At 38.8% G+C, this 72,089-nt stretch overlaps 1 protein-coding gene across 1 annotated transcript; it reads right to left on the minus strand.

Moving 5' to 3' along the window:
• Positions 1–30,427: 30,427 nt before the first annotated feature.
• On the minus strand, positions 30,428–34,893 carry LOC127074057 (uncharacterized). Its single transcript, XM_051015323.1, has 6 exons — positions 34,631–34,893; positions 34,184–34,229; positions 32,437–32,521; positions 32,182–32,246; positions 31,462–31,565; positions 30,428–30,657 (listed from the first exon to the last, which is right to left on the minus strand). The coding sequence occupies exons 1-6, from the start codon at positions 34,721–34,723 to the stop codon at positions 30,613–30,615; spliced, it is 438 nt and encodes a 145-aa protein (XP_050871280.1). The 5' UTR covers positions 34,724–34,893; the 3' UTR covers positions 30,428–30,612.
• Positions 34,894–72,089: the final 37,196 nt, after the last annotated feature.

The raw sequence follows: 72,089 nt of genomic DNA on the forward strand, positions 1-72,089 counted from the left end.
ACTATGCCTCTTGTATTGCAGTGTCTCTTGTGCCTCTCCCATCATGGCATCTACAATCTCCCTGGCCTCAGAGTCATCCGGAAAGAATAGTATGTCAATACTCACCTGCCCAATCTCCATGATACGATAACATCTAGGCAACATATCAACAACATGATTTGTCATAGCCACTTCCTCTTCTAGTATCTCCTGATGAGCTAACCTAGATGGATCTCCCAAAGCATCATGTATCATATAAGGATATGACACCCTGAAGAACCACCAAATATAACTATGTGCATAGCTCTAGTCGCTAGGAACTATGGTACTTTGTGCCTCATGCGGTACCAGATGATTAAGATAATCATCAAACATAGCATCCATGTCTCTATGTGTCATAGTGGGAGGAGCAGAAACATAGGGGTCTCTGAGAACATACAACATGTAGTCGAACTGCCACATGACATACTCAGGTAGATAAGGAAATGTTAAACATGAACCGCAAGCTAACCATCTAAAGTATAAGGAAATGTCCTCCAAGGTATGCGTCTTACAGTGATCGACGTACGTATGGAAGTTTGTATCATATGCTACCATGCGGTCAAGATACACTATATATCGCTATGTCACCTAATTCCTTCTAAGTGGATAGAATGGAAAAGCACATGACATATCCTTAGTGTAGGTCGGACAACTTGACCAACCAGATATGTGTGGGAAGTGAGGGAGAATACAAGCCTGAAAATGTGTCGCAACCTGAAAAAAGGAAATGCGAAAAAACAACCGGCGAGAAAGAAATGACAGAAGAGTCGCCACCGTGCGTTATTTATCCCAAATGAGGGAAAGGAAACGCTCGAAGTAAACCTGGAAAAAGGAAAGGAAAAGACAAGGTCTCGCAACCAAATCTCGGGTTCGGGAGCCGATTATGCGAAGGGAAGGTATTAGCACCCCTACGCATCCGTAGTACTCTACGGGATCCACTCTTGTTGTTCTTGTCTAAAGGGTGCAGGTTTATCTAATGTACTATTTACTAAAAGAGGGGTCAAAAGAAAATGACTCGCACGGATGTCACATCCACTGCATACGTATCTCATATGAATATGAGAATCAGAGTCTTCGTAGCTCGGCTACCTATGGGGTTAAAGAGGAGTGTGTTTTTTAGGTGAACGGCGTTACTACACAATCTACCGGATGCTCGACCTTTGGAGACTTACTCGCCTGTAGTAGAAGGAGTTAACGTGTTCTTAGGAGAAGAAAAATCAATGAGTTTGTTTGTGTTTTAGGAATGCTCATGCAAAAAAGGAAGTCCTAGACGAAGGAACAGTGCTACCTTAATTGACATGCAAACGGGAGACTATACGAAGCCTAGCAATCCTATGGGGAGACGATCACACCATACAAAACAAATATGCATAAAGTAAACGCACCAACGAGGGGGCTCAAACATACATGGGTAGGGCTTTAGTCAAGAGGGGTCATATCAACCTCGACAAACAAGCCATGAAAAAGGTAATCAAATGGGCTCTTAACCACTGACATTGAACGTCAGGGTGAGCAGATCAAAAGGGTAATGAGGATAAGACCTCATAGCTCTTAACCCTGGCCAGGGTGAGCTCATGATAAAAAGTGGGGATTCAGAAAGGTGGAACCCTCTCCACTGACTGACCGGACAAAAGATCTTGGGCTTTTGTTCTGAAGCATCGACACGTAGTGCGAGCATAAAGAACGACACACTGAATAACGGGGGATTGATTACTAATCCCTTTTATCCATCATTTGCCTCTTCAAGGAGGTCTTTATCACTGATGCCTCTTCTTGGAGGTCTTTGGGCACAAAAGTAAACAAACAAAAGAAAACATTGCCTCATATTGAGGTCTTCCAGCTAAGAAAGCGGTAAAATGCGGGAAAGATAAAGGATCAAGAGATCTACCACACGGATAAAGATCCGGAGTAACAGCAACTAAAGTAATAAGAAACCCTGAGATCTCTCAAGCTGGCACCATCAAAGAAAGCAAGTCAATACAGGTAATCGGAATAAACCTCCAAATGGTATCCCACAAATAAAGTGGAATGCCAAGCAAGCTATCCTTTCAGGAGTCATGTGAGCCCTCACAAAAACTCAACAAACAGGTTAGAGAAACAATATGGGGTGCAATCAAGAGTTGCCCCAAATCAAAATGTAACCACATGAATCATGCCATTAAAATTCACAAAAAGAGCTCACAAAAAGCAACCGAGTGTAGGAGGTCTAAACCTCTTGTCAAACACATGCATCAAAAGGGTATCAAAAATTTCAGGTTGAAAGTATAAAGTAGTGGAAATAGGGCAAACCTGATTGGAGAGATCAAATGAAATTGAATTGCCCGGTTGGGTTTGCAAAGCAATCTGAGGGTTTATATGAGATGGAGTTGGCTCTTTGCAGATGAGTTCCTTTCAGTCTCTGGAGGTTGCTCTGAACTCTGTTAGCTCTTCTCTCACTATCTTTTTCCCAGGGTTTTTTGGGAGATGGAAGTCTAGAATTTATAACCTGATTTTTGTGACTTTGTGGGCTCAAAAGAGAGAGGTCCAAGTCCAAGATTTTTCTGTTATATTTTATTTATTTATTTATTTATTTATTTTTCGTTTTCGTTTTTTTTTTCAAAACGCGTGGGCTTCGCCTAGCGAGCATGACAGTTCAAGAAATTCCTCTGAGCGTAGGTGATTCTGGTGGCTTTTCTTGGGACTCGCTAGGCGACCCATTCTGCTCGCCTAGCGAGCATGACAGCTCATGAACAAACTTTTGCTCCTTCAAGATTAACGTTTTGACTGATGAATAGACCCCATTTGAACATGTTGGAAGTATCTCAAGTCATTCCCTTGTGTTGACTGATCACCCAGATAGGACCCACAAAGTGTCTTTGATGATATTCAAGCTTCTTGGATCTAATTCCGATTGACATGATGAAATGCAATATGAAATGTTAAATGACCTAAAAATGAATGCATGAATGAGGGGGGCAAATTTTGAGGTATTACAGCTGCCCCTATTCAATCAACTGGAGACCCGAAAAGAAGATAGCAGCGGCTTTCGCACTTTCGAGGTATCAAGGGATTGAATACAATAAAAGCCCGAAAATTTGCACTGAAGTGAAGTGAAGTAACAATGCCTGTCCGAATCGGCAAAGAGGTGGTCTTGAAAGAAGAATCCGTCTGGTACGGTGAGAGTCAGTCTGAATACCGAAAAAGAATGTTGACCTGGATACCAAAATAAATGGTAACACAGAAATAAGCATGGCCTGAATGCCGCTCATCAGTCTGAATACTGGAAATGACTTTGATCTGAACATCGGAAGATATGAGATTATTAATATCAGTCTGAACACCGAGAGGCTGGCCTGAATGCCACAAGTTGCGTCGACCTGAATGTCAGAAACTTCTTCGATCTGAACATCGGAAAACTGGCCTGAATGCCACTTCGATCTGAATATCGGAAAATTGGCATGAATTCCACTTCGATCTGAATATCAGAAAATTGGCCTGAATGCCACTTCGATCTGAATATCGGAAAATTGGCCTGAATGCCACAAGTTGCATCGACCTGTACGTCGGAAACTTCTTCGATCTGAACATCGGAAAACTGGCCTGAACGCCACTCCGGTCTGAATACCGAAAACTGGCCTGAATGCCACTTCGATCTGAATACCGGAAATTGGCCTGAATGCCACAAGTTGCATCGACCTGAATGTCGGAAACTTCTTCGATCTGAACATCGGAAAATTGGCCTGAATGCCACTTCGGTCTGAATACCGAAAACTTGGCCTGGATGCCACTTCGATCTGAATATCGGAAAATTGGCCTGAACACCGAGAGGCTGGCCTGAATGCCACAAGTTGCGTCGACCTGAATGTCGGAAACTTCTTCGATCTGAACATCGGAAAACTGGCCTGAATGCCGCAAGTTGCATCGACCTGAATGTCGGAAACTTCTTCGATCTGAACATCGGAAAATTGGCCTGAATGCCACTTCGGTCTGAATACCGGAAAAACTTCATGCCTGTCAGCATCGGCAGAAATAGGGAAAGATAATAGAGGCGACGCATGGGCCAATGACACTTGTTGGGGATAATAAAGGTAAGTCATGAACAATCTTCAGTCTGAGTACTGGAAACAACTTTTGGCTTATCACTTGGGATACCGAGGATGTTTTATGCTTTACATGCGTATGTTTGAATTTTTCAATGGTGTAATGCTCCATGAAAATGGAAATGCTACGCGATTTGGGAGGATGCAATGCAATATGATTCTACATGCAGGGATGCGAAATGCTGGGTAGAATGCCAAGCCGAGGCAAGGGAATCTGTTGGGGAAATTTTCACCATCTTCTGGACCCTGACAAGGCTGTTGGAGATGCACAGCGCAAAGAACTCTGTGGGGAAATGACCCGCCACACGGTGTTCTAGCAATGACGAAATACCGAGACTCTGACTGGGGAGAGAACGGCACTGAAAACCTGTTGTTGGGGAAGCGATGGTGGTTCTGGCAACCATAATCTGCGAGAGAGACGACTCAGCAGGGGAAGCTAACACCGATACGGTACCGAGATTCTGCTTCAAGGAAAGAGACCATGGATCTGGCATTGGGATTATCGATCTGGCATCGAACTCTAAGGAGCAGCCGCTTCTGCTAGAAAGATACAGTCTGGCACTGTCAACTCCGCTGGGGATATACAGTCTGGCACTGTCAACTCTACTAGGGAGTGTATAATCTGAAACCACCGCTTGGGGGAGGTACAATAGTGAGAGCCTGCTGGGGATCCAAGAATCCAATGCTCTGATCAGCTCTGCAGGGATAAGATACCAACTTTGACTGTTGGGGGAAAACATTCGCGATCATCGGCCGGGAACCTTAAGGAAATGCCCCGGGGGTACCTGTTCTGAATAGACGATCTAAAGCACTTAACATTTACAGCAATTTTAAATGTTTATTAAGCATGTACCTGTAAAGCTCTTATGTTTCATGATGCAATGTTTATCAAAAATTCGGACGTCATTTTTGCAAACAAAACAGTAAAATGAAAATGAAAACAGAGATATACTGAATAACATGATTTTATTGATTGAATGGCCTTTGAATAGGCATTTACATCAGGAAGCAATCCCTGGAAAGAGGTAATCGCACAAAAGATAAAAACAGAAATCAATCTAATGGCAATGTGAAATGGATTTCTATTGGGTTCTAATTCTGCTATGACTTGCTTGTCTTCAAGATCCTCCAGATGATCAGCTTTCTGAAAAGAGTGATTGGATTGTTTCCTATCCTCCAAAAGTTTCCAGTCATTGACACGAGATGAGATTCAGAACTACTCAGAACGCAGTCATTCGTTTAATCCCTAACTTTTGCCTGGATCGCCCTTTTCGGGTTTTCAATCCACCGGGATACCCATTTTTGCCTAAGTTGCCTTTTCAGGTTTTCAACTTACCGGGTGTACAATCTTTTCATTTTTAATCCCTAATTTTTGCCCGAACCTTTTCATTTTCTTGGTTCGTCGGGATGCCCATTTTTGCCTGGACTATTCTTTTTACTGTCCAGCGGGTCTATTTTACGCGAAGTATTTTTTAACTGCGTCTGAGTTCACAGGGGAAGTGAATTTTTCACCATCCATAGTTGCAAGCATTAAGGCCCCACCATCAAAAACCTTGGTGACAATATACGGTCCATCATAGTTAGGAGTCCACTTGCCCCTGTGATCTGTCTGAGGAGGAAGGATCCTTTTCAACACTAAATCTCCGTCTTGGAAGCATCGAGGTCGCACTTTCCGATCAAAGGCTCTCTTCATCCGACTCTGATACAACTGCCCATGACAAATGGCTGCCATTCGCTTATCTTCGATAAGACTCAACTCATTGAACCTTGTCCGAATCCATTCAGCTTCGTCTAACTTTACATCCAACAGGACTCTTAGAGAAGGAATCTCCACTTCAACAGGTAGGACTGCTTCCATACCATACACCAGGGAGTAAGGGGTTGCCCCGGTCGACGTACGTACTGAAGTACGGTACCCATGCAAGGCGAAGGTAGCATCTCATGCCAATCTCTATACGTGACGACCATCTTCTGCACAATCTTCTTTATGTTCTTATTTGCCGCCTCAACAGCACCGTTCATCTTAGGGCGGTAAGGGGAAGAATTCTGATGCTGAATGTTGAAGTTCTGGCACAACTCCTTCATCATTTTGTTATTGAGACTAGAACCATTATCAGTAATGATTCTTTCGGGAATCCCATAACGACAAATGATTTCTTTCTTAATGAATCGGGCAACCACATGTCTGGTGACATTCGCAAATGATGTTGCTTCGACCCACTTGGTGAAATAGTCAATGGCAACAAGGATGAAGCGATGCCCATTGGAGGCGGTCGGCTCAATCTTTCCAATCATATCAATGCCCCACATAGCAAAAGGCCACGGCGAAGACATCACATTCAAAGGATTTGGCGGCACATGTACCTTATCAGCATAAATCTGGAATTTATGACACTTCCGAGCATATTTGAAATAATTAGATTCCATGGTCATCCAGTAATAACCCGCTCTCAACAATTTCTTAGCCATTGCGTGTCCGCCGGCATGAGTACCGAAGGAGCCTTCATGAACTTCCTGCATTAACATGTCTACTTCGTGTCTATCCACGCATCTGAGCAAAACCATGTCAAAATTCCTCTTATACAGCACATCATCTTTGTTCAAGAAGAAACTGCCTGCCAATCTTCTCAAAGTCTTTCTATCATTGTTGGATGCCCCTGCAGGGTACTTTTGATTCTTCATAAAGCACTTGATGTCGTGATACCAGGGCTTGTCATCAACTACCAGTTCAGCAGCAAATACATACGCGGCCCTATCAAGGCGCATAACATCGATTCTGGGAGCACAGTTCCACCGAATCACCTTGATCATGGAGGATAGAGTGGCAAGAGCATCTGCCATCTGATTCTCATCACGAGGTATATGATACAGCTTTACTGTTGTGAAGAAAGTCAACAGTCTTCTCGTGTAGTCTCTGTAGGGGACCAGATTAGGCTGGAGAGTATTCCAATCACCATTCACTTGATTAATCACTAGAGCTGAACCTACGAAGATGTCTAAAGTCTTGATTCTCAAATCAATGGCTTGCTCAATACCCAAGATACAAGCCTCGTACTCCGCTTCATTATTGGTGCACTCGAAAGTCAGACGAGCGGTGAAAGGCATGTGGGCACCTTTCGGAGTAGTAATGACAGCACCAATTCCACTTCCTCTGGCATTGACAGCCCCATCAAACATTAAAGTCCACTTTTCATCTGGATCAGGTCCCTCCTCAACAACTGGCTCTTCATAGTCTTTCATCTTGGGGAACATGATGTCTTCATCTGGAAAATCAAACTTCATCGGCTCATAATCATCAATCGGTTACTGAGCAAGATAGTCTGACAGAATACTCCCTTTGATGGCTTTCTGGGATGTATACTGGATGTCATACTCTGTCAGTACCATTTGCCAACGAGCAACCCTTCCGGTGAGAGCTGGCTTCTCAAATATATACTTGACTGGATCCATCTTGGAGATCAATAAGGTTGTGTGAGACAGCATGTATTGTCTCAAACGCTTAGCAGCCCATGCAAGTGCACAACATGTCTTTTCAAGCATCGAGTATCTCGACTCGCAATCTGTGAATTTCTTACTCAGGTAGTAGATGGCATGCTCTTTCCTACCTGTCTCGTCGTGTTGACCGAGAACACAACCCATGGAATTGTCTAGTACTGTTAAATACATAATCAGCGGTCTCCCTGGGACCGGAGGCACAAGGATAGGAGGATTCTGCAAATACTCTTTTATTTTCTCGAAAGCCTTTTGACAATCTTCATTCCACCTGATAGCCTGATCTTTCCTCAACAACTTGAATATTGGCTCACACGTGGCTGTTAGGTGAGAGATGAACCTTGCAATGTAGTTCAACCTCCCTAAGAAACCACTGACTTGTTTCTCTGTTCTTGGCTCAGGCATTTCCTGTATTGCTTTCACTTTGGCCGGATCCACCTCAATCCCTTTTTCACTAACAATAAAACCCAGCAGTTTCCCAGATCTCATCCCAAAAGTACACTTGTTCGGATTAAGTCTCAGCTTGAATTTTCTCAAACGCTCAAACAATTTCTGCAGATTCACCAAATGTTCTTCTTTCGTCTGAGATTTGGCAATCTTATCATCAACATAAACCTCGATTTCATGATGAATCATATCATGGAAAAGAGTCACCATCGCTCGTTGATATGTTGCTCCGGCATTTTTCAGACCAAACGGCATCACCTTGTAGCAGAAGGTGCCCCATGGGGTTATGAATGTTGTCTTCTCCATGTCTTCTGGTGCCATCTTAATTTGATTATAGCCAAAAAAGCCATCCATGAAGGAGAATACCGAGAACTGAGCTGTGTTATCCACCAAAACGTCGATGTGAGGTAATGGGAAATCATCTTTAGGACTAGCTCTGTTCAGATCCCGGTAGTCGACACACCTCCGTACCTTTCCATCCTTCTTAGGTACTGGAATGATGTTTGCAACCCATGGCGGATAATTGGTAACTGCTAGAAACCCTGCATCCAACTATTTTTGCACTTCTTCCTTTATCTTGACAGCCATCTCTGGTCTTGTTCTTCTGAGCTTCTGCTTGACTGGAGGACAACTTTCTTTGAGAGGCAAACGGTGTACCACAATATCTGTGTCAAGCCCTGGCATGTCCTGATAAGACCAAGCGAAGATGTCAACATATTCTTGCAGCAATTCAATCAGCCCTTTCTTCACATTATCTTCCAAAGAAACCCCTATCTTGATTTCTCTCTTGGCGTCCTCGGTGCCGAGATTAATCACTTCAGTAGACTCTTGATGCGGTTGAATGACCCTTTCCTCCTGTTTTAATAACCTGGTAAGTTCTTCCGGGAGTTCACAGTCTTCATTACCCTCTTCTTCAGCTTGAAAGATTGGATTTTCAAAGTCGAAGCGAGCCATAGCAGAACCGTTATCAATAGGATCCGGTGACGTGCATCTGCATGAGCGATGGTATGTGCTTATGAGTGTGAACAAGAAGTGAAAACTAAACAAAACATTGCCAAATATTTTTTGATTTTTGAAAACTGTAAAAATAGAAAGACAGTGAACGAAATATTTGAATGCAAAAAGACGTCCTTTATTTATGATAAAAAATGCAAGTATCCACATAGATGAGCCCTACAATGAGTCATTACACCCTGGGCGGAACGTAAGACTTGGACATGCATGAATAAACAAAGAAAATTACTCCTCCAGAAAAGTGACTTAGACAATCTCCTCAGAAGACCAATTGTTGATGACTTCACCCGGGATCCTCGGACGCACCCAGTTATCGATGTCGCAATCACTATCCCCATCTTCATCGTTGACCGCAGAGACCTGGCCATACTGAATGATTCCAGCACTGGAGAAAGTAATCGGCCCCTGACGAGTCTGAGGCGTTGAAGTACACACATCCGAAACATAGGAATCAAGTTCAATTACATCAACCACATTGGAAAAATTAAATACACCATCATGGATTATAGAATCAGTAGGAACAACATCTGCGAATTCATCAGTAGCATCTTCAAACACCTCTTCCTCAACCCCTTCCACGGTCTCTTGGACAGACAAATCTTCAGCCTGGAGGATACCTTCGTCGAGCAAGGCCTGGATACCCTGCTGTAGTTTCAAACAACCTCCACTCTGAGTAGCACAATCCAAACAACCCTTCCCACAACCGGGGAAAACATCGGCCTTCAGTAAGTGTTCTTTAATCTCTAACAGCAGAGTCTTCAGCTTCAACACATCTTTGACGGATCTGGCTTCCCCTTCCATCATATTAACATTTGCACGACCATGTTGGGGCATGGGATTGTTGACGACATTCGGAGCCGGTGCAAGGTCGATTGCCTTTGAATCTATGAGGTCCTGAACTACGTGCTTAAAAGCTTTGTAGTTCTCAATATTGTGGCCAGGTGCCCCAGAGTGGAGGCTACACCTAGCGTTGGCGTCGTAACCCATCGGAAGTCTACCAACGTGAGGAGCCAGAGTGCGTAACTACACAAGTTTTAGTTGTTGAAGACTAGAAAGTAGATGAGCGTACGACATTGGAAGAGTGTCGAAATGCCGGTCCATCGTCCTTGGCCTCTGTTGATAAGCGGGTCTGTTACTCGGTTGTTGTGGTTGGTACTGAGCTGGTTGACGCTGGGGTTGTTGTTGTAGTGGTGTTGTAGCTGGAATGGTCACAGCTGCAACATACGGTTGTTGATGATAGTTCTGAAAGGCATTCCTCTGGTTACCCCTGTTCTGATAAGAAGATATGGCACTTGCATCCCCTTCTCTCTCCTTCTGTCCCTGAATGAATGGCTTCTTCACCCCTAATGAAGATCCACCTCCACTCTGGGTCTTGTATGTCTTCAGGTAATTCTCCACCCTTTCTCCGGTAGAGACTACATCAGCAAAGTTGGAGGCATTGCAACCCACCAGGCGCTCCAAATAAGGTCCGTGAAGAGTGTTCATGAACATGTTAGCCATTTCCTTCTCCAACATAGGAGGTTGAACACGGGAAGCTGTCTCCCTCCAGCGTTGAGCGTATTCCCTGAAGCACTCATTGCTTTTAAGAGACAGATTCTGAAGTTGAGTTCTGTCCGGAGCCATGTCTGCATTATACTGATACTGCTTCACGAAAGCCTCAGCCAAATCCCTCCAGCAGCGGATGTGGGCTCTGTCCAGCCTCATATACCATTCCAAGGATGCCCCAGCTAGGCTATCCTGGAAAAAGTACATAAGCAATTTTTCATCGTCAGAGTATGCAACCATTTTACGGAAATAGGCTTGCACATGGGTCTTTGGGCAAGAACTGCCACTGTATTTGTCAAATATCGGGACCTTGAATTTCGGTGGCACCCTCACGCCTGGGACCAGCCCCAAGTCAACAACATCGACCCCTAGAGGATTCTGTCCTTCCACTGCCTTCAACCTCTCTTCCAGTCTCCGAAACATAGGGTCCATACCATGACTCATTCCAAAGTCTTCCTGAAGCAAGGGGAACTGATCCTCCTGGTCATCATGGACGGGTTGTTGACCGGAGGTGACATGTAGGATCGGGGTAGGCCCCGGTCCACTGGGTCCGTTAACCTCTCCAGCTGGAGGATCAGTCAACGTCTCTGGTTGAGTAGTGGCGGGATTCCTCTGCATCATCTGCCTGAGCTCTTGCTGTCCCTGAGCCACCCCTTGAACCACATCCATGAACTGATTCATGCGGATCTTCATCTCGGCGAACTCTGCTTGTAGGCTTTCCATTACTCTCTGTTGATTTCTGCAGGTACCGTACCGGTGAATGCCTGAGTCAGCTATCCTGCTAGTGGGACACCAAACAACTGAGAACACTGTGGCGGTACCTGTTATGCAAGACATGTTGATGGATATGCAAATGCAATGCCATGTTTATCAATTCCAAAGGGTGTTCTACCCCTTGATTCCAGTCTCTCATCAAATAAAATATCCCTTTTTAAAAGTACCAGAAAACCCCGACTAGAATCAAGAAGAAGATATAAACCCCACAGAAATGGATAAACATGTGTGAATGATATGAATGCGGGTTAACTCTTTTTTTTATGCATTTTTTAAAAATAAACATGCTATGATGCAAAATGATGAAACAATGGTTGGTTGGTTGTATATCACGAGGCACAGGATAAGAACTTCAGCATGAATTCGGAACCGGGAACTATAGAACACAGTCATCAACTTAGAACCCATACTTCAGAACCAACGGTCACCAACAAGAACCAAACAAAAGTCACCAACAGGACATGGTCACCAACAGAACAAGTCACCATTAGTACCTGTAAATGATCATTCCCGCCCCACTCACCGGTGTAATCTAGCCCAGGGTAAGGTCAAGATAAACACAGGATAAACAATCCTTTCAAGAATATCATCATATGCATACCAGGTGTATGCAACGATAATACCCCATCAGAATCTGAATTGCTCGTGATACCATGTTCCGCTAAGTGGCGCCATACCACCCGCTTCCCATGAATCACTCTTTTCCTAGGTGTCCTAAAGTTCACTCATAGCCTGTGTGTTGGGCCTTTTACCTCTTGTGATTCCCACCCAATAGTGAAACAGATACACAGCCAGCACAGTATGCATGAGACAGTAAAGCGCACATAGGATGCAATGCAAGCAGATAAGTATGCAAAGCAATAAATAAATAACATACAATAGACAATAAACAAACAAACGCTAGGAAAGGCCCACTAGGGAAAATGTGTCCCCAGCAGAGTCGCCAGCTGTCGCAACCTGAAAAAGGAGATGCGAAAAAACAACCGATGAGAAAGAAATGACAGAAAAGTCGCCACCGCGCGTTATTTATTCCAAAGGAGGGAAAGGAAACGCTCGAAGTAAACCTGGAAAAAGGAAAGGAAAAGACAAGGTCTTGCAACCAAATCTCGGGTTCGGGAGCCGATTATGCGAAGGGAAGGTATTAGCACCCCTACGCATCCGTAGTACTCTACGGGATCCACTCTTGTTGTTCTTGTCTAAAGGGTGCGGGTTTATCTAATGTACTATTTACTAAAAGAGGGGTCAAAAGAAAATGACTCGCACGGATGTCGCATCCACTGCATACGTATCTCATATGAATATGAGAATCAGAGTCTTCGTAGCTCGGCTACCTATGGGATTAAAGAGGAGTGTTTTTTTAGGTGAACGGAGTTACTAAGCAATCTACCGGATGCTCGACCTTTGGAGACTTACTCGCCTGTAGTAGAAGGAGTTAATGTGTTCTTAGGAGAAGAAAAATCAATGAGTTTGTTTGTGTTTTAGGAATGCTCATGCAAAAAAGAAAGTCCTAGACGAAGGAACAGTGCTACCTTAATTGACATGCAAACGGGAGACTATACGAAGCCTAGCAATCCTATGGGGAGACGATCACACCATACAAAACAAATATGCATAAAGTAAACGCACCAACGAGGGGGCTCAAACATACATGGGTAGGGCTTTAGTCAAGAGGGGTCATATCAACCTCGACAAACAAGCCATGAAAAAAGTAATCAAATGGGCTCTTAACCACTGACATTGAACGTCAGGGTGAGCAGATCAAAAGGGTAATGAGGATAAGACCTCATAGCTCTTAACCCTGGCCAGGGTGAGCTCATGACAAAAAGTGGGGATTCAGAAAGGTGGAACCCTCTCCACTGACTGACCGGACAAAAGATCTTGGGCTTTTGTTCTGAAGCATCGACACGTAGTGCGAGCATAAAGAACGACACACTGAATAACGGGGGATTGATTACTAATCCCTTTTATCCATCATTTGCCTCTTCAAGGAGGTCTTTAGCACTGATGCCTCTTCTTGGAGGTCTTTGGGCACAAAAGTAAACAAACAAAAGAAAACATTGCCTCATATTGAGGTCTTCCAGCTAAGAAAGCGGTAAAATGCGGGAAAGATAAAGGATCAAGAGATCTACCACACGGATAAAGATCCGGAGTAACAGCAACTAAAGTAATAAGAAACCCAGAGATCTCTCAAGCTGACACCATCAAAGAAAGCAAGTCAATACAGGTAATCGGAATAAACCTCCAAATGGTATCCCACAAATAAAGTGGAATGCCAAGCAAGCTATCCTTTCAGGAGTCATGTGAGCCCTCACAAAAACTCAACAAACAGGTTAGAGAAACAATATGGGGTGCAATCAAGAGTTGCCCCAAATCAAAATGTAACCACATGAATCATGCCATTAAAATTCACAAAAAGAGCTCACAAAAAGCAACCGAGTGTAGGAGGTCTAAACCTCTTGTCAAACACATGCATCAAAAGGGTATCAAAAATTTCAGGTTGAAGGTATAAAGTAGTGGAAATAGGGCAAACCTGATTGGAGAGATCAAATGAAATTGAATTGCCCGGTTGGGTTTGCAAAGCAATCTGAGGGTTTATATGAGATGGAGTTGGCTCTTTGCAGATGAGTTCCTTTCAGTCTCTGGAGGTTGCTCTGAACTATGTTAGCTCTTCTCTCACTATCTTTTTCCCAGGGTTTTTTGGGAGATGGAAGTCTAGAATTTATAACCTGATTTTTGTGACTTTGTGGGCTCAAAAGAGAGAGGTCCAAGTCCAAGATTTTTCTGTTATATTTTATTTATTTATTTATTTATTTATTTTTCGTTTTCGTTTTTTTTTTCAAAACGCGTGGGCTTCGCCTAGCGAGCATGACAGTTCAAGAAATTCCTCTGAGCGTAGGTGATTCTGGTGGCTTTTCTTGGGACTCGCTAGGCGACCCATTCTGCTCGCCTAGTGAGCATGACAGCTCATGAACAAACTTTTGCTCCTTCAAGATTAACGTTTTGACTGATGAATAGGCCCCATTTGAACATGTTGGAAGTATCTCAAGTCATTCCCTTGTGTTGACTGATCACCCAGATAGGACCCACAAAGTGTCTTGGATGATATTCAAGCTTCTTGGATCTAATTCCGATTGACATGATGAAATGCAATATGAAATGTTAAATGACCTAAAAATGAATGCATGAATGAGGGGGGAAAATTTTGAGGTATTACAGCTGCCCCTATTCAATCAACTGGAGACCCGAAAAGAAGATAGCAGCGGCTTTCGCACTTTCGAGGTATCAAGGGATTGAATACAATAAAAGCCCGAAAATTTGCACTGAAGTGAAGTGAAGTAACAATGCCTATCCGAATCGGCAAAGAGGTGGTCTTGAAAGAAGAATCCGTCTGGTACGGTGAGAGTCAGTCTGAATACCGAAAAAGAATGTTAACCTGGATACCAAAATAAATGGTAACACAGAAATAAGCATGGCCTGCATGCCGCTCATCAGTCTAAATACTGGAAATGACTTCGATCTGAACATCGGAAGATATGAGATTATTAATATCGGTCTGAACACCGAGAGGTTGGCCTGAATGCCACAAGTTGCGTCGACCTGAATGTCAGAAACTTCTTCGATCTGAACATCGGAAAACTGGCCTGAATGCCACTTCGATCTGAATATCGGAAAATTGGCCTGAATTCCACTTCGATCTGAATATCGGAAAATTGGCCTGAATGCCACTTCGATCTGAATATCGGAAAATTGGCCTGAATGCCACAAGTTGCATCGACCTGTACGTCGGAAACTTCTTCGATCTGAACATCGGAAAACTGGCCTGAACGCCACTCCGGTCTGAATACCGGAAACTGGCCCGAATGCCATTTCAGTCTGAATACCGGAAACTGGCCTGAATGCCACAAGTTGCATTGACCTGAATGTCGGAAACTTCTTCGATCTGAACATCGGAAAATTGGCCTGAATGCCACTTCGGTCTGAATACCGAAAACTTGGCCTGGATGCCACTTCGATTTGAATATCGGAAAATTGGCCTGAACACCGAGAGGCTGGCCTGAATGCCATAAGTTGCGTTGACCTGAATGTCGGAAACTTCTTCGATCTGAACATCGGAAAACTGGCATGAATGCCGCAAGTTGCATCGACCTGAATGTCGGAAACTTCTTCGATCTGAACATCGGAAAATTGGCCTGAATGCCACTTCGGTCTGAATACCGGAAAAACTTCATGCCTGTCAGCATCGGCAGAAATAGGGAAAGATAATAGAGGCGACGCATGGGCCAATGACACTTGCTGGGGATAATAAAGATAAGTCATGAACAATCTTCAGTCTGAGTACTGGAAACAACTTTTGGCTTATCACTTGGGATACCGAGGATGTTTTATGCTTTACATGCTCACATTGTTCACATGCTCACAGCTTCCTCCAAAAACTCACATTGTTCACATGCTCACAGCTTCCTCCAAAAATCTCCAAAACACTCCCGATTGTCCCCATCAAATCACCTTCACGCGGATCACCTCACCACTAATATATTCCTATAAAAGTAGCCTTATAAATCACTCTTGGACACACAAAAAATCATATATAAAACCTCTGATCAAATTCACACACAACCTCACCACTCTAAACCCCTGGAGAAATTCTAACAAACATGCATTTCCACCATCAAACAGAAGGAGGAAGAGGAAGGTTTAAAATCAACAGAAGAAGTTGAAGCAAAGAAGGAAAGAAGAAGATGCTCAGAAGCTTACCAGAAGGTTAGGAGGCCGGCTGAATCCTCGTCGAAAACTCCAGTTTTCGGCGAGGTGATTTTACTCTTTTTTTGCTTTCTTGCTTCTATTTCACTGCCCATTATTGTAATTCTTATGTAATTATTGGTAATTAATATAAATATGGGTTAGAGTTTTGAATTGGGGGAAGTATGATTTGGACTTTTGGGTTGGTATTCGATGTTGTGAGTGCTTGATTCACGGTTAGGGAAGGAAAAATAGGGTTTAGGGTTTTTAATTTCATGATTTGGTGTGGTTTTCTAAAATGTGGAAAGGAGAATGATTAACACTTAACGTGTTCATCATCCTGTTCTTTGTTTTTCCTTCTTCGATCTGTTTTTAAGAAAGAAAAGTTATGGATCGTGTATTTAAGAGAGAGAGAGAGAGAGAGAGAGAGAGAGAGAGAGAGAGAGAGAGAGAGAGAGAGATAAAGGCACAATGAGAGAGAAAGGAAAGGTTGAGTGAGACTAATGTAAGTTTCCTCTCTTTTTTAATCAACTTGCATTACTTTCCATGGCGCCACATGGCCCAACTTAAAACCCTCAGATGATCATACTTCCTCTTTTAACCAAAGGCCCCACATTGGCACCTCCATCATCACTAACATGTGCCTTCATGTTCTTGCCATTATATTTTTATATCTCTTTATCTTAAACCTAGGATTGATTAAAATGGTTGACTCTCCTAGCCTCTTATTGGACTGGGCCCAGTGTGTGAGCCAGATTCCAACACCCTCTTTTTATTTATTTTCTATCTCTTTATTGTTTTTGTTGTATTTTTTGTTGGGCTTGGCCAATTGCTTTGTTAGCTTGCAAATACTCCCTCTTATATGTTGCATCCCTCTTCCCTTTTTATCATTTTTATTTTATATTATTGTTTTTTATTAATTAAATAACTAAATTATAAATAAAAAATAATTTCATAATCAAATTAAAACCTTGATCCAAAGTCAAGTGGTTTTCAAAACTCCACCTCTCCTCGCCATTAATTCAAACCATTTTAAAACACAAACCAAACACTTGACCCGATCAAGTTCATTTTAAAATCAAATAAAAAACACTTAACCATTTCAAACACTTTTCATAAACCAGATGAAAAAGGAATAGTTTGGCGTATGTTTCTCCTTTCCCTGAGTACTTGAATACTTGTTGTATAGTTTGACTATTCGAGTACTCGTCATTTTCGAAATAGTCTAATTCATATCAATTACTTCTCACAAAAAAAATTGGATGAAAAAGTAATAGTTAGGTGTATGCCCCTCTTTACCCCGAGTATTTGGATACGTGATGTATAATTTGACTATCTGGATACTCGTCTCCAACCTAAAAAACAATCTCAACCAATAAAACTCATCTTCCGCCTTTGTGCAATCTCAAAATCGTTTCATAAATGAAAAATACTTTGTCCATTCCGAGATGATGCAAACAACACTTTGTTATTACCATGCGTAAGAAGTAAGAACACTTTCCGCTCGAACGTGACGAGAACATAACTCTGTGAGATTCCAAGTTATGTTGTCCATTCTGACGCGATGTCGATGTTCACTTCCCCATATTTTGGGTAGCAAGCAATGTTTTCTGATCGAGTGCGACTAAGTACCTTTCGCTAAAATCAACCAACCAACAAACATTTGCTACCCATAATTACGTAGCTTTGAGTTTCCCATCGCACCTGGAGATACGTAGGAGCGAGATTCAACATCTCACGAGGCACCCTAATAAAAAAAACTTACTTTTAATCCTTTTCTCCTTTCAAAGTTTAATAACTAGAAGAAAGCAAGTAATGAAATCTAACATTTCGATCACAAATCTAACTAAACGGTTCCCATTGAGTACATCGGATGTGAGGGGTGCAAATACCTTCTCCTTGCATAATCGACTCCCAAACTCAAATTTGGTTGCGACGACAATTTTTTTTTCTTTAAGGGTTTTATAGATATTTTTTCTTTCCTTTTGGAATAAATAAAGTTTGGTGGCGACTCTGTTATCATCTCGAGCATACAAGCTCTCGTGGTATTTTTCGTGCCGCGACAACTTACTACTCTGTTAGGGACACACTTCAGCTAGAGAGTCAAGCCTAGTTTAGTTTGATTTGTGATGAATGTTAGTTTTGTTTACTTTATTTCTTTTATCTTCTTTAGTTTATCTTATTGTGTTATTGCCATTGCTTATCTGTTATTGGTTCTCATGGTACTATGATGGATGATTAGGTTGCTCGAAACACATTGTGATGAAAGGCTTTGTACCTGAGTTGGAGATACATTTAGGATTAAGATGGTGGTTGCATCGTATTAACCTTCTTTTCATATGCCTCGTAGGGTTGGTGCGAAACCCCTCCGAAAGTAGTTCCTCTTGAGGGTATTGCTGTCGAAAGAGTATTTTTTATGGAGGAAATACTTTCAAGAACATTAAACCTATAGCCTATTAAGAATTGATGGTTGTGTAGTATCATTCTAGTTGGTGTATGCTTTTCTACGTTGATGTGAAAGCCTCACTCAGAATAGATCTCTAAAAGGGATTGTTGTTTAATGAGTATTTGTTATTAATGACAATACTTTCAAAGAGGATCCATGACTCTTGAAACCGTGTCTAGAACCCTAGATTCGACGGTTGCGTAGTATTGATCTATTTGGTGCATTCCTCGCTAGGTTAGTGTGAAAACCTCACCTAGAATAGATCCTCTAGAGGATATTTTTTCCGAACGAGTATGTGTTATAGCGGGGGTATTTTCAAGTAGGATATGTGACTCTAGGAACCTTAAAACCCTATAGCCACCCATTTTTGAGAATCATTATATGTGAAGCAACTAGAATCTTTCCAGACATCTGAACTCACAGCACCTGTAAACCTTGAATATCCATTGCATTGCATGCATTTGCATAAAAACATGTTCTTAGCATTTGACTTTTACTTTCAGGGAATCCAAGGATTAGAGTTTGTATTGCAAGCATTTGAAAAATGGGATCACAAAGAATAAAAACCTACGCATTCAAGTTCAGGACGCCTGATATAGAAAGCCTGAAGGACTTGCGTACTGAGTTGACTAGGATCAATTGAGATACATTCATATGAGAATATAGAAAGATACTTGAGCTTCTATATGAGAGGATAGATACATAAACACTTATTACATAGCTCAATTTTATGATCCTCCTCTGAGATGTTTTAATTTTTAGGATTTCCAATTAGCCCTAACTTTGGAAGAATTTGAGCGGATATTAGGTCGCCCTTTGAAGGATCTCATCCCATTCATGAGTTTAGGCAAAAAACCAACACCTGAATTAATAGCAGTTGCCTTGAACCTTGCCATAAAGGAAGTCACCACTAATTTGGAAAACAAGGGGAAGATTCAAAGGTTTTCAAGAAGATTCCTAGAATAAAATGCCCAAACCTTGGTAAAAAGCTAAACACTGGAGTCCTTCAATGCTATCCTAACCTTGTTGGTCTATGAGGTTATGTGTTTCTTAATCTTGAAGACTTTGTGGATTTTCTTAGCTAAAAATCATGTTCTTGCACTCTTGGCATACATGTATTACTCCTTCCACCTAAGTCATGAGAAGAAAAGAGGTGTGATTGTATGATGCATTCCACTACTACATGCCTGGCTCATGTCCTACGTACCTCAAGAGCCAGGCTCATGTCCTAGCTAAATATAGTGTATTATCATAATATCTTGCACACCAGTGGATGACTATCAACCCATGAGGTTTGAATTCCTTGATGAAGATATCATGGCCTTGAATGACGAAAAGGTCATAAGCAACGATGAAGGGCCCGAACCAGGAGCAGGATGTAAGCTTACGTTCGACAGCACATGAAATTCTATGGGACATGGGATCAGATCTATTTTAATCTCTCCAAGAGGTGGTTCTACTCCCTTTACAACAAGATTATGCTTTGATTGTACGAACAATGTGGCTGAATACGAAGCATGCATCATGGGCATTGAAGTTGCTATTGACCTTAGAGCCAAATCCTAGAGGTATATGGAGATTCAACATTGATCATCTACCAAGTGAAATGACAGTGGGAAGCCTATCATCCTAAGTTGATCTTGTATAGCGCTCATGTCGCAGAGTTGATAAAGTACTTTGAAGAAATTACTTTTCATCATATTCAGAGAGAGGAAAACCAGGTGGCAATCGCTTTGGCTACATTATCCTTAATATACCAAGTAAGATTCCATAATGAAGCTTCAATTATCAAAATGGATCATAAAGATGAGCCAACATATTATCAATCATTTGAAGAAGAAGTCGATGGTAAACCATGGTTTTACAACATCAAATGCTATCTTCAAAAGAAAGAGTATCATGTGAATGCTTCAACCATGGATAAGAAGACTTTGATAAAGTTAACATCCAAATTCTTCCTGAGTAATGACGTGCTCTATAAAAGAAATCATGACATGGTCCTGCTCAGATGCGTGGATAGACACGAAGTGAACATGTTAGTCAAAGAAATCCATGAAGGATCCTTTGGGACCCATGTCAATGGGCATGCCATGGCAAACAAGATTCTAAGAGCTGGGTATTACTGGTTGACAATGGAAAAAAATTGTTTATGTTATGCCAAAACATGCCATAAGTGCCAAATTTATGTCGATAGGGTTCATGTTCTGCCTACTCCTCTAAATGTCTTAACATATCCTCGGCCATTCTTAATGTGGGGCATCGATATGATCGATATCATCGAGTCGAAATCGTCAAATGGATAATGTTTCATTTGGCCGCCATCGACTACTTCACCAAGTGGGTAAAAGCTACTTATTATACCAATGTGACAAAGCAAATGGTCGCTCGGTTTATCAATAAAGGGATAATTTGTCGCTATGGAATTCCTAGCAAAATTATCATTGATAATGGGTCATACTTGAACAACAAGATGATCAAAAATTTATGTAAGAGTTTCAAGATTAAGCACCATAACTCATTGCCATATTGGCCAAAGATGAACGACGTTGTAGAAGCAGCGAATAAAAACATTTAAAAAATCTTGTAGGAGATGGTGAAAACCTACAAGGACTGGCATGAAATGCTACCTTTTGCACTACACGAATATGGTACATTCGTCTGCATTTCAATAGGGGAAACCTCATTCTATTTAGTATATGGTATAGAAGCAGTACTCCCTATCAAAGTAGAGATACCATTAATGTGAATCCTGATGGAGACTGAACTAGAAGAGGCTGAATGGATTCAAAATAGGTTTGACCAATTGCATCTCATTGACGAGAAGCGTATGATTGCCCTGTGCCATGGACAACTATATCAGAAACGGTTCAAGAGGTCATTTGACAAGAAGGTTCGTCCTCGAGAATTCAAGGAAGGTGGTCTCAAGCTTAAAAAGATCTTGCTTATACACAAAGATTCACGCGGAAAGTGGACTCCAAAGTACGAAGGCCCCGACATTGTAAAGAAAGCCTTCTCGAGAGAAGCTATGATTCTTACAACTATGGGTGGCGGAGATTTTCCACTCCCGATGAACTGTGATGCAGTCAATAGATACCATGCATAAGAAAAAAGATAGTCCACTAAGTCGAAAATTCAAAATTGTGACTTAGACAAACAAAAAGGCATCTGGTGGACTGAAAACCTGAAAAGAGGATCCAGGCAAAATTAGGGATATAAAAAATATGTCAGCTCGCTAAGTTGAAAGCCCGAAAGAGAGATTTAGGCACAAAAAAAAAGAGCATCCTGGTGGATTGAAAACTTGAAAGAGCATCCCAGGAAAAAGTTAGGGATTTAAAAAAGGCAAAGATACTACATTAGGAAAGACTATTCAATGCAAAAGAACCATAAGCAAGAAGTGTTAATCCAATTGCTCTCTTCAGAAGCATGGTTTTGTGGGCTCATGGTTATAGGTAAAGTAGTGGTTATTGTGATTCAATGTAACCCCATTATCATTGTCATTTTCAATTGTTCCCTTTGTAATATTCCATATGGAGTTACACCTTCGTGTGCTACTATTCTATGAATAAAATCCAAATTTGGCTACAAAGGCTTTTCATTTGCGACTCTTTTGTTTTCCTTATTTTTGCAAAATGTCATTTTCTTTTAATGATATAATTTTGAAGCTATGGAATAATGAACATATTGAGGAACACAAGCGCTTTAACAATTGAAAGGATTAAAGGAAAACCAATAGTTTTTTCAAAAAAACACAAAGTCATAAAGCACTATCGGATTACCACACGAGGAATCTCCATGAGGAACGACCCATAAGCTTACCAAAGGGATCATCAACCTGATACATGGCCAGTTAGGCTTGACAAAAGCAGCCATATGCATCTATTTACATCAATATTTAGCAGAGTTCCATGTGTCGGGGAATCAAAAGATTCCAAAACCACACAAAGTCTCCATTGTGCTTGGCCCATTAACCCAATCTTCATAAGCAATAACATTGCATGCATTGATCATTCATATATCATGGAGAGAAGCATAATTTAATATAATGTATAACCAGAATATGTCTTGCGCTCATGTGCATTGCCCTAAAGACTTGTTGCAGTCGACTGTTCCCCTTTGACCGAAGGCCAACTTCGTTGGCACCTATAAAAACAGATGTTTGTCCGTTAAGGATCAACTTCTCATTTGTGTATCGAATGTGATTTTCGGATGTTTCTTTCGTTCTGATATGGTTACCATAACTTGCTTCCCTTTATCCGATGTTTTTCTGGATGGTTCATTGTCTCTCTGATGTATTCTAGATGAGCTTTATATTCCTATGTATTTCTAGAACTTATCCGATGTATTTTCGAATGCTTATATGTCTTTCTGATGTATTCTCGGATGATTATTATGTTATGATTTATTTCTAGAACCTATTTGAGGTTTTTCCGGATATGTCTTACCATTCAAACATATTTTCATAATTTGTTTCTTTTGTATCTGATGCATTTCCGGACATGTTTCTCATCATCCTTAGTTATTCCTAGACATTATTTATGTTCACTCTGATGTATTCCTGGATGAGTATTTGTTATTTGATGTATTTCCAAAAATCCATTTATTTTTCCATCTGATGTATTTTTGGATATTTCATTTTGTTCTAATGTATTTCAAGAACTATTTCTGATGAACTTCCAGATGTTGTTTCCCTTTCTCTCCGATGTGTTCCTGGATGAGTAATGCATTATGATGTTATTCTGATGTATTTCTCAAATTTATTTCTTTTGGTCTCCGATGTATTTTCGAATATCCCATGTTGTTCTAATGTATTTCCAAATGTTATTTACCATTCTCATCGATGTATTCCCGGATGAGTTTTGCATTCTGATGTATTTTCAGACGTGTCCTCCTATTCTGATGCATTTCCAGAATTTAGATCTTTCATTCTCCGAGGTGATTTCCAGTTGTTTCTTTTGTTCTGATGTATTTCCATAACTTTTGTCCTTTTATCTGACAATTTCCATAATCTTTCCCTTATATCCTATGTATTCTCGAATGTCTCCTTTGGTTTGATGCATTTCCAGAACCATGGTTTCCCTTTTATCCGATGTTTTTTCGGACATGTCCTTACATTCTAATGTGTTTCCAGAATTTATCTCTCTTTATCTCTCTGATGTATTCCCATATGAGTATTGCATTATGATGTATTTTTAGAATTTATCTGATGTATTTTCAGATATTTCCTTGTCTCTCCGATGTATTTCCGGATGTTCCCTTTTGTCCTGATGTATTTCCAAGACTAACTCCGATGTATTTCCATAATCCTTCCCTTTTATTTGATGCATTCTCGGATGTTTCTTTGTCTCTCTGATGTATCCTGGATGAGTATTGTGTTCTAATGTATTTCCAAAACTTATCCAAAGTATTTCTAGATGTTGTTTGTCATTCTGATGCATTTCCAGAATTTATTTCTTTTCTCCAATGTACTTTCGAACATGTCTATCGTTCTAACGTATTTTCATAATATAACTTTGCTTCCCTAGTGAGTCATTTTTACCTTAGCTCATTTAATCCCCAACAGACATTCTCGACAAGTCATCTCAGTAATCCCCAAAAAGTTTGCTTCACATTTTCATATCCCCATCATGACATAACATTTAATATCATCCCATTTCATTCCTTCGAGGGACAAAATTTGGATCTTCAGTATTTAACTATCTTCCACCACAATTATATGAAGACTGACGTCATTCATATTCTCTATTTGAAGATATTTAAATAGGAGCAGCTGTCACACCCTAAATTTTGCCCATAAGTTTGTTCATTTGTTAACTGCATCTAGCCCATATGCATCATCATCATATTATGGCCATTAAGTCCCATTTGAATTGATAATTTGGTAATCATTTAGGTGGCATTTTAGAATAAAAAAGAAGATTTATCTAGTTGTTCTCTTTTAGTTTTGCCTTTGTGTATTTGCATTATCTTACACCATAAGTCATTTATCCTTCATCATATGATTATCATTTTTACTTTGAAAAAGCTCTTGTTGACATCAATTCACTTGTGTATTCACATAGCATTATCATCATCATATTATTATCCTCTAGTTTTAAATAAAGAGAACAAATGTTATATTAAGTTAGACCATATTTCATTGCTTATTTCTAATAAGCACTAATTTGACATAGGCTTTAGTATGGTAGATTTATTTTTTGGTAAATTTGATCTTTAAGTTAACAAATAAGCTTTAAAGTAATTTAGGTTTGTCATCAATATAACTTTTATCTTTCCATACATATCCATTTTGATTTTGAAAAAATAAGTTTGTTGATTCATTGTCCATAAAGCATAAAAAGCAATTGGATTTGAACTAATTTGAACTTGAATTCTTGTTTATTACATATATCAACATCTACATCTCAAATCCCTATCATCTATACATACTTCATGTCATCATAATCCACATCCATTTAGCAATGTTTAAAGTAAGTTAAATAGAGAGGAATTGATTAAAATTTAATTGAAGTTTGTTACCTTTACAACATAGTATCACCAACATCCACATCATGATCATCAAAATGAAATTTAAACAAAATGAAAAAATAAGAAGAAATAATTCAAACACATGAAAATGCAAGCAATTATATTCATTTACCATACATGCATTACATACAATAAAGCAAAAAAAGGAAACAATTGAACGATTCATTTTACAATCATGAGTTACACGAATTGCATACATTATGCAACACACCATACAATATTAAACCTCATACATCACATTACATTGCAATAACCTGCATAACATCCATACACATATAAAAATTTTAAACCAAGCATGAGATACATGTTGCAGAATTAGAATCACCATAGCATTCATCCTTCTATGGCCATCATCACCATCCTATACATGCCATAAACTCACGCAAATTCTACCTTAAGAGTCACGCACAACTTACCCTATTCACATGCTCACAACTCCCTCAAAAACTCTCCCATACACTCCCAATTTCCCCCTTCAAATCACCTTCATGAGGATCACCTCACCATCAATATATTCCTATAATAGAAGCCATACAAATCACTCTCGGACACATAAAAAATCATCTAGAAAACCTCTGCTCAAATTCACACATAACCTCGCCACTCTAAACCCCTGCAGAAATCATAACAAATTTTCCCTACCACCATCAAATTGAAGAAGGTGGGGGGAGGTTCAAAATCAAAAGAAGAAGTATAAGCAAAGAAGGAAAGAAGAAGAGGCTCAGAAGCTTACCAAAAGGTTAGGAGGTCGGCTGAATCCTCGTAGAAAACTCCAGTTTTTGGCGAGGTATTTTTACTCTTTTATGTTATTTCTCTTTCACGTTTTTGCTTTCTTTCTTCTATTTCACTGGCAATTATTGTAATTCTTATGTAATTGTTGGAAATTAATGTAAATGTGGGTTAGAGTTTTGAATCGGGGGAAGTCTGTTTTGGACTTTTGGGTTGGTATTCAATGTTGTCAGTGCTTGATTCATGATGGGGGAAGGAAAAGAGTGGGGGTTAGTGTTTTTAATTTCATGATTTTGTATGGTTTGCTAAAATCTGGAAAGGAGAACGATGAACACTTAACATGGTTCATCATCTTGTTCTTCGCTTTTTCCTTCTTTAATCTGTTTTTGAGAAAGAAAAGTTATGGATCATGTTTTTAAGAGAGAGAGAGAGAGAGAGAGAGAGAGAGAGAGAGAAGAGCCACAATGAGAGAGAAAGGAAAGGTTGAGTGATACTTATGTGAGTCTCCTCTCATTTTTAAATCAACTTGCATTATTTTCCATGGCGCCACGTGGGCGAACTCAAAACTCTCAAATGATCATATTTCCTCCTTTGACCGAAGGCCTCACGTGGGCACCTTCATCATCACTAGCATGCACCTTCATGTTCTTGCCATTGGATTTCTATATCTCATGATCTGACGCCTACGATTGAGTCAGATGGCTGACTCTCCTAGCCAGCGTGTGGGCCAACTTCCAGCACACATTTTTTATTTATTTGTTATCTTTTTTTTTGTTTTATTTTTATTGTATTTTTTGTTGGGCTTGGCCCATTGCCTTGTTTTCTTACATATACTTTCTCATATATCTTGCACCCCTCTTCCATTTTTATTCTTTTTATTTTATTATTTTTTATTAATTAAATAACTAAATTGTAAATAAAATAATAATTTCATATTCAAATTAAAATTGTGATCCAAGTCAAGTGCTTTTCAAAACTTCTCATCTCCTCGCCATTAATTCAAACCATTTTAAAACCCAAACCAAACACTTGACTTGATCAAGTTCATTTTCAAAATAAAACAAAAAACACTTAACCATTTCAAACACTTTTTATAAATCAGATGAAAAAGGACTAGCTTGGTGTATGCTTCTCTTTTCCTCGAGTACTTGAATACCTGTTGTATAGCTTGACTATTCGAGTACTCGTCATTTTCAAAATACTCTAATTCATATCAATTACTTTTCACAAATAATTTGGATGAAAAAGGAATAGTTAGGAGTATGCCCCTCTTTTCCTTGAGCATTTGGATACATGTTGTATAGTTTGACTATCTGGATACTCGTCTCAAACCTAAAAAACAATCTCAACCAATAAAACTCATCTTCTGCCTTAGAGCAATGTCAAAACCTTTTCATAAATGAATGACGCTTTGTGCATTCTGAGACGATGCAAGCAACACTTTGTTCCTACCATGCGCAAGAAGTAAGAACGTTTTCCACTCGAATGAGACGGGAACATAACTCCGTGAGATTCTAAGTTATGTTGTTCATTTTGACGTGATGTCAATGTTCACTTCCCTGTGTTTTAGGTAGCAAGCAAAGTTTTTCTCTCAAGTACGACTACCTTTCTCTAAAATCAACAAACCAACAAACATTTGTTACCTAGAACTATGTAGCCTTGAGTTCTCCATCGCACCTAGGGATATGTATGAGCAAGATTCAACTTCTCGTCATGCACCCTAATAAAAAAACTTATTTTTAGTCCTTTTCTCTTTTCAGTTTTTAACAACTATAAGAAAGCAAATAACAAAAGCTAACATTCTGATCGCAAGGCTAACTAAACGGTTCTTGTTGAGTACAACAGGTGTGAGGGGTGCAAATACCTTTCCCTTGCATAATCGACTCCCAAACCTAAATTTGGTTGCGAAGGTCATTTTCTTTTTTCTTTAAGGGTTTTATCGATATTTTCCATTTCCTTTTAATAAATAAAGTTCGGTGGCGACTTTGATATCATCTCGAGCGTGCAAGCGCTCGTGGTATTTTTTCGCGTCGCGACACCTATCTCTTATCTGGTCTTCCATATACAACCTTCAACTAAGTTGGAGTACATGTAGACCAAACAAGCGGCCCTCCAGTTGTACTGATAGATCGACTCTAAGTCATCTAAGTATCACATGTAGATGACATCTACATAAGTAGCACTCTTGTCCATAAAAATGGATGTGTCATCCAAATACAACTGGTATACTCTTAGAGCGTATGATTTATGTTGTGCAACCTTCTCACCATCACCAGTAGCCTGGTATGCGTCCTTCAATTGTTGTGTATACAACCTCTCCGGGTATCGAAATCTAGTATGAGCCCATCGAGTGGCTTCTAACTCCTGCAAGGTTTCTCCTAGGTCAACTCCCATATAGTCTACCATCATCTTTAGTGCCTCATCTCTTTTAATCATGCCATGGTCTAACAGTCTTCCCATGATCGGAAGATGTAGTAGGTACGAGACTTCGTCAAGTGTGATAGACATCTCACCATATGGAAGATGAAATGATGATGTTTGCGAGTGTCATCTCTCTATAAACGTGAACAACATACCATGGTTAACCGTAGCATAACCAATCATGCACATGTCTCTCAGCCCTGATAGTCGCAACACATCCTAAAATTACTCCTCATTAGGCTCCTGCATACTAGTAATCTTTTGGCCATGGTGATGAACTTTAAAGCATAATGGTCATATAGAAAAATAAATCCTGTCAGAAATTTCTTAATACAAACATGATTTCCAAAGAATGAATCCAACTAAATTTTACCTCTCCATCTCAAGCATGTCTGGAAGTATGGTTTGGGTAAAGAGGCAGAGTGACAAGTCTGACGGGTCTCCCTCAAACCCTTGGGGTGCCTCCTGTGCCTTTAGCGGATTCTGTGCCTAGGGTGCCTCCTGAGCTTGTGGTGCATGTGGTACCTCTGGTGCCTCGAGTACCTCAGGTACATCTGGTGCCTGAATAGGTGAAATTTGTCTCTTACGGGAAAATGAAGGCAGAGATGCATTATTAGGTGGCACTCGTCTCTTACGGGAAGATGGGGCCGATGATGCATGAGCCCCAAAAGTTGACGCCTCTACATCAGTCGGGATAGAAACAACATGTGCTTGTGATGGTAGAGTCTTTTCCCTTCGAACTGATGCACGATGTGCAATCATGCAGTGCCTTAATATGTCTTGTCTATCATCCATAATGCTTATAAGTAAACCACACAAGCATTATACATATGAAACACAATGAGATCAAGCAAAAAAAGAAGAAAAAATGCACTGATAAATTACATAGATGCATCTTCGGGTTCTGGGAATCAAAACGTTGAAAAATTCTAGTGATCCATCTCCAGAATTTTCTGCAACTTAAAGTGACGCTAATGGCGGAAATGTAGTCCCTCTAAACATCTAAAATAATGCATTGATCATTAAAATTGCCTATCAAACATGCTTCTCATGTAAATAACATGTATAAACTACCTATTACATAACTTAATCCTCAATTTCTACAAATGTATATAGAAAATCAAAAAAGTTTTAAAAAAAATATTTAAAAAAAACTTACAAAATGTGAGTTTAGTTCGATGTTGAATGACCTTTTTGATCGACTTGATTTTGACGGAAGAAGCTTTGAAGTTCGTTGAATGATTTTGAGAGAATGTGAGTTGAGAGAATTTGAGAAATTTGAGAGATTTAAAGAGAGTGTATTTTCACAAGTGAGGAATGAGAAGGATCTTACGCCCTTTTTGATTAAATAGTGTTCGGAGATACATCTCCGAAATGTACATGGAGATGTATTTCAATCATTTTTTTTACATAACCTTAACACATGATTCAAAATCGCTTATTATTTAGGTGTGTTCGAGAATGTATCTTCAAAATTCAAAAATATTGTTGAATTTTCACAAAGGAAAATAACCAATAAGATGCATTAAGTCATTCTCTTAAAAGAAAATGTCCTGAAAACTTAAAACAATATGTTACCGGATAGTTATAGTTATTTGTTTCCTTTCTTAATAAAAATATTACAACCATTTAGCAATTATTTGTTTTTAGTGAAGTCAAAAACAAAACAAAAAATCAATATAAGGTGTCTCACTTTTAATTTTCAATACATACATTGAATAAAAATTATCAAATTAAGTACACGCTTCAAAATCCTATAAAACAGAAGTCATAAGGTCTATTTGTTTCTGTTTTTTTTTCTAATATTTTTTTTGTAATGTTCCATATTTTTTATTAAAAATATTTATAATTTTTTTTATAAAATTTTTAAATGAAGATTAGATTTAAATAATTATTTTTAAATATTATTTTAAATATTTTCTTAAAAAAATTATATATCAAATTTTAAAACTATTTCAAATAATTTTTAATAAAATTTATTTTTGGGATTCAATAATTTTATAAAATTACACTTTCAAGTATATTGTGATCTTCAATAATATAAAAATTATTTTTGAAAATACAATAAAAAAAATATAACTTTTTAAAGGGTCAATTTTTATTTTAACAGTGCCTCTTCAACTGAATGTTCTTTTTTCTTCAATTCTATCCTGAATTGTATTAGATTTTGATCAAATTATGTATTATTTGAGAATTAAAATCAAAACTTTCAATTTAAAACAAAACTATCATAAAATAATACATAATACAGACACACACGAGATAATAGCGCCAAAAAGATAGTATTCAAATTTAGTTCCAGATCCTAAGTTACATTAAGAAGAAAAACTAACTACTTTTACATTGGACGCAGAGTGACTTGGAATTCCACCCTTCATGCTATGCTGACCCGTCTGCATCTTTTAGACGAGTAATAAGCTCCTCCTGTACAGTTTACTTCACAGATTAGAATGGAAAAAAATATGTATCCAAGTTGCACTATCAAGGACATTGACAATAATCAGTCACGGATAAATAATAAACCAGATCAGAACCATTATATATCATTTGATGAATTGTGTTCTTTTGACACATAAATTTGAGATTAAAAAGGTCAGTTCAAATTAATTGTGTTCAATGAATAGTAACGAATTCGCAACTCAATTTTTAAAAACTATTAACCACAATTTTCCCGTGTATCAAAATTATTGTTAACGAATATAATCTAATCTATATTTTAACACAATTTGGACGATTAATGGATATATGTATATTAAAATGCCTCAAAGTTGTGGTTAATGACGTTCAAAATTGTGATTAATTGTTCAAAATTGTGATTAATTATTTATAGTGGATGATTAATGAGTTGTGACACCTTGTTATATTTGTTAACCATCCACTAAACATAAATAATCACATATTTGAACTAATATTGTCGCTATAGCCACTATTTGACAATACTTTTTTGCTAAATGTGTATCATACGGAACAATACCGGTTTGTTCAAATTCTGTTAAGTTATATAGCTGCTATTTAACAAGACTAATTTGAACTGTTCAAATTGATATCAAATTTGTCTCTTAAAATATCAAATCCCATATGATATACATGAACCATCATTAAGCAAAAGTAAACAAAACAAAAAAGAAACTACCAAGCAACTTGTGAATTCATCCATATGCTTGTATGAAAATGCTGTCTCAATGCAACTTATGTATAAATGAATGTTTGAATTATAGAACTACTTGCCTTCTTTCCTTTGGTTGGAAGACTTTTAGCTCTCAAAAGAGCTCGAAGCCTCTCTACAGTCAAGCTCTGAAAGTTCCTATTAGATGTTTGACTGTTTGATCCCTCTGCATGTTTAAAAGCCATAGCAAGACATTAGAAATACCAAGATATACTGTAGAATACAAGTGGTAAGAAATGTCCAGCCATCTCAGTATGGGTCTAGGGATAATATCATCACTACACAAAAGTCTCAAAGAATCAGCTCTAGCTAAGTGACTACAAGCTCCTTGGCCTTAGAAAGGTTCCTAATGTCAAATACGTATGTTCTTGGTTCACTGTAAATTCAACTAGTGACTTGTAATTATATAAAGCAATCAAAACATGAAAACCTCATTTGATAAGAATTTTTATAGCAAAAACAAAGGCGTCTTGAGAATACAAATTTGATATGCATTACCAAACATGATATTTTATCTGTTTAATCCACATTCAGAAAGAAAAAAAAAGATTGGCTGAATTCTGTTTTTAAGGTATATACAAATTACAAATATAAACTTGATGGCACTTTTAAACATGTAAAGACAAAATGGCGTGAGACAAGTGATGCTAGCTAGACACATTTAAGAATTAGGAAGATGAACTAGAAGTCTCAAGAAAACAAATAAATATCTTGTCACCAGAAAAAAGAGGTATGAAGTATGAACCCAATCTTAATGCATCATAAAGATCATTTAAACCCACCTAGTTGAGAGTTTGTTTGATTATTTGGTTTCTTGGCTGAAGCTCCCAAAGCCTTCTCAGCAGTTCTGATAAAAAGTTAGATGAGACAAAAATCAATAACACTAGATCTAGATAAAAATATAGACGTAAAAGAATGGGAGACATGGCATAACTAATTTGCACAAAAAACTACCAAGCAGTTCGAAATAGAGAAAAGCCCAACAAATTTATAATACTCTTGACTCTTTCACAAAATGTGGGGTTTGGAAATAATACCTCTTTTTTGAATTGTCAGATACATTCTTCAGTTTGAGTGCTCTGATCAGTATATTCTGTTGATTTGTCTTAATATGTTGCCCTTCTGAATAAATAAGGGAGTCAAAATCACTTACCAACAATTATCTACTTATAGCTAGAATCTATGAAACACGGATACTTCAAAAACTCAGCCGAATCATATCACGTACCGATATGCCGATACGTCCCAATACGGCGCCGATTCGTATCGAAAGAGTATCGGAACTTTTTTATTTAAAAAAATAATTAGAAAATTTTTGATATGGCGGCGATACGCCTCCGATGCATCACAGATACGAGACTTTACTTTTCAATTTTTAACAGATTCTTTTCTTTTTTAATGACTTTTCATTCCTTTTAATTTTTTTAATGGTCATTCTTTAATATGCTATATAATTCCTTCCAGAAACTTACCATTTTACAAGAATGGTTTAATTTCCCATCATTTCTTATCAATTTTCAATATTTTAATTTTAATTCATATTAAATATAATTTTCTTTTCACATATCATTACTTATATTTATGCAGGAACCTTTTTCTCTACAAGTGCAACCTTACTTTCTTCTTTTCATGCCTTCATATTTTTTCACTAGAAAAACTTTATTACCATAATATAGTTATCACTTTTATCCATCTAAAATATTTCAAATAAATTCTCAATACCATATTTTTATATGTGTATCTTAAACGTATCGTATCTAGTCTTTTTCAATTAGTAACGCATCGCCGTATCGGATACATATCATATTCGATACTCGTATCGTGTCCGTGCTTCATAGGCTAGGATTCATAGGCGGAAACAACAGTTCAGAAAAATATGTCATGGCATTATGACCAAGTGGTGGAAGGAACTTTTCCTGTAAAAAATAATTCCATAATTTCTACAAAACACATTGGAACAACAAAAAAACAATAACTGATCCATTAAAAAATGAATCTTTCAATCCTTCAAGTTAGGGGAGCTACAGAGATAGAGAGAGATTTAGACTGTTCGATGGCTTGGCAGAACATGATTAGAATAAAAAAAATTTAGTGTAAAGAATACTGAATTCCCTTCATTAATTTAGATTAAGACCACAAAAACAAAGAGAATTATTGTACCAACAAAAGTACTAACTAAACTCCAATGCAACAACGTAACAAAGTGCATACAGTTGATGGTCAATTAGTCATGCTTCTATAAGCAACAATCATCTTAACATGATTTGAATCAGGTCAAATATAATTGCTCCTTACGAATGGAAGGAAAAAAAAACATTCTTCTAACTCAGGTAACAAGAAAAGAACTTTTAGTAAATCGTGCATCAGCATACTACTATGAAAAAGTTTGGCCTGTTTCTTCCCGAAAGTCACAGCTTGGGGGTAGAGTAATATATAAGTATCCTCGTAAATCCCTTAAAATTATGTAATATATTTTTCTTTAATTAAATGTTTTATCAAATTATCTAAAATATCAATGATCTTTCCGCTGCAGATGCACCGGCTATATAGCACCGACACCTATGAGAAAAGGCATGTCCAGGTCGGTATCAAGACACCAGCACCGACACTTGTGTTTACATTTAATTTATTCATCTTTTCAAGTTATTACCGGTGTCGCCGTGTCAGTGTCGGGGTCGTAGTCGGGGTGTCTGTGCTTCATAGTGCACCGGTTTTTAACTAGTATATAAGTATCAAAGCTAGTGCATATATGCTTTATAAGTTGCAAAAGTATGTAAAAAAAACCTGGTGGTGTGGTTTCATGATCGCATACATAAACCCGCATCCCACCCTGTAAAATGCAAACACAATTCTCTTATATATAACGTCACAAAAACACTAAAATGTACAAGTTCAATTTTACATCAAGAGATGCCCTAAAAAGCTATCATTCTAACCTTGACAGCAAAACATTTTAAAAAATGCACTTCCCGTAAAAGATTTACAAGCTAAGGTTCATCATAAAACAAACAAGGATTCTATTGATCTATTCAACAGTATATAGATCAATTGGTGAATAAATATAATTAAAAAAAAACTAGTGTACAATCTGAAGTGGTTCATGAACACTCATTGAAGTAAATGAATAACTTTGACAGTTGAAACATTAAATCAGAAATCACATATACATTAGCAAGCTAGGGTTTGATAATTTTGACAGGATGATCCCAAATTGATCGGAAAAAAATGTACCTGATGAGAGAAGATGGAGGGGGAAGTGAAGGTGCCACGAGAGGGAAGATTGGCGAGGAATTGAGAAGCACCGGAAGATGGAATTGAATCCATGGTTGGGGTAGAGAAAAGAGTGTAGTGAAAGTTGGGATTTTTTTCCCTCTAAAGTGTTTATATATAATGGAAGAGAAAAAGTGGACTCTTCGTTTGACGATGGATCATTTGAGAGTTTATTACGGGCAGGAGATGGAAAGACTTTGGTAAAAAGGAGGAAAGGAAAATAAAAGATAAGATTGTTACATAACTTGAATAATTAAGTATAATAATTTTGATTTTACATTCTCACTTTTAAATTTTTAAATTATTTTGATAATACAATAGATTGTAAATTTTTTATTGGATGATATTATAAAACTATTTTTTAGACTCCTCCGATGCACGAAAATTAATTATTTCATTTAAAAAGTAATTAATATAAAATTAAAATATAGAATATAATTAATATAATTTATATTGTAAGTTTTAAAATAGTGAAAAAAATAAAAAAATACATCTTTTTAATCAACACAAAAATATAATGCAACAATATTTAATTATAAAAAGAATAAGTCTAATTTAGTTATAATGGAGTGTGACAAATAATACATAAAGCATAAAGTTTCACCTTCAAAACCATTGAAATTTCTTTAAAGTTAGTTCGGAATTTTAGAATGAAACAAAATAGAAAACGGTTTACATTAATGGAACTATAGGGTTCTATGGGATTTTTTTTTTCAAAATAATCAGATTTTTTTTTTAATTCAAAAATAATCAATAATTCAAAAAATATATCAAAATAATCACTTTTAGAAGAGAATGTGTCAGATGAATTGACGCACCCCCTAAGCATGAAGAAGAAATGCCAATAGCATTGGCGCATGCATTGGGCTCCTTATGAGGAGGCGGCAATGCTATTGGCGCATGCATTGACCCTCATGAGGATGCGTCAATGCTCCTGGCGCCTTAGTGCTTCATGGTGTATGCGCCAATTCATCTGGCGCATACACCCCCTCTTGTATTATTTTTTTTTAATTTTTAATTTTGTTTATTTAATAAATAAAAAAGAATAATGGAAAAAAAGTTATTGATGTTGAATAATTGGTTACATTGGACTGACAATAAACTAATGACCGACCCGATTATAATGTCCCTTTGTTCCACATCCAGGTGCATTAGTTTGTCTCTGAGGTCTTCCACGATTTTCTTGAGGTGTTTGAGGTCTTTGTGTGCTGACCTGATCGAGCGATGGCTGGTGGGAAGGTCTGGCAGAAGTTCCAGCGGTATTTGACAGATGTGTCATCATTTGTTCTCAATATTCAGAGGGGCTCTAGCCAACGGCGCTTCCGTAATGGAGTTCGGTGTCCATGTCATCGTAATTAGGTCATTGGGGTTGGATGGATTGAGGACGGTATAGTTGCCCAAATTGGGTCATTAAGTCGTTTTGGAAACGAAGCAATGGTTCCTGGGGCGTACTATAGTTAAACAATGGTTGGGTGTTATGTTGATGGGATATTTTGATGGTCATTGGTGGGGGCTACGATGAAGTGACTCATATGAATCATCTGGGCTATAGACGGTTGTGGTTGTGGGGTTTGATTCTTGGTATTGTGTTTGGGTGGGTGGTATGAATGGATTGCGACGTCGGATGATTGGTTGTTGGGTGGATGGCATGAACAGGTTGCGAGGTTGGGTGTTTGGTTGTTGTGTGTATGTGGTAGGTTGTTGTTGTGAGGTTGGTTGTTGGGTTTGGGTGGGTTGACATTGGTGTTGGGTGGGAAATTGTTGTGGGGCGTACGATGACGAAGCAAGTTGGCGTGGATCCATCAAATACCGTGACTCAGATACAAATTGTTGAGTTGTTACCGACCTAAATCATGCCATATATTGTTGAGTCGGTCTTGCACCATGGATGACTAGTTCATTTAAGATGTGTTGTCGTCGATTCCTCCATTGACGACACATCTCTTTCGCAAAGTCTCTCCAGTCAGAATAATCTCATTGTGCATCAACCCTTTTTTGATGTCAATTCCCCAAACACATGGGAGATTCTAGAATCTGTTGTAGCATGTTGAACTGCAGTTTGACCCGGTCACTCTGGTGCATTTCCACTGTAGTGAATCGGATAATCGGTGTCTTCGCTGTCCAAACTAAAACATCGTCATGGTTCACATCATGATCAAGACCCAAATATGGCCTCTAGACAAACTGTAAAACAATATGAAACGATTAGATGAAAAATAATTTGATAAGTATTTTTAAATAAAAATATAGTTGTGTAGGAGTATTACATCGTCATGTCCAATGTGGTCAAATAGATTGTGATAGAGTACAATAGCGTGTTTCGGACACCTATTGTAGTCCATCCCCCTTACTGACTACCTTAGATAAAAAAAGTGAAAAATATTATTTACTGTTAATTATAATATAAAATATAATTAACTAAATGGTAAAGTGTTAGACTTACTTAGTTGCAAACGGGGACACGAATGGGTTCTCGTTTATCGGGGCGAGCGAAGGCATTCTTGACCAACCCCAAGCTTGTAGCAAATACGCACATGAAAAAAAAAGTACATGTATTCTTTTTTGCAGTTTTACACATTGCACTATATAGATGGGTTAACACAGTTGAATCCCAACTATATGTGTTTACCTTATTAATGTTGCGTAACAAAGGTAAATACATAATATTTACTGAATTACCTGTACTTTCTGGAAAAAAAAATTACCAAATAAAATCATAATATAACACCGAGCTTTAATTATTTTCTCGTACTCGGTTGAATCTTCGGACAATACTATACTGGCATAATATTGTTTAAGGTATTTTAAATTTATACCTTGCCCCCTTGCTTGACCGGATGTCTCTCCCTCCGTTTCGTCGTCTAACAAAGGGGCACCCAATAATTCATTGCAGATAGAGTTGTCTTGGTTAACTCTACCATTCACTGTCTTTCCATCTATACGAAGACCCAACAACATGTACACGTCCTCAAGTGTGACGGTACACTCACCAATCGGAAGGTGAAATGCGTGGGTCTCGGGTCTCCACCGCTCCAACAATGTAAGAATGAACTTGTAGTCCATCGAGTACGAAACAATGTTGAGGAGATTTCCAAATCCACATCCTCTAATATATGGTTCTATTAAAGGATCGTGGGGTACATATTCATGTACACGGCATCTAAAACGCTTTGGATCCTAATAACAAAAAAGTAAGAAATGCAATAAGAAAAAGAAATACATAATACAAACATAGATAACAAAGGTATACGACTTAAAAATGGAATAACTAAAAAGAGAGTGATAACATACAAATGTCGAGATATTCTCGAGTGTTCCTCTGTGTTCATCACCCATAGTCAACAAAGACATGATTTGATGTTGTAGAGCTTGAGTGTGGCAGAGAAATAGTGTGGCGAAGAAAGATTATAGATGAGTAGTGTTGGAGATGATTTGATATTGTGATATGAAAGGCTATTTATAGATGAATGAGTTAGTAGGTGTGTAACCTACGAAGCATGGGATCGGTTGCATGCAATGGAAAAAGTAGACTATGAAATGACAAAAGTAGACTAGCTTTGTCTTTGTCTTAGGCGCATGCATGTGAAGAATCACATGCAAGGAAGAGGTGCATTTCCTCTTGGCGTCTGCATGTGATTCTTCACATGCAAAGAAGAGGCGTCATTCCTCTTGGCGCCAAAGTGTAAGGGAATGGAAGGGGTGCCCTTCCTATTGGCGCCTCAGTGTAACTACATTGAAGGGGCTCCCTTCCTCTTGGCGTCCATGTTGCTTTATGGCGCCTGAGGAATGGGCGTCTGTTAGGAATCTTAGGGCTCAGAGATTTCTTGCTTCAGAGATTCCCTGGACGCATGTGTGTTCTTGTCATTCTTGTCACTGCATGTGGATTCTTTTCACTGCATGCATGGTTAAGTCTGTACAGACAAACCAAGTGATCAATGCGTTTAATGTTTACGCTATTTAGGTTGTGCAGATGAACAACTTAGCAATGCATTCAATTTCAGTAAAGAAATTTAGATTTTTAAAAAATGTCTTTCACACAACATTACATGATCAGTGCACATGTCGAAGGTAAAATATTTGATCATCAGTTGTTCGATTTTTGTTTTCGAAACACAGAGGTAACTCGGTTTACAATAAATCGACAATCAAAATTTTCACATCTGAAACAAAGAATAGAAAAGAAATTGCAGTTCCGTAATGTGGGTTAAATCATCTATAAAAATCCGGTTTGGTTTGCAGAAAACCATATGAAATTTTATCAGAAGAAGATTCGAGATGATGACGATGTTCAACATATGTTTGTCTGTCATGAACAATCCAGTTACAACGATATAGAGTTGTATATATTACCACATCAACAACAGGTGTCTCAGTTCATTGATAAGTCACAAGTATTTTGTGAGATTGATGACGAACAAGCTGAGGTGAATGTTCCAGATGACGAAGAAGAAGAAACCGAGATCATGGTTGATTCAACAGTGAATGTTGATGAGGAAGAGGAGCCAATACCAGCAAGTCATGTATACTGTCCACCCCAACACATGACAAGGTTGAATTTGGGTTCCGATGAGCCTTCATCAGATATATGGTACAATCCTTATGTGTAAATGCAAGGATCTTTGAAACAAGGAGACACATTTTGCACAAAAGAGGAATGTGTAAAAGCCATTAATAAATTCCACATGCAACTATCAGCTGATTTCAGAGTTGACAAAACTGACGCATTAAGTTATAAAGTTTATTGTCCGAATGAGCACTGTCTTTTTAGGTTGTCAGCTTCGTACCGAAAGAGGAGCGAGTCTTGGGAGATTGGATCAATGGGTCCATATCACATATACATGCTGACAAACCCAATGCAGGATCATCGTAAATTAAGCTCTCAGCTAATATGCGATGAAATATTATCTGTCATTGGCGATAATCCGTCATTAAAGGTGAGTACAATAATCTCGCATATTAAGAGTACGAGTACATTCCATCATATAGGAAGGCATGGATAGATAGGACAAAGGTTGTTGAAAAAGTGTTTGACAATTGGGAGGAGTCTTACAAACAACTTCCAAAATACCTGTTGGCTCTAGAACAATATGCTCCCCGGATTATGGTCAAGTTGGAAACATTGCCCGCGTATACACCAGATGGGACGTGTGCTATTGAAAATGGAATATTTCACCGTCTCTTCTGGGTGTATCAACCATGCATTGTAGGTTTTCTTTCTGTAAACCAATTATACAAATTGATGGTACATGGTTGTACGGAAAATATAAAGGAACGTTACTGATGGCAATGGCACAAGATGGAAACAACAACATTTTTCTAATCGTCTTTGCCCTAGTTGAAGGGGAGACTGTTGAGGGATGGAGTTTTTTCCTAAGGAATCTCCGATTGCACGTTACACCTCTACCTAACTTATGTTTGATCTCTGACAGACACCCTTCAATCATCAGTGCATATAATAACATTGATAACGGCTGGCAAAATCCTCCTTCGATGCATGTGTTTTGTATTAGACATATTGCTCAGAATTTCATGCGGGAAATCAAAGATAAGACGTTGCGGAAGAAGGTTGTTAATGCAGGTTACACATTATCATAACCTTCTTTCAAACACTACCGCGGGGAAATAAGATTGTCAAACGAAGATGCAGTACGGTGGATCGATAGTATCCCATTAGAGAAGTGGACTAGGGCATACGACAACGATTAACGTTGGGGCCACATGACAACAAATCTTGTGGAATCAATGAACTTTGTCTTCAAAGGCATCCGTAACCTACCTATAACCGCTTTGGTGCAGGAAACATATTTCAGGCTAGGGGCAATGTTTGAAACCAGACGCTCAAAATGAAGTTCAGTGTTGTAATCTGGACAGTTGTTCAGTGATGCTTCAATGAAATTCATTAGACATGAAGCTGCCAAAGCAAACACACACGTGGTTACGGTCTTTGACCGCACTAAAGGTTGGTATAATGTTGTTGAGTTCACGGATCACAATGAGGGCATGCCGATGGGATAATATAGAGTTGAACTAGATAGAGGTTGGTGCGACTGCGGAAAGTTCCAAGCCTTTCGTACCCCCTGCTCCCATGTAATTGCGGCATGCTCAAAGATTCGAAGAGATCCACCCTACTTGCTATCTGAAGTTTACAAAGTCGCCATCCTTTCAAATGTTTATAAAATTAGTTTTTCCGTAGTGGCAAAAGAGGATTATTGGTCAGAATATCAAAGGGACATTGTTTGGCACAACAAAGTTATGCGAATGAAGAAAAAGGGTCGCCCAAACAGCACCCGGATTCGAACCGAGATGGATACGGCAAACAAAATGGTTAGACTATGTAGTTCATGCCGTCAGCCAGGTCATAATCATAATAATTGTCCTAGTGTTGGAACAAGCACAACCAGGTAAATTCACATGTACCTCTATTGCAATATATGAAAAACTAAATTTCTTTCATATTAGACGTTTGTGATGAAAGTACCATTACATAAACAGTAACACAAATAATTATAACAACTACAATACAAGAACTATGCGATTACAACCATCAAAACAATTTTGAACATGTAATGCATCATCCTACGAGCATCTTGGTTGGTCTTAATATCCATCCATTCACGCATTTCTCCATTTTGGTTGAACGTGGACACAAACCATTGTATTCTTCTAATCCTTTCACCCTCTCCAATTTTTCCCTCTAACCAACTGTACAAGTTCGATTAAGACGTTCAAACATATCTGTGTTCCAAACTCGAATCTGTACCGGAGTCACAACGATGGAAAATATTACATCAGCATTTCGTTTCTGAATGTATGCAGACATTGTTAAAACAGAGAAACTTGAAGTTGAATGTGATGGTGGTTGAACTAGAGAAAATATGGTATCAGGAGATGATTTTGTGTGAAAAATATTGCATCCAAGGTGTGACATTTATATAGAGTGAACATAAAATGTATGCGCCAAGAGAGCTGACGGCCACATGATATCACATGCAAGCTAGAGGGGTTGGCGCCCACACTACAAATAGCACTAAGGTGTCAGGAGCATTGGCGCCTCTTCATGAGGGTCAATGCATGCGTCAATAGCATTGACGCCTTCTTATGAGAAGCCCAATGCATGCGCCAATGCTATTGGCGTCTCCTCTTCATGCTTAGGGGATGCATCAATTCATCTGACGCATCCTCTTTTAAAAGTGGTTATTTTAGTTTTTTTTTTGAATTATTGTTATTTTTGATTTTTTTTTTAAAAATTAGTTATTTTAAAAAAAAATCGTTCTGACAAATTGAAGATAAAAACTTTTTATTCAATAGTATTGTGCGATATAATTTATATCTCAAACACATAATTCACCGTTTAAGTTGAGTAGCGTCTCACTATCAATCAATATTTGTCAACAATATTGTTGAAACATCATAAGTGTAAATATCGTCAAGACAAATATTATTCATATCGAATAAACATGAACTTTCAACACTTAGTATATATTTTCATCGTCTAAAATCAATGTCATGATGGAATTGTTCCATATATCAACAATAGCATTCGTAGGTTCTAAAATTGTGCTATTTTAAAAAAATGAAGGGTTATTCTTATTATTCGTAATTGATGGATATCTGTATCAACAATTGAACTAATATGGTCATCTAAATTCTTGATAAACAAGTGATATGATATTTCAATTTTAGTTTCTCCATCATTTTTTTTCCAATTTTTTTATCTTAGAACTTTTTAAATCTAATTTGAGATCTTTTTTCACATCATTGACATTAGGTTGGAATCTCATTTTTTATATATTAAAATTTGACAAAATTGTTAAAGATATGATGGGTTAATAACAATCAAAAATATTTTGTCTTACTTGACAAAAAATAATAATATTTAAAAACAAAAATGAATTAATAATTGGATAAAATTTATTTTTTAAAAAACATGATATTTTTATTTATTAAAATAAAAAATAGTAAGATAGTGAGGGTAATAAAAAAGATGGCTAGTCAATGGATTGTTATAAAAGTGATTAATTAAAATAAAAAATAATTAATTAGTGGTGTAAATAATAAAGTTAAACAAATATATATATATATATATATATATATATATATATATATATATATATATATATATATATATATATATATATATATATATATATATATATATATATGAATAACAAATTAGGACATGACAAAATTGTATAATGAGTTAATAACAATCAAAATATTTGTCTTACTTGACAAAAACTAATGATATTTAAAAAAATGGATTAATAAATGCATAAGTTTTATTTTTTTTAAAACATTTTCTTTATAAAAAAAAAAGCATGTTAGTGGGGGTAATCATAAAAAAAATGCTAGTTAGTGGATTGTTATCAAAGAAATAATTAATTAAATTAAAAAATATTTAGTTACTAATGTAAATAATAAAATGAAATAAATAAATATATGAATAACAAATTATAAATTTACTCTCAAATTTAAAGCCAATGTTATTAAGTGACTTAATAAATTATATATATAAAATAATTAATTAAAATAAAAATAACTAATTAATAATGTAAATTATAAAATTAAATAAATAATTTTATAAATAATAAATTAAAAAATTATTCTCAGTTTGAGCGTCAAAATTATTAAGTGATTTAATAACTTTCATATAAAATATCAATTAAGTTTATATAAAAACTCTTCCATTTTTATTTGGTTACAAAATTTGCCCTCGTATATTAAATTATAAAATAAATAATTTATGAAGTTTAAAAACAAAGTTTAAGGATATTGTTCTAAATGTATGGATGTTGATCATTATAAACTATTATTATATTTTATTTTAAATTATTTAAAGACATGTTGTATTTGATCATTATAAACCATTGAGTGAATGGTGAAAACAAATAAATTATCAATTTCATACACATGTAAAAGAAGTTTGGAGTGAGAATTTGAAGAGTTTTGAAAAGATAAATGACTTGTCAAATTAAATGAATGTTGTTACACTCTCAAAATTAAAAGTATATTAAAGTCAATGTTATTATTTTTTATTAAAAATTGTAATTTTTTTAAATGTATTTTTTTTATTATTCTCTATAGATTATTCTTTGAGATAAAATGAAATATTTGTTCTCTTTCTTCGGTCTCTCCTAAAGTTCTTTTATTCTTTTTAAAGTCTCAAACCTAAAGTTCTTTTATTCTCTCTAAAGTCTCAAATTTAGTATGATGATTTATTTTAGAGCAAGAGAAAGAGATAAGAGAAATATATTAAGCACGAAGAAGAGAGAATTAGAGAAGTTATTTGTGCTCTCCAAATTTGTAATTTATACTCAATATTTGTAACTTCTACTCAATACTTTGTAACTTTTAGTTAGTTAATTATAACTAACTTTCTTAGTTAGTTGTGAGGTAGTCCGAGTCAGTTAGTATAAGTAACTAACTTAACACATCATGTAATCAATGTAATAATATTGTAGTCTTTCATATTTGTGAAATGTTATTTTCCTTGAATTGAATTCTCTTTTTCTTTTATAATGGTATTCATGTTTTGAGCTTTCAAATGGTATCATCGACATGTAGCTCTGGATTCACCATCACCACTGCATTTCCTTGCTTTGCTTCATAAATCTCACTATCCTTTTCTGTCATTGATCTACACTAAGCTCTTCAAGAATGTTTGTTGAAAGTTCTTCTAGTACTAACAATGGAGGTCAATCTTCATCACACCATAACAATGATGGTCCTTCAGCTTTGAACCCTAATAAAGGTTATCAAAATTATACCTTAAATCCTTATTTCATGCATCCCAATGAAAATTCAGCTCTTGTTCACATTACACCTCTCTTGAATGCTGGAAATTATCATTCTTGGTCCTGATCCATGACAATGGCTTTAAGGTCCAAGAACAAGCTTAACTTCATTAATGGATCCTTGCCAAGACCTCTGGATGAAGATCATTATTCTATAGCTTATGATAGATGCAACACTATGATCATGTCATGGCTAAATAATTCAGTTAAACCTGAATATTCTCAGATAATTTCATGGATGGAAATTGCATTTAACATTTAGAAGGAGTTGAAAGATATTTTACCATGGTGATATATCTAGAATTGCAGATAATCAATAGGAGATTTTCACATTGAAACAATGTAATTTCTCCATCTCCTCTTATTACACAAAATTGAAAATATTGTGGCAAGAATTAGATAATTTTTGCTCCCTTCCTGTTTGTGAATGTGTCAGTTCTTATTTAGCCATTGACAAAATTTAGGGTTACAAAGACTCTAATCAAGTTATCAGATTCCTAATGGGTTTAAATGAACAATAATATGCTATTAGATCTTAAATTATGTTTATGGATCATCTTCATAATATTTGCAAAGTGTATTCCATACTTGTTCGACAAGAAAGACAAATTGTCACTCCTCTAGATGAATACAAGATCTTGGATTTTCCTTCTAGTTCATCTTAGGGTAAATGAAGTTATTCTTTTTGTAGCAAACACTATGCTTTGAGTTCCTTCCATAACCATCACTCAAGTTTTTCCAAACACTAACTCACCTTCCTAACACCTCACCTGAGCTACACCAACCCATCGGAGCTCACTTCTGAAGCCGATTCTGATCAGGTAGTTAGGCTCACCTCTTTCACTCGAATAAGTTACCATTCCACTCGAAATCACTCACTGGTCATTAACCATATGCTTTGAGTTCTGATTAACCATTGTCCAGCATTTAATTTTTATTTTAGGTCAACTTGTTCTTCTGAGTTTTGGCAAAATACTCCACACTCATAGCCAATCAATGGCTCATGAGTGTGGAGGATGTTTCATTTTTATGTTTAGGCAATGATTCTATGTTTAAATCCATTGAAAACACATGTTTTTTAATTTTGATTATGAGGTTCCAAGGTTGAAGATGAACGTTTGTCCGTATTTTTTAATTTAAAAATAATTGTTATCGTGTCCTGATGGGTTCCTTTATGCACGTTTTCATTTTTAGCTTTTGATTTAATATTTTATTTCATCAGTGTGTTTCTTACCACAAGCGCGCACTTGGCCTAGTGGGAGAGGGGGTTGATCCCCACATGACCCCAAGGTTAGGGGCTAAACCCCCGACGCATGCACTTTGCCTTATTTTATTTGTTTCACTTCCATTTTATTATTTTTATCATGTTTTATTTTCAATTTTGAACTATTTTTACCCCATTTATTTTATCAATCTAGAAATATTTTGTACATGGACCCCCATTATTTTTGTCTCTAGAATTTATTGATGCTTTGTTTTAAGTCATTTGAATATTTTTTGAAAGACTTATGGAGTCTTGAATCCATGAGCCTTAAGTGGTGGAGAATGAGTAAGAATGGAGCATTCTTACCCTTACTCTGATTATTTTGGACGCAAGACGCTTGACTTGTTGTCTAGAATATTCACCTTCACTCATAGACTTTAGTGCAATCTAATCATAAACTCTTTTCATAAACCCTTGTTCAAGGTAAAATCCATTCAACCCATCAACCTTATTTTTGTGCCTTATGGCACCAACCCGAAAACCCATTTTCTCAAAGGTAAAAATAACTAACACACAAACATTTTCTACTCCGAACTACGGAGCTCTGATTCCTCATCCCCGATGAGTGATACATAGGCACAAGGGCCATAATCCTTGGCGAGCACAATAATAAAAAACCAAAAACCCACCCTCTCACACTCTTTTTGAAAATAAAACAATAAATGTGATAAATACCTGCATACGTAAACAACCTAAATGGTTCCCATGGAGTACCATGGACGTGAGGGGTGCTAATACTTTCCCCTTGCATAACCGACTTCTGAACCCAAACTCGATTGCGAGACCAATTTCTTATCTACGCGCTTCTCGTACGCGACTCTTTTTCTCCGAGGGTTTTATCGACTATTTCCCCCCGCCTCTCCGATATAGGCATATAAATAAAATTAGGTGGCAACTCTTCTAATTTTTTCTCTCTCTTTGGAAATTCTTTAGTTCAGTCCCTGGTCCCCGTTACCCCCGGTAGCGACAAGATGCATAACCAAATCTTGTTCTAACACTCATTTGTGTGAAGGTGTGAAGAACACAAGAAATTGGAGTTTTAATTGGGTTTTAAAAGCAAAATCTTTTTCCAAAACAAAAATACCACTAACAAGTTAATATCAAAAAGATAAAAACACAATGATTTTTATCCTGGTTCGCTTGAACTCAAAGTTAATCCAGTCCACCCGCCAAGGTGGGTTTTCCTTATACACAAAGACTTAATCCATTATAATCAATAAATTATAATAAACACAAAGAATAACCTTCTTTATCTTCTCAAGGATCCAACTAAACCTTAGTCTCCTTAAGAACTCACAAAGAACAACTTTCTTTGTCTTCTCAAGGATAACCTCCTTAAGGACTCAAACAAAATAGTTTGAATAAATATTTAGTGTGTTAGAAGATGCTTCTACACAAGCAGATTTTTACACAAATGAATAACAAACACTTAAAGAAAACTGAATACAAAGAATGATAGCTTGTCAAAATACTTGTGCAAAATCAGTGTTTTCTTCAAGTCTCCAATGCATGCTTATATAGTGTAAGCATGTGACCGTTGGAAGGCAAAATAGGGAAAGCTCCTTTGAGCGGCTGTCCACTGTTGGATGGGAAAAGAATGATACCACGTACTGTCCTTTCGCCCACAAATTCAGTGACAGATGTGATGTATAGTACTGTCCTTACTCACGAAATCAGGTAGTGGAAAGATTTTTCGATTTGTATCATGTACTATTTGATCACATTCCCATTTTGATCTTATCTTCAGATTCATTGGCTTCTGATAAAAGATGATTGAAGCATGAAGTAAAGAAGTAGAGAGATGGATTCAGAAACTTTTGAACCTTGGGTCAGAACCTTGACATCTTCAGAAGTATGGCATGAGGTCTTCAGTATCCTCAAAATCTTTAGAGTCTTCAGAATCCTCAGTCAGAACCTTGATAACTTCAATCGTTTATCTTGAGATCTTCAAAATATTCAACTACATAACACAACTTCAGAAGTTTGCCATTCTTCAGAAGTTTGGTGATCATAGTCACATCCAGAAGCAAGAATTGAGAGAACATTGCAGCAACAACATATAGTCTCCTCAGAAGCTTCTGATGGGTGAAATAACATAGAAGCAGAAAGAACATTGCAGCGACAATATTGACGTTTTTCAGAACTTCTAATTATAGGCGCAGAAGCAGATTTGGAACGCAAAGTTTAAAAATTGATGATGGTGCACATCATATGATAAGAATCAAAACTGGTTGTTAAAGTTACACAATAACAAACCATTAGGGTACCAAAATTGTTGTCACACAAATACACTATTGTTATCATCAAAACTCAAGGTATAGATGCATAACCAAATTTTGTTCTAACGATCTCCACCTTTCTGATGATGATAAAACATGTATTTTGATGAACAATTTTGTACAGGGTAATCACAGAAGAATACATTTTACAAAAGCACAGAGCTCCCCCTGAGATGTATAGTCATATAAAGAAAAAATCAGAATGAAAGAACACTTTCTTGATTTACCTTTTGAAGTACCAGAGTGAATATTCAGTCAGAATCTGGTTTATCTTTAGAAGTTAGTTTATGTTGTCCAGAGCACTGGTTAATAACATCATCATTCTGATAGCCTTTACTTCAGAATCTTTTCTTCCTTGAAGGATAAGGTTTTCAAAACCTTGATTTTTCAGAAGTAACACATTCATAACCATTCTGATTCTTGAGAGATAACCCTGCAAAAACACTTAACAAACTTTTCTCGAATTATTTGTTAATAGAAGCATTTAAGCAATGTTTGGGTTTTTTACTTAGGAATTAAGATATCAAAATAAACACTTAATTCTTCCCCTTTAGAACATTATGTTTTCTCCCACTTTGTCATCAATCAAAAAGACAAAAATAAAATAAAGAGAAATAAAATAATTTTCATTGATTAAAAATACCAACAAGCAGTGTAGAGTACAACGAAAAGAAACAAAATATAATTTTAAGAAAATTAAAGTAAATAAAATCTAGGGGTTCTAGGGAGGAGGTGGAGGATGAGTAAGTCTTGATAGAATCAGCTGAAACATCAGATTTTGCTTATCCAGACGCTCGTTGACCTTTGCATTATCACCCTTAATTTGCTCGATTATTCTCAGAAGTGAAACTAGAATAGACTGAGAAGCAGAAGCTTCTGAGACGATTATCTGATTGGGAGCTTCTTCCATAATAGAGTCTTGAGGTTCTATAACAGAAGGTTCTAGAGCAGCAGGTTCTATGTGTTAAACAATCTTTGTTTTTGGAGCAGTTTTTTCTACTTTCATAGCTTCTAGAGAGGCTTCCTTGATTTATGGGGCAGGAAGGCATAATTGGGAACTTCTCAGATTCCACAATACCATTAAGGGAACGAACCTAGAAGGAAATTTGCTTTCATCAAGACTGTACCCAAGATCCTTCATCTTGGAAATCTCGGAGTTCATCCAACTCCTATAAGCTTCCCAAGTTGAATCACTTGCAGTAGGGTTTGCAGAAGAATGACTGACAGTCATTGCTTTCTCCAAACGTCTCTTAGATTCAGAGTCAAAATCCATCATAACCTTACCAAGGTCAGGGGAGGATTGTGTTGGTATTTTTGGGTATTTTATAGCGAGGTTGATCCTGGACTCATCAAAGTCAGGACCAAAAACAAAAGGATGTGATGGTTAGTAATGAGAGGTGATTCTGGTGAAGTGATTTCTGGTTCGAAGTCAAACATTCCTTCAGGAGTGTCATCGGAAACATGTCCGTCAGAAACACTTCTTGTAGGAGATGTTCTAGGTGTTGTAAAGTTTGGATTATTTGGTTGGGGAGCATAAGCAATTGGTAGTGGTAAGGTGGGTGAAGTTTGTAAATGTGGAGGAGATAATGGTGGTGGTATTTGTTGTTGTTCTAAAACAGGAGCAGAAATTAAGGGAGTTTCTGTGATTGGATTTTTTATAATATGTGTTTCTATTATAGGATTAGATATTGGTGGTGTAATTTCTATGATTGGTGTTGATACTTGTGGATTTGATTCTGGTGGTGGGATTGGATTTAGTTTAGAAATAGTGGATTGAGATGAAGGAGGAATTGGTAAGATTCTAGAAGAAATTGAATCAGAATCTAAATAAGTGTTATCATAAGGAAGTTTACTAGAAACTCTTGAAGACTGGACGACCCCATAAGTATCCTTCAGAATAATGGCCTTCTGGTGCTCACTTAGAGGCACCTCATCTTCGTTCTGGAAGATAAGAATCTTCTTATTCTGAACCCTAGAAGATCCTTCGCCTCTGAACTCTTTGTTTCTCTTTCCATGAACATCTGGTCAAGTTTCTGGAAGGTTAAATGGATCCACCAGAGGTTCAATTCCGTCCTTCAGACAGCTTTCCAAGTAAGCCATCAGAACCTGTGGAGGGTCAATTTTGGTGAATATAGGGTAGTTTTCAAGGTGATCTCTTATACCACAGATATCATCCTTAGTTAGCATGAAATCTGGTCTTTGAAATTTGGAGATAAGACTCATACTCTTCAGATTCTTCCCCCATAAGAGTTTACCAACGTCCTTCACCAATTCTTATGTCAAGCCACTGACCAGAAGGTTATCCACCAGACTGCTTTCCACCAGAATATCTGAAATCAATCTGCCATCGGGAATGAATTTTATCTTAGCCTTCTTGGATGATCCACCAGTTCTGGATTCTCTGATAGAATCCCTTATGAACTTAAATAGAAGTGATGGAAGTCCTAGCTTGACACCCTTTTCCAGAAGAAATAACATGATTTTCTGATGTGTGTTGAAGTAGTCAGAATTGTTTGTACTTGGCCTGTGGTGGATGCACCCCAAAATGATCTTGAACCAAACCCTTAGGCTCCTTGTTAAGTCCTTATCATTGAGACCCTTTTCATCAACAAAATTTGTTTCTTCTTTGAATATAACAGGAGAAACATCAGCATCTCTCTTAGTAGTGATGGTTGCACTGTGAACCCTCTTTCCTTTTCCATCATGACCAATGAGGTCCATTATGGACTTCTCAGTGATGACTATCTTCCTATTTATGACATAGGAAGTTATGGTTTCCCTTTCAGTTGTTGCATGTGAAGGAAAATTGCGATCCAAAATGCAATGAAAATTAAAAAATTTCCTTTATTGATCCTTACGAATGGGCATGATTAGTGATAGAAATTGTTACTTCTTGTGGAGATTGAAACCTTTGATGTAGATCTAAGGAGTGATCACGAGGGTTGAATGGTGATAACGCCTCTACTCAGTCTACACGAACGGATTCCGTCAATTTCAGTGCTAGCTGCTACGAATGAAGGCTTTGAGTGAGTGAGAGAGAGAGAGAGAGAGAAATAAAATTTCATTAAGTCAAATGCTTATGCACTAGGGTTCTATTTATAGAACCACTTGTGTGGGCTGCAAGCTAAAAAGCCCACTTAAGTGTATGTGGCCCATATCTTATGGTGTACCAAAAATCACTTAAGCACGTGGTACCTTACCATATTTTGTATTCTATTTAAGTGTATCGTACCTTACGATATTCTACAATTCACTTAAGTGAATTTTACCTTACGGTGTTCCTTATTTACTCTGTCTCTCATCAATCCGTCCTTTTGTTTGTGACCTTGTAGGTTTTAGCGATATTGGCAATTCTATTAAATTACGTATTTAACATGATAAATAGTGAGCAGTATCTAGCAACACATCACTGCTACCCAAGACACGAAAATATCATGTGATCTGACAAATCCCTTTTTGTGATAATACTTGTGTGTACAATTACCCTTTTTGCCCTTATGTCTATATTGAACCCAAGGCATAGACCGTGTCATCCTTGTCCAGTTCAATATTGGGCCCTTAGACATTTATCCTGCTATGCAGGATGGGAAAATTCCATCTAGGTCACTCACGTGCCTCAGTATGCTTTATGAAGTACCCATCAACTGTCTTTATGGTCATCCATTTACGGATAATGTTTGATCAACAATAAAGCACTTAACTTTACATCTAGGGTCCATAGTGGCTTCAAATCGAAGAGTGGTATACACCACTATCACCATGAGAATAACTTATGACACTTTGCATAACATTCTATGTAGTATTCTCATAACGGGTCAATCCAGTATAAATATTACTCCTAATATTGATACGTATGTTTAAGACTTGATAACTCCTTATCCATGATCCATGAGATATGATCATCAGTCTATATACATAATAGTCTTAAGGCTTTAATGTTATCCCACTTCACAACATAGCTCGACTATAGATACTTTAAGAATAATGTCCTTATGTTTAGTGGGATCTCATGATTAACTCACACTTTATACATTAAACGGACTAGCTATTCTAGGGACTTTATTAAACAAACATAATAAAGAAAAGCCTTTTATTATTAATAAATAATTCGATACAAGTACCAAAAGTATTGACCTCTAGGGCTTACACCAACAATCTCCCACTAGCATTATAACCAATCAGGCATACCTCTAATACCCATAGATCTCGTATGACCATCATGCTTCTGCTGCGCAAGAGGATTTGTCAGTGGGTCAGCAATATTGTCAAGTGTAGGTACTCTGCATATTTTCACATCTCCTTTATCTATTATCTCTCGAATAAGGTGATAATGCCTAAGTATGTGTTTGGATCATTTGTGAGATCTAGGCTCCTTAGCTTGTAAGATAGCACCATTGTTATCACAATAGAGATCAATGGGATCCACAATGCTAGGAACTATACCAAGTTCACTATTGAACTTTTTGATCTGAGTAGCTTCCTTTGCTGCACTTGAGGCAACAATATACTCAGCCTCGATTGTAGAATCAACAAATGTATCTTGCTTTAAACTTTTCCAGCTCACAGCGCCACCGTTTAAGCAGAACACGTAACTAGATTGCGATCTAAAGTTATCCTTATCTGTCTGGAAGCTAGCATCGGTGTATCCAATCACAGCAAGTTCATCCTAACCTCCATATATCAAGAATGAGTCCTTATTCCTTCTCATATACTTAAGGATATTCTTGACAGCTATCCAATGTGCATTACCAGGATCAGATTGGTACCTACTCGTTGCACTTAAAGCATACGAGACATCTGGTTGAGTACATAACATGGCATACATGATAGATCCTATTGCAAATGCATATGGAATCTTATTCATGCGATCCCTTTCTTCCTTAGTTGAAGGGGAATGTGTTTTTGATAGACACTGGCCATGTTGCATAAGTATGAATCCTTTCTTGGAATCATGCATATTAAAGCGTCTTAGCACTTTGTCTATGTATGTACTCTGATTTAGGCCAAGCAGTTTTTATGATCTATCTTTATAGATCCTGATTCCTAATATATATAGGCTGCTTCACCTAGGTCCTTCATAGAAAATCATTTCCATAACCAAGTCTTTACTTATTGTAGGGTAGGGACATCGTTTCCAATGAGTAATATGTCATCTACATATAATACTAGGAAGACGATCATGCTCCCACTAACCTTCTTGTAGACACAAGGCTCATCTTCATTCTTGATGAATCCATATTGTTTTACTGTTTCATCAAAAAGAAGATTCCAGCTTCTGGAAGCTTGCTTCAATCCATAAATTGATCTCTGTAACTTGTATATATATTGGGCTTCTTCTGGTATGTCAAATCCTTTAAGTTGTGTCATGTACACATCCTCAAGAAGATTCCCATTAAGGAAAGCAGTTCTGACATCTGTCATACGGTGAACTGGACTTTATCGGATTTGTAATCGCAATGTCGCGGTTAGCAAGAGTCGCCATCGACTTTTCTTTTATCCAATAAGGAAAGGTGGAAAAGAACAGGAAAGACCTTAATTTAGATTCTTAGGTTCGGGAGGTACTTTATACAAAGGGAAGGTATTAGCATCCTTTGTATCCATGGTTATCCATGGGCTCTTAATTGCTCAATCATTTATGTTTTCTAGGTTTGAAAAAGTGGTTGAGAAATGTATGAAAGATGTTTTGAAAACGAGAATTTAACTTTGTAATGATTCTTGCATGAATGTATACAAAGTGGTTATCCCGTATAGTTTTTTTTTTTGAAAGTAGTTTAGAAAAATATAACTCGGCAATGATCCTAGTACGGATGTATGCTAAGTGGTGATTTTCCAAAAGATGTTTGAAAGGTGTGGGGTGTGAAAAGCAATTTTTGTCATGAATGAGCAATTAAGGTTATACCTGTCTGAGGTCTTTCCGGGCATTTCCTATCCTTATGAGGGTAAAACTGTCCTTACTATTGAGAAGTAAGTAGTTTTATCCTTTGGATGTAAAAGGGTCATCGTAGGGTCATCGATAGGTCATTGAAGGCAACAGTTGTGAGGATACCTTAGCATTCGAAGGGACTATCATCATTTAACCGTAGGCTATACCGGAGGGTCATCGAGGGACAAAATCGTATTTTCGAAGGCAACATCCGAGGGACTATGATGATTTAACTGAAGGGTCTTTGCTAAGGATATCCCCATATTCGCGGGACATGACCGTAATACCGAAATCGTGGGGTAATAAAGAGAGGTCCGATGTTATTTATTTAAAGTCCGGATTTTAACAATTAATTAAATAGCCGTAATCAGTTAGGTAATTAGGTCCACAGGAAATCAATGAAATCAATACATTAAAAATCAAGCTTGGTGATTCAAGATGAATCTCCATATTAAACTTAGGTCATCCAAAAACCATCTCCTCAAGAATGTCCACACCTAAAGCGGCATGCCAAGCTGGTTATTTCTTTGGGAGTATGCTAGCCTTTACATCATGCAACACACGGATTAGAGCATTGAGGCAAAATACAATTGGAAATTGCCCCATAAATAAATATAACAATCAGGAAGTTAAGCCAAATAATGCAGAATCATGATTAGATAAACATAAAATGGGCAACAAAGAGACAAAGCAGCCCCTGTCCCGTTCGCCTCTGCTTCGCCTAGCGAAGGCTCAGCGAAGGCTCGCTGCAGGCTCGCCTAGTGATGAGCTAGCGAGCGGCCACGGGTTTGGAATTTGACAGCAGCATGACTTCCGAAAACCTGCACTCTTATGGCATTTGATCACAGGCATAGCATAGGCAATTGTACAGGATGTTCATACTTAGATTCACATACGAAATCGAATTACATATCAAAGCTTTAATCAGAATGCATCATGTATGTAAAGAATATCAATTGTAAACGTAAAACAACGATGATACGCCAACCTGTGTGTAATTGCGATATTGAAAGGGACTGGTTGCTTGGAAGCCGGATTGAGTTGGGCGGCGGTAGCTTCGGAGCGGAGAAGCGGCCTTCAGGGTTTCTGCACTCGGAACTTTCTAAAATAGCCTCCAGGGTTCCTGTGCCAGGGTTTTCGTCCCTCTTCCTCCGTTTTCCGTCCGTCTGTCTGTCTGTGTGTGTTCATTTTCGTGGCAGAGGGGCTGGTATTTATAGTAGTAGTGGTGGTGACCTAATGGGCTTAAAATGAGGTCCAAAAATTCAAATTCTCGCAAGCTTCGCTAGGCGAAGGAATTGCTCGCCTAGCGAGCAAGCTAGGTTTGGGCTTTTTCTGGACCTGATGCTTCGCTGGGCGAGTGGCATGCTGAGATATTCGCTAGGCGAAGGGAATGCTCGCCTAGCGAGCAAGCTATTTTGGGCCGCTTGTGGATTAGGCCTGTTGTGAGCTGGGCTTTTGTCCATTTGATATCAGTGCCTTGCAGATCAAGTCAGAGGGTCTTGGAAAATGCTTTGTAATACCAACGGGCAAATTTTGGGGTATGACAGCTGCCCCTGTTCAATATTCTTGAACCGAGAGAATAGAATGGTATGTGCTGTTCGTGATCTGGAGGTGAAAGATTATTGAACACTAGAATGCCCCAAAAATTTGCGCTTGTCCATTAGGAGCTAGTCTTGATGGAGATGGGCTTAGAGATGCCATCCGGGAAACTTGATGAGGAGATTACCAGATTGCGTCGTACGTTAGACGATATCTGGAGACATGGGTGTCACACCGGGTCGTACATCAGACCGTATAGTGAATCATCTATCCTGCTGTTGACTTCGTTGGGGAGTCAGAGTATGTTATATACTGCTGGGGATAAGGGATCAGAATGGACCGTATATTAGACCGTGTCTGAATACCAGAGTGAGTTATTCATTAGGCGGATGACTTTGCGGGGGATGAAAGATCAGAATGGATCGTACGCTAGATCGTATCTGTCCGAAGGTAGCATCTGAGGGGATGAAGGTCCAACTTGGTCGTACATTAAACCTTATCTGAGCAGAATGAGTCGTCCGTTAGGCTGAATCTGCTGAAAAGGGGGTAGTCGTATACTAGACTACCGTTCAGAAATGTACCTGTCCGAAGGTAGCATCTGAGGAGGGAGTAGCCGTATACTAGACTACCATTCAGAAATGTACCTGTCCGAAGGTAGCATCTGAGCAGGGGAGTAGTCGTATACCCGACTACTATTCAGGAATGTACCTGTCCGAAGGTAGCACCTGAGTAAGGGAGTAGCCGTATACCAGACTACCATTCAGGAATGTACCTGTCCGAAGGTAGCACCTGAGCAAGGGAGTAGCCGTATACCGGACTACCATTCAGGAATGTACCTGTCCGAAGGTAGCACCTGAGCAAAGGAGTAGCCGTACGTTAGGCTATATCTGAGGATTTGAGTATCCAAATGGGTCGTACGTCAGACCGTATTGGAGTTGCTGGGAATCAGAATGGATCGTACGTTAGACCGCATCTGAGCTGAAAGAGTCATATGTTGGGCTGAATCAGAATGAACCGTACGTTAGGCCGTATCTGATAATCTTTGTTGTATTTGCAATGAATATCTGGGGTGGGCTTAGAGATGCCACCATTGGGAGGATGTCAGAACGTTCGTCAGATGGATTATATCTGAGAGCTGTATTCGAACCTCGAATGTGATCAGAAGGACAATCCGCCTGAAAAATAAAGTTAGTTTCATGCGATGTCATGATGCATGAGATGCAAATGTTGTATGCATGCGTGTGCTGTGAAATGAGGTGATGAGCGAATTATGCGTCTGGAATGAATGCGAGCTTTGTATGCATGTATATGTTATGAAATGATGTAATGTATATGATGCGGAATGAAAATTGTATGTAGGTATGTGATGTGAAATGATATAATGAATGCACTATGCGTCTGAAACGTTCTTCCAGGGAATTCTACTGGGGGAATACATCTCAGTCTTCTGGCCGGAGTTATTTGTAGGGAAGACCCTCCCTTAACTGGGGGATTTGACTTCTGTCTGATGGTAGAAACACTTGGCAGAGCCTGGCTGGGGATAGAAAAGATGACCCATTTGTCTAGTAATGCCACCCTTTTCTGGGGAATAATTGGCGTTGCTGGGGAATCGAATTAGAAACGGATTCATTGGAAAGCATGGTTAGACCTTCTCCTTGATCCTGAAGTCCTTTCGTAATTGCTATTGCCATTTTAGGCATGCAATTTTTTTGTAAACATTGATCATATTCAAATGCATAAATCAATTCAAATTAAATCAATGGACATTTACGCAAACAAAACAGAGAAAGTAAAACAAAAGCATCTTTTTGGAATGAAATTGTATTGATTTTGAAAGAGGGCCTATAAATAGGCAATCTGTGTACAAAGAGACAGAAATCCTAATAAGAGGAAATTGTCAAAACAACAAAGAGACAGCTATGCAGAAAAAGTCCTATTGATTTTAATTCCACTACTGTCATTATGTCTTCAAGCATCTCATCTCCTGCTGTCGGATAGAGGTGATTGGCTTGTTCAGTCCCTTGAACTTGGTTGAAGCCGACAGAGAACGGGACATAGTCATACGCTTGAATCCCTAATTTTTGCCTGGACCGCCTTTTCAGGTTTTCAGTCCACCAGGATACCCTTTTTTTGCCCAAGCCGCCTTTTCAGGTTTTCGACTTGCCGGGTGTACATTTTTTTTTATATATCCTTAATTTTTGCCCGAACCCTTTTGGTTCGCCGGGATGCCCTTACTTTTGCCTAGATACGTCGATCTAGCGGGTCTCTTTTATGCGTAGTATTTTTTAACTATGTCCGCGTTCACGGGATGTGGGAAGTCTTCACCATCCATTGTAGCGAGTATCATGGCTCCACCAGAGAATACCTTCTTAACCACAAATGGCCCTTCGTACGTGGGAGTCCACTTGCCTCTGGGATCCCCTTGTGGTAGAATGATACGCTTGATCACCAAGTCACCAACTTGATACACCTGTCTCTTGACTCTTTTGTTAAATGCCTGGGTCATGCACTTCTGATATATCTGCCCGTGACAAACAGCCGCAAGTCTCTTCTCATCAATCAAGTTTATCTGATCGAGTCGAGTCTGAATCCATTCATCTTCATCTAAGCCCGCCTCTTTCATGATTCTTAGAGAGGGAATCTGAACTTCCACCGGTAAAACGGCCTCCGTTCCGTAGACTAAAGAGAAAGGAGTTGCCCCCGTCGAAGTGCGTACTGAAGTGCGATAACCATGGAGAGCAAATGGTAACATCTCGTGCCAGTCTTTGTACGTTACTGTCATCTTTTGTATGATCTTCTTAATGTTCTTATTAGCAGCCTCCACGGCGCCATTCATCTTTGGCCGGTACGGAGAAGAGTTATGGTGCTTAATTTTGAACTGCGTGCAGAGTTCAGTAATCATCTTGTTGTTCAAATTAGTACCATTGTCAGTGATAATCCTTTCAGGGATGCCGTATCGACAAATAAGGCTATTCTTGACGAACCGTGCCACCACATTCTTGGTGACAGAAACGAATGAGGCTGCCTCTACCCACTTGGTGAAGTAATCAATAGCGACGAGGATGAAGCGATGTCCATTAGAAGCCGTAGGTTTAATTTCTCCAATCATATCGATGCCCCACATTGCAAAGGGCCAAGGTGCTGTCAACACGTTCAATGGAGCAGGAGGCACATGTACTTTGTCCGCATAGATCTGGCACTTGTGACATGTTCTGGAGTGATGGTGGCAATCAGCTTCCATGGTAGACCAATAATACCCTGATCTCAGGATCTTCTTGGCCATTGTATGTCCACTAGAATGAGTCCCAAAAATACCGTCATGCATGTCTTCCATAATCCTTTCTGCTTCCTTTTTATCCACACAGCGAAGCAGAGTCGAGTCATGATTACGTTTGTATAATACTCCATTACTCAGAAAGAATTTAGCGGAGAACTTCCTCAGGAATTTTCTGTCATTGATGGATGCCCCTTCAGGGTATTCCTGAGCTCCTAAATATCTTTTTACGTCGTGGAACCAAGGTTTCCCCTGTACCCTTTCAGTGTGAAGTTCATAACAGTGTGCTGGTTCATCTAATCGTTCGATGGTGATCCTGGGAGTTTCACCGTCCCATCCGACTCTGAACATAGATGACATGGTAGCTAATGCGTCTGCCAACTGATTTTCTTCCCGTGGAATATGTTCAAATGTAATCTCTTCAAAGTATGGGATTAATATCATCACCCGCTCTCGATAAGGGATGAGATTCGGATGTTTGGTGTCCCATTCTCCTTTGATCTGACTGATTACTAATGCTGAGTCTCCGTACACACTCAAAAACTTGATTCGCCAATCTATAGCAGTTTTGAGTCCAAAATTACATGCTTCATACTCAGCCATATTATTGGTACAATGAAAACATAGTCTAGCCGTGAAAGGCGTATGGTAACCCTCGGGAGAAATGAGTACAACCCCAACACCATGGCCCAGTGCATTAGAAGATCCATCGAAGACCATAGTCCATCGGGATCCCCATTCAGATCCTTCATCTGGTTCAGGCTTTTCGTAATCCGTAACAAGCATGACATCCTCATCTGGGAACTCAAAATTCATAGATTGATAATCGTCCACCGCTTGATGAGCCAAATGATCAGCGAGCACGCTTCCTTTGATGGCTTTCTGGGTAGTATACTGGATGTCGTATTCTGTTAAGATCATCTGCCATCTCGCTATTCTTCCGGAGAGGGCAGGCTTCTCGAACATGTATTTGATGGGATCCATCCTAGAAATCAACAAAGTGGTATGATTCAACATATACTGTCTTAGTCGGCGAGCAGCCCAGGCCAAAGCACAGCAAGTTCTCTCGAGCAGTGAGTATCTTGTTTCACAGTCGGTGAACTTTTTGCTCAGGTAGTATATGGCATGCTCTTTTCGACCAGACTCGTCATGTTGCCCCAACACGCACCCCATTGAACCTTCTAGCACGGTCAAATACATGATCAGAGGTCTTCCTTCAACTGGTGGTATCAGAATTGGAGGTTCCTGGAGATATTTCTTGATTTTGTCAAAAGCTTCTTGGCATTCGTCATTCCATATCATCGCTTGATTCTTCCTCAGTAATTTGAAGATGGGTTTGCAGGTAGCGGTCAAGTGGGAGATAAATCGGGCAATGTAGTTCAAGCGTCCCAAGAAACCTCTGACCTCTTTCTCCGTACAGGGAACTGGCATTTCTTGAATAGCTCTCACTTTAGCTGGGTCAACCTCAATTCCTTTACCACTGACAATAAAGCCCAAGAGTTTACCGGATCTTACGCCAAAGGTGCACTTATTCGGGTTCAATCTCAACTTGTATTTCTTCAACCTCTCGAACAGTTTGTATAAATGATCGAGATGTTCTTTTTCAGTATGAGATCTGGCTATCATGTCATCCACATATACTTCTATTTCATGATGAATCATATCATGAAACAAGACCACCATAGCGCGCTGGTACGTTGCCCCGGCGTTCTTTAGACCGAATGGCATTACTTTGTAACAGAAAGTGCCCCATTGCGTCACAAACGTAGTTTTTTCCATGTCCTCAGGTGCCATCTTAATCTGGTTATATCCCGAGAAACCATCCATGAAGGAGAATACTTTGTGTTGAGCGGTATTGTCTACCAGAACATCGATGTGTGGGAGTGGAAAGTCGTCTTTGGGACTTGCCTTATTCAGGTCTCTGTAATCTACGCACATTCGCACCTTACCATCCTTCTTTGGCACTGGCACCACATTAGCAACCCATTGAGGATAAGAAGTAACGGCTAGGAAACCGGCATTGAATTGTTTCATAACCTCGGCTTTGATTTTCTCAGACATTTCAGGACGCATGCGGCGAACCTTTTGCTTGACAGGACGACAGTCTTCCTTCGTAGGCAGCCGATGCACCACTATATCAGTATCCAACCCGGGCATGTCTTCATAAGACCAGGCGAAAACCTCTACATAGTCGTGCAACATCTGAATCAATCTTTCTTTTACACTGTTTTCCAAATCTGCTCCTATTTTGACTTCTTTTCTATCTACCTCAGTACCCAGATTTACAATTTCGAGGGACTCTTCATGCGGCTGTATAGTCCTTTCCTCTTGCAGTAGTAGTTTGGCAAGCTCTCCAGGGACTTCACAATCTTCCTCACTTCCATCTTCGGCTTGGTAGATTGGATTTTCAAAGTCATAATGAACAGTAGCGGAATTATTATCAATAGGATCCAGAGTGGATACGGATCTGCAATTTGTTACGTGAGTGTGTGTAAGAAAGCATAGCTTGTTTGAAAGACGACAGGAAAAATAAAGAGCGCAATATTTGAATGCGAAAAAGTCCATTGATTTATTGAATATGAATATGCTTATGAAATGACAAAACCCTTAACAAGTTAGCTATTGTGCCCCGGGCATAGACACAATGCTTTAAGAAGTTCAATTGAAAAATTAAAATTTGCAATACTAAATGGATAATAACAATTACTCCTGACTAAAGGAGATCGGTGTCATACCCCAAAATTTGCCCATTAATATTTCAAGACATTTTTCAAGGCATTCTGAATCATTTTTATGACACTGATCTCAAAGGAACGAAGGCCCAGCTCACGAATGGCCCAATCCAGAAAATGGCCCAAACTGGCCTGTTCGCTACGCGTTCGCTACCAGCTCGCCTAGCGAACGTTCGCTACCAGCTCGCCTAGCGAACGTTCGCTACCAGCTCGCCTAGCGAAGCAAACGTTCGCTACCAGCTCGCCTAGCGAACGTTCGCTACCAGCTCGCCTAGCGAAGCAAACGTTCGCTACCAGCTCGCCTAGCGAGGCTGACAGACAACAAAATATTTCGGGCTTCGTTCTGAGCCCATTAGGTCATGAAAAATGGCATTATAAATACCAGCACTTCAGTAATGAAGGAGAACGAAAAACAGAGGAAGACGGACGGAAACCCTGGCACGGAAACCCTAGAGGCTACTTTAGAGAGTTCCGAGTGAAGAAACCCTGAAGGCCGCTCCTCCGCTCCGAAGCTACCACCGCCCAACTCAATCCGGCTCGCCAATTCAAGGTTGCAATTCGATTGCAAACAGGTTTGCATTACTATTATCGTGTTATTTTCTTAATTTGCATGTGATACCGCTTTATGTTCTTAACTTGCATGTGATAATATAATTGAATTCATAAACATATTTGAGGTTTTGCATGTGAATTTAAGTGTGCCTGGATATTGTGAATGCTGAACCATATAATTATGTGTTGGATGCCATAAGCCATGCCGCAGGTTGAAGTCATACTATTCTGAAATTCAAAACCCGCAGCCGCTCGCTAGCACATCGCTAAGCGAGCACGCAGCGAGTGTTCGCTAGACCTTCGCTAGGCGAAGCAGAGGCGAACAAGGGCAGCCGCCAATATTTTGTTTGTTATATCTTATGCGTATCTGGTCGATTCTATGTTAATTATACACTGTTTTCTTGCCGCTGTTTTTCTTTTACGGTGTAATCCTCGATTGCACCCGGAGTTGGTATGCTAACCCGTTTGTTGAATTTTGCAAAGGTTCATATGTCCCAGAAAAAAGATCGCCGTTTAGGTCTTCCACTTTATTTGTGGGATACCCTTGTGGAGGCTCACCCTAAATTGCTTAATTAATTTTAATGTGTTAACTTTAATAATTAATTTTAATAATTAATTTTAATGTATTAATTTTAATGTATTATTTTTAATGTATTGATTTTAATGTGGAGATTCATCATAATCACCTAATTAACTTTAAAATGCGGCCTTTAAATATGTGATCTTGGACCTCTCTTTTGCCTTACGATATTACGGTATAACGGTCATGTCCCGCGAATGTAGGGATACACTTAGCAAAGACCCTTCGATTAAATCATCATAAAATAAATCATGGTCCCTCGGATGTTGCCTTCGAAAATACAATTTTGTCCCTCGATGACCCTTCGGTGTAGCCTACGGTTAAATGATGATCGTCCCTTCGAATGCTAAGGTATCCTTACAACTGTTGCCTTCAATGACCTATCGATGACCCTACGGTGACCCTTAAACATCCAAAGGGTAAGATTACTTACTTCTCAATAGTAAGGACAGTTTTACCCTCATAAGGATAGGAAATGCCCATAACGACCTCAGGAAGGTATAACTCTCAATTACTGGATCATAACCTAAAACATTTTCCACCCCTCACACTTTACACTTTACAAATCCTAGAAAATCACCACTTGGTATACATTCATACTAGAATCATTACTGAGTTATATTTTTCTAAACCATTTTCAAAATCAAATGAGATAAATACTTTGTATACATTCATACGAGAATCATTACAAAGTTAAACTCTCTTTCAAACATTTTTTTAGCAATTCACTGACACTTTTCAGACAAAATATAAGTGATCCAGTAATTAAGAGCCCATGGATAACCATGGATACAAAGGGTGCTAACACCTTCCCTTTGTATAATGTACCTCCCGAACCCAAAATCTATTGAGGTCTTTCCTGTTCTTTTCCACCTTTCCTTATTGGATAAAAGAAAAGTCGGTGGCGACTCTTGCTATCCGCGACATTGCGATAAAAAGCAAAACACCCAAGTCAGTTCACCGTATGACAGAACTGGCGACTCTGCTGGGGACCACTTAAAGAGAGGTTACCTTAATAACAAGATCACTTATTTAAAATTGTCTGATTTACTTTTAAGGGATTGCTTGGGTATTCTTGAGTGAAAGATCCTACACCCGGATCTAGTGTACCTTAGGTAAGTAGCAATAGATCATCGCGACTATCCGGCGTATACTGGAATGGTTAAAATGATGGCTACGGTTAATGTGACACTTTGGTTGTCCTGATGTTCCTCATGTTACTTGAGGAAAAATTTGGCTTCCGCGTGGTGTCGTCAAAGCATTAACCAGACCTTTAGAACCCTAACTGACTCATCCTGGCCATTAGAAAGTAGTGAGATAACTGACTTCGGTTCCGACTGGGGTTGGTTGAGACTCGATACTACACTCTTTGAGATTGGACTTTAGGGAAGCTTCGGTCAACCACTTGGTGTTGCACTGAAGTGGACTTAAAGAAAGGTCAATGATTTGAGATCCTTCTAGAACCCGGTTATTATTCTAGGACAGGTTGAACCAACCAAACTTCAGTGGGGAGGGTACTTACCTATGGAACTCATGCAAGCCTTAAAACCTAGGAATGATGGTTGTGTGACTTGTTTGTGCTTGTTATTTACTTAACATCATAACATCATGACATCATAACATTGTACTAACCATTTCAAGGACTTAGGGATTTAACTTTGCTCTGTTTTGTATGAAAAAAAAAACAAAAAAAAAAAAAAAAAAAAAAACAAAAAAAAAAAAGTTTCCCTTTTCGTTAGTTTATGCAAAGTTAAATTCCAAAAGGCCTTGAAAACATTTCATGCATTGCATAGCATAACATAGCATAACAGGTACTCTAAGGGATCAATGTTCTCACGGTCTTCCTCCAAACAGAAAAATGGACCTCGAACAAACTGTCAAGGATCTCCATGCTCAGAATGCTCAACTCCAGGAGATGATCTTGAACTTATCCAGGGGGCAGGAGGAACTGAAAGCTCTCTTGCTCGAGAAAAAGAAAGACAAGAAAGCTGTGAGTTACATTAACCCGGGAAGAAGGCTTAAAGGACAGGCTGCGGGAATCAAAATCAGAATTCCGAAGGATCAAGAAGAGGAAACAGAGACAGATTCAGAAGATGAGAATGCTGATCCTTTCAACCCTGAGGATGACGATGAAGATTACGAGAATGAACAGTACTCTCCAAAAGATGATAAGTACAAGTTGCTGGAAGAACGTATGCTAGCTATGGAAGGTCAGAAGACGCCCGGTCTGGACTTCGAAAGCTTGGGTCTAGTCTCTGATGTGGTCATTCCCCGCAAATTCAAGGTCCCCGCTTTCTCTAAGTATGATGGGGCATCTTGTCCTCAGATGCATCTGAGAGCTTATGTGAGAAAGATTCAGCCGCATACCACCAATAGGAAACTATGGATCCATTTCTTCCAAGAGAGTCTGTCTGGCACACGATTGGAATGGTACTATCAGCTCGAGAGCTCTAACATCCACACATGGACTGATTTAGCGACAGCTTTCTACAAGCACTACCAGTATAACTCTGAACTAGCGCCTACCCGGCTACAGTTGCAGAATATGACTATGGGATCTAAAGAAAGCTTCAAAGAATATGCTCAAAAATGGAGAGACTTGGCTGGCAGAGTCAAACCTCCTCTGACTGACAGAGAGTTAGTGGACATGTTCATGAGCACAATGACTGGCCCATTCTACAGCCATCTATTGAGGAGTTCCTCATTGGGTTTCACTGAACTTATATTAACAGGTGAACATGTTGAAAGTGGCATTCGAAGTGGGAAGATACAGGCGACTATCTTTGATCCTCCGGAGACTCCTAATGGCATCACTGCCCCTCTGCCTAATCATGACGAGACTGTCAATGTTGTGGAAGATACTGATAACGATTATGACTTGGATAGCTGGATTTTCCCAACAATTGGTGACGGACCCAATAATTGGAAGGCTGAAGACACTATCCCGATTTCCTTTAGTCAGGAGTAATTGTTATTGCTATTTTTGTGTTTCAAAGCATTGTGTCTATACCCGGGGCATAATAGCTAATTTTTCAAGGGTTTTGTCATTTCATAAGCATATTTATATTCAATAAATCAATGGACTTTTTGCATTCAAATATTGCGCTCTTTATCTTTCCTGTCATTTTTTCAAAACGAGCTATGTTTTCTTGCACACACTCACGTAACAAATCGCGTATCCATATCCACTCCAGATCCTGTTGATAATAGTTCTGCTACTGTTCATTATGACTTTGAAAATCCGATCTACCAAGCCGAGGATGGAAGCGAGGAAGATTGTGAAGTCCCTGGTGAACTTGTCAGACTGTTACTACAAGAAGAAAAGACCATACAGCCGCAGGAGGAATCAATTGAAATTGCAATGGATACTGAAATAGACAAGAAAGAAGTCAGAGGTTTCTTGGGGCACTCGAATTACATTGCCCGATTCATCCCGCACTTGACTGCAACTTGCAAACCCATCTTCAAATTACTAAAAAAGAAAAATCAAGAGATGGTATGGAATGATGAATGACAAAATCAAGAAATATCTCCAAGAACCTCCAATTCTGATGCTACCAGTTGAAGGAAGACCTCTAACTATGTATTTGACCGTGTTAGAAAATTCAATAGGGTGTGCTGGGGCAACATTACGAGTCTGGTCGAAAAGAGCATGTCATACACTGCCTTAGCAAAAGGTACCGACTGTGAAACAAGATACTCACAGCTCGAGAAAGCTTGCTGCGCTTTGGCTTGGGCTGCTCGCCGACTAAGACAGTATATGTTGAATCATACCACTTTATTGATTTCTAAGATGGATCTTATCAAATATACATTCGAGAAACCTGCTGTCTCCTGAAAGAGTTATCACTGATAATGGTACTAAACTGAACTCTGCATGCAGTTCAAAATAAAACACCATAACTCTTCTCCGTACCGGCCAAAGACGAACGACGCCGTGGAGGCTGCTAACAATATCAAGAATATAACAGTAACATACAAAGACTGGCATGAGATGTTACCTTTTGCTCTTCATGGTTACCGCACTTCGACAGGGGCAACCCCTTTCTCTTTAGTCTATGGAATGGAAGCCGTTTTACCAGTGGAAGTTCAGATTCCCTCTCTAAGAATTGTGAAAGATGCAGGCTTAGATGAGGATGAGTGGATTCAAACTCGACTCGATCAGATAAATCTGATTGATGAAAAGAGACTTGCGGCTGTTTGTCATAGGCAGATATATCAGAAGCGCATGACCCAAGCATTTAACAAAAAGGTCAAGAGACAGGTGTACCAACTTGGCGCCTTGGTGGTCAAGCGTATCATTCTACCACAAGGTGATCCCAGAGGCAAATGGACTCCCACACACGAAGGGCCATTTGTAGTTAAGAAGGTATTCTCTGGTGGAGCCATGATGCTTGCTACAATGGATGGCGAAGAGTTCCCGCATCCTGTGAACGCTGACATAGTTAAAAAATACTACGCATAAAAGAGACCCGCTAGGTCGACGTGCCTAGGCAAAAGTAAGGGCATCCCGGCGAACCAAAAGGGTTCGGGCAAAAAAATTAGGGATAAACATATAAAGACATACACCCGGCAAGTCGAAAACCTGAAAAGGCGGCTTGAGCAAAAAAAGGGTATCCCGGTGGACTGAAAACCTGAAAAGGCGGTCCAGGCAAAAATTAGGGATTAAAGTGTATGACTATGTCCCGTTCTCTGTCAGCTTCAACCAAGTTCAAGGAACTGAACAAGCCAATCACTTCTATCCGCCAGCAGGAGATGAGATGCTTGAAGACATAATGACAGTGGTGGAATTAGAATCGATAGGACTTTTTCTGCATAGCTTTCTCTTTGTTTGCCTGACAATTTCCTCTTACTAGGATTTTTGTCTCCTTGTACACAAATTGCCTGTTTATAGGCCCTCTTTTAAAATCAATACAATTTTATTTCCAAAAAGATGCTTTTGTTTTACTTTCTCTGTTTTGCTTGCATAAACGTCCATTGATTTAATTTGAATTGATATGTGCATTTGAATATGATCAATGTTTATCAAAATACATGCATAAAATAACAATGGCAATTACTAAAGGACTTCAGGATCGAGGAGAAGGTCTAACCAGGCTTTCCAATGGATCTGTTGCCAATTCTATTCCCCGGCTAAGCCAGTTATTCCCCAGAAGAAATGGGCATCGCTAGACTGGTCATCTCTTCTACCCCCAGCCAGGCTCTGTTGAATATCTCTGCCATCAGATAAAGGTCAAATACCCCTAGCTAAGGAAGGGTCATCAATACAAATATCTCCGACCAGAAGACTGAGATTTATTTCCCCAGTAGAATCCCCTGGAAGAACGTTTCAGACACATAGTGCACTCATTTCACATCACATACCTACATACAATTTTCATTCCGCATCATATATATTACATCATTTCATAACATATACATGTATACAATGCTCTCATTTATTCCAGACGCATAATTCACTCATTACATCATTTCACAGCACGCGCATGCATACGACATTTGCATCTCATGCATCATGACATGGCATGAAGCTAACTTTATTTTTCAGGTTAATTATCCTCTTGATACAATCAAAACAGAGGTCCATTCAGACGGACAGCTTTATCAATTACATTCAGAAGTCAACTACATCTTTCAGATACTCCATGTCAACATTCATTCTGACATCCTCCTAACGATGGCATTTATGAGCTCATCCCAGACATTTATTGCAAATTCAGCATATACAAATACTATCAGATGCTACCTAGTGTACGGTACATTTCTGAAGTGTAGTCTAGTGTACGACTACCCCCTTTTATCATCAGATTTAGCCTAATGGACGGCTCATTCTGCTCAGATATGGTTTAATGTACGACCAAGTTAAACCTTCATCTTCTCAGATGCTACCTAGTGTACGGTACATTTCTGAAGTGTAGTCTAGTGTACGACTACCCCCTTTTATCATCAGATTCAGCCTAATGGACGGCTCATTCTGCTCAGATATGGTTTAATGTACAACCAAGTTAAACCTTCATCTTCTCAGATGCTACCTAGTGTACGGTACATTTCTGAAGTGTAGTCTAGTGTACGACTACCCCCTTTTATCATCAGATTTAGCCTAATGGACGGCTCATTCTGCTCAGATATGGTTTAATGTACGACCAAGTTAAACCTTCATCTTCTCAGATGCTACCTAGTGTACGGTACATTTCTGAAGTGTAGTCTAGTGTATGACTACCCCCTTTTATCATCAGATTTAGCCTAATGGACGGCTCATTCTGCTCAGATATGGTTTAATGTACAACCAAGTTAAACCTTCATCTTCTCAGATGCTACCTAGTGTACGGTACATTTCTGAAGTGTAGTCTAGTGTACGACTACCCCCTTTTATCATCAGATTCAGCCTAATGGACGGCTCATTCTGCTCAGATATGGTTTAATGTACAACCAAGTTAAACCTTCATCTTCTCAGATGCTACCTAGTGTACGGTACATTTCTGAAGTGTAGTCTAGTGTACGACTACCCCCTTTTATCATCAGATTCAGCCTAATGGACGGCTCATCCTGCAACTCCAATACAGTCTATCATAAGACCCATTTGGATCTTTAACTCAAAGACAGTCTAATGTACGACCAAGTTAGACCTTCCAGTCATCAAATACAGTCTAATGTACGACCAAGTTAGACCTTCCAGTCATCAAATACAGTCTAATGTACGACCAAGTTAGACCTTCATTTCCTCAGATGCTACCTTCGGACAGGTACATTTCTGAATGGTAGTCTGGTATACGGCTACTCCCTTGCTCAGGTGCTACCTTCGGACAGGTACATTCCTGAATGGTAGTCTGGTATACGGCTACTCCCTTGCTCAGGTGCTACCTTCGGACAGGTACATTCCTGAATGGTAGTCTGGTATACGGCTACTCCCTTGCTCAGGTGCTACCTTCGGACAGGTACATTCCTGAATGGTAGTCTGGTATACGGCTACTCCCTTGCTCAGGTGCTACCTTCGGACAGGTACATTCCTGAATGGTAGTCTGGTATACGGCTACTCCCTTGCTCAGGTGCTACCTTCGGACAGGTACATTCCTGAATGGTAGTCTGGTATACGGCTACTCCCTGGCTCAGGTGCTACCTTCGGACAGGTACACTCCTGAATGGTAGTCTGGTATACGGCTACTCCCTTGCTCAGGTGCTACCTTTGGGCAGGTACATTCTTGAATGGTAGTCTGGTATACGGCTACTCCCTTGCTCAGGTGCTACCTTCGGACAGGTACATTCCTGAATGGTAGTCTGGTATACGGCTACTCCCTTGCTCAGGTGCTACCTTCGGACAGGTACATTCCTGAATGGTAGTCTGGTATACGGCTACTCCCTTTCTCAGGTGCTACCTTCGGACAGGTACATTCCTGAATGGTAGTCTGGTATACGGCTACTCCCTTGCTCAGGTGCTACCTTCGGACAGGTACATTCCTGAATGGTAGTCTGGTATACGACTACTCCCTTGCTCAGATGCTACCTTCGGACAGGTACATTTCTGAATGGTAGTCTAGTATACGGCTACTCCCTCTTCAAGCAGATTCGGCCTAACGGACGGCTCATTCTGCAACTCAGAAACGATCTAGCGTACGATCCGTTCTGATCTTTCATCCCCATCAAAGTCATCCGCCTAACGAACAGCTCACTCTGGTACTCAGATATGGTCCAGTATATGACCCATTCTGATCCCTTATCCCCAGCAGTATACAGCATACTCTGACTCCCCAGCGAAGTCAACAGCATGATGGGGGATTCACTATACAGTCTAGTGTATGACCCGGTATGACATCCATGTCTTCAGACATCGTCTAGCGTACGACACAATCTGGAAATCTCCTCATCAAACTACCTAGATGGCATCTTTAAGCCCATCTCCACCAAGACTAATTGGCAAGTGCAAATTTTTGGGGCATTCTAGTGTTCAATAATCTTTCACCTCCAGACCACGAACGGCACATACCATTCTAACTCTCTCGGTTCAAGAATATTGAACAGGGGCAGCTGTCATACCCCAAAATTTACCCATTAATATTTCAAGACATTTTTCAAGGCATTCTGAATCATTTTTATGACACTGATCTCAAAGGAACGAAGGCCCAGCTCACGAATGGCCCAATCCAGAAAATGGCCCAAACTGGCCTGTTCGCTACGCGTTCGCTACCAGCTCGCCTAGCGAACGTTCGCTACCAGCTCGCCTAGCGAACGTTCGCTACCAGCTCGCCTAGCGAAGCAAACGTTCGCTACCAGCTCGCCTAGCGAACGTTCGCTACCAGCTCGCCTAGCGAAGCAAACGTTCGCTACCAGCTCGCCTAGCGAGGCTGACAGACAACAAAAAATTTCGGGCTTCGTTCTGAGCCCATTAGGTCATGAAAAATGGCATTATAAATACCAACACTTCAGTAATGAAGGAGAACGAAAAACAGAGGAAGACGGACGGAAACCCTGGCACGGAAACCCTAGAGGCTACTTTAGAGAGTTCCGAGTGAAGAAACCCTGAAGGCCGCTCCTCCGCTCCGAAGCTACCACCGCCCAACTCAATCCGGCTCGCCAATTCAAGGTTGCAATTCGATTGCAAACAGGTTTGCATTACTATTATCGTGTTATTTTCTTAATTTGCATGTGATACCGCTTTATGTTCTTAACTTGCATGTGATAATATAATTGAATTCATAAACATATTTGAGGTTTTGCATGTGAATTTAAGTGTGCCTGGATATTGTGAATGCTGAACCATATAATTATGTGTTGGATGCCATAAGCCATGCCGCAGGTTGAAGTCATACTATTCTGAAATTCAAAACCCGCAGCCGCTCGCTAGCACATCGCTAAGCGAGCACGCAGCGAGTGTTCGCTAGACCTTCGCTAGGCGAAGCAGAGGCGAACAAGGGCAGCCGCCAATATTTTGTTTGTTATGTCTTATGCGTATCTGGTCGATTCTATGTTAATTATACACTGTTTTCTTGCCGCTGTTTTTCTTTTACGGTGTAATCCTCGATTGCACCCGGAGTTGGTATGCTAACCCGTTTGTTGAATTTTGCAAAGGTTCATATGTCCCAGAAAAAAGATCGCCGTTTAGGTCTTCCACTTTATTTGTGGGATACCCTTGTGGAGGCTCACCCTAAATTGCTTAATTAATTTTAATGTGTTAACTTTAATAATTAATTTTAATAATTAATTTTAATGTATTAATTTTAATGTATTATTTTTAATGTATTGATTTTAATGTGGAGATTCATCATAATCACCTAATTAACTTTAAAATGCGGCCTTTAAATATGTGATCTTGGACCTCTCTTTTGCCTTACGATATTACGGTATAACGGTCATGTCCCGCGAATGTAGGGATACACTTAGCAAAGACCCTTCGATTAAATCATCATAAAATAAATCATGGTCCCTCGGATGTTGCCTTCGAAAATACAATTTTGTCCCTCGATGACCCTTCGGTGTAGCCTACGGTTA

This window comes from Lathyrus oleraceus, chromosome 4 (genome assembly GCF_024323335.1).
Source record: "Lathyrus oleraceus cultivar Zhongwan6 chromosome 4, CAAS_Psat_ZW6_1.0, whole genome shotgun sequence".
NCBI classification, from domain to species: domain Eukaryota; kingdom Viridiplantae; phylum Streptophyta; class Magnoliopsida; order Fabales; family Fabaceae; genus Lathyrus; species Lathyrus oleraceus.

Coding starts and splice junctions, on each gene's coding strand:
- LOC127074057 (XM_051015323.1), bottom strand. CDS start 34,723: ATGGATTCAATTCCATCTTCCGGTGCTTCTCAATTCCTCGCCAATCTT. Junction 34,230..34,630: donor CCTCCATCTTCTCTCATCAG/GTACATTTTTTT, acceptor TGCATTTTACAG/GGTGGGATGCGGGTTTATGT. Junction 30,658..31,461: donor TTCCAACCAAAGGAAAGAAG/GCAAGTAGTTCT, acceptor TAAACTGTACAG/GAGGAGCTTATTACTCGTCT.